Raw genomic sequence first — 72089 nt, forward strand, 5'->3', positions numbered from 1 at the left:
TGAACTTTGGCATGAGACATTGATTTGGATACGAGAGAGTGCCCAACAAGTTTGGGAGGCATCAAGAAAAGATAGGTGGCACTTCCTTCACAAAAGGACACTCTGGACAAATTGAAGAATGAATATTGCTGAATTAGTTTTAAACTGGACAAGGAGGTTTGGACATATTTGGGAAATATATGATCAAAACAATTTATGAGAATTATTTGGGATTTTTGCGGAAGACAGAAATATAGGTTGCTTCACAACCTAGGCCAAACAAGGTTATTCCTTTAATAAAAAAAATGAATATTCCTGAGAAAAAGAATATTGTGTTGAGCTAGAATGGAAATACAAGATCTTGGGGAAGATTTGAAAATTATGAACCACTTGGAAGAAGAAGAAATGAAGATCTCCCAGGTTTCAAGTCCATAGAGCTGCTCCAAAAAGAAAACCAAAGCAAAAAAATAAATCAGAAAGAAAAAGAAAGGGCCAAAAATCAGGGTGTTACATTGATGTTCTTCTGAACACACTCTATGCCATTGTAGGAAAAATATATTTTCGACGTTGAAGATATGTTTCTCCGCAGACTCAACGACTCACGCAATTTCCATTCAGCTTGAAAGTGTTAACACCTTGGATTCAGAAAGTCATTCACCACAGGATGTGCATGACTTATCTGGCAAAGGAGAGTCACAAATGTTTCATCCCACCTGTTCACGACAGTATGCAAGTAATGCAAGAATTTTCTTCACAAAATTACCGTTCCAGTCGTTACCAAAATGCTCAATATTTTGATGGGCCTCAACTTCCTCAACATGAGCTTAGAGTCTAAAGTATAGTAATTGATCTATAGACTAAGAAATATAAAAATGTTTTATAATGTTTGACTTGTTACAAATAGGTTATGACAAGATCAAACAGTTGATTGTGACGAGACTATCTCATCATAGCAGTATTTAAAGTCAGTTTGGGATAAACTAGCAATTACTAAATAACTTAATTATGAGATATAATAGATGGATGTCAAAATGATTTCCATGAGATGGAAATAGAACCAAGGTCGTATATGTAATACAGTCCAAGGTAATTTTGTCAATCCAGAGAGTGCTAGTAAGTGTGCAAACTTCAAGAGATCCTATAATGGACCGAAGCAAGCATAATGGAGTTTGAATCTTTGTTCTAATGAAGTGGTCAAATAATTTGATTTCACCAGGGAAAGCAAAGATACTTGTATTTTCAAGAAAGTGGGAGCATGATAATATTTCTAAAACTCTCTGTGTGCATGACACATTGTTGATTGGAAATTATTAGTTTTTTAAATAGCGGGCTATGCCAAATAGTGGCGGTCCTCCAAATAAGCTATAGCAGGCTATTAGCGGACTATTGTACATGAGTACCATTTAGCAGCACCCTGCTCAAAAAACTATAGCGAGCTATCTCGGGGCTATAGCTAGCTATTTAAAACTATGGAAATTATATAAACTTCTTGACACAGATTAAGACTATAATAAAAACTAGTTTTTCCCAGTAAAGTATTTAGGCAGTATAGTCCTAGTATTAGGCATAAATCTATGGAGATAGTAGTGTATAATCGGCCTTAGCCAAAATACATATTGACAAAATACTAAAGTAGTTTAGTATGAAAAACCGCCAAGAAGAGTTTCTTGTTGAAGTCACATGGAAAGAGTATTAATCAAGGATTGGTATCTTGAAATACTGGTGCATGAAATACATGATTTAAATCACACTTGTGTTAATTATATTTCATGGTATGTAAACAATCAGATATGTACAATACTCCAAGTAAGTTGTGAGTAAAGATACCAGAATGATCAAATTGTTAAGCATAGGACAATGGTAAAAATGTCATTAAGTACTGACGACATGTTTCTCACATACGGAGAAACTGAGAAGGTTATTGCTGTAAGGATTTACATCATTACATACTCGTTGTAAGTAGTACATCCACAAAATCTTCATCAGTGCTCCAAGAGATTTTCGATTTTAATTGAATGATTTATGGTGGCATAGTAAGTTGGAATTGGTCCAAGAAAGTTACTGTGGTGAATTCTGTAACAGAAGGCTAAGTATATTATTGCTTGCTACCTCTTGAGCTTGCATTGGTTTTTCCCTTGAAGAGGAAAGGGTGATGCAACAAAGTAGAGTAAGTACCTCAGTTTGAGAACCAAGGTATCAATCTAGTAGGAGACAATGCACAAGTCACCGAGTACCTGCACAAACAATCAAACAAACTTGCACCCAACACGATAAAGGGGTTGTCAATCCCTTCACGGTTACTTGCAAAAGTGACATCTGATAGAGATAGATAGACGGTAAAGTAAACATTTTTCGTATTTTTGGTTTATAGATTGAAAAGTAAAAGATTGAAAAATAGTAGATCTAAAATTTATATGATGGAAAATAGACCCGGGGGGCATAGGTTTCACTAGTGGCTTCTCTCAAGATAGCAAATAATACGGTGGGTGAACAAATTACTGTCGAGCAATTGATAGAAGAGCACATAATTATGACGATATCTAAGGCAATGATCATGAAGATAGGCATCACGTCCGTGTCAAGTAGACCGACTCTTGCCTGCATCTACTACTATTACTCCACACATCGACCGCTATCCAGCATGCATATAGAGTATTAAGTTCAAAAAGAACGGAGTAACACATTAAGTAAGATGACATGATGTAGAGGAATTAACTCAAGCAATATGATGAAAACCCCATCTTTTTATCCTCGATGGCAACAATACAATACATGCCTTGTTGCCCCTACTGTCATTGGGAAAGTAAACTTCAAGATTGAACCCAAAGCTAAGCACTTCTCCCATTGCAAGAAAAACCAGTCTAGTAGGCCAAACTAAACCGATAATTCGAAGAGACTTGCAAAGATATCAAATCATGCATATAAGAATTTAGAGAAGATTCAAATAATATTCATAGATAATCTGATCATAAATCCACAATTCATCGGATCTCGGAAAACACACCGGAAAAGAGTATTACATCGAATAGATCTCCAAGAACATCAAGGAGAACATGGTATTGGGAAACAAAGAGAGAGAAGAAGCCATCTAGCTACTAGCTATGGACCCGTAGGTCTGTGGTAAACTACTCACGCTTCATCAAAAGGGCAATGGTGTTGATGTAGAAGCCCTCCATGATCGAATCCCCCTCCGACAGGCCACCGAAAAAGGTCCCTAGATGGGATCTCACGGGTACAGAAGGTTGCGGTGGTGGAAACGTGTTATCGTGGCTCCCCCTGATGGTTTTGGGGTATAAGAGTATATATGGGCGAAAGAATTAGGTCACGAGACCCACGAGGGCCCCACAAGACAGGTGGCACGCCCTACCCCCCTGGGCGCGCCCTCCACCCTTGTGGCCACCTCGTGGCTCCTCCGACTTCATCTTCAAGTCTCCTGGTTTGTTTCTGGTCCAAGAAAGATCATCGCGAAAGTTTTATTCCGTTTGGACTCCGTTTGGTATTGCTTTTATGCAAAACTCAAAAACAGGCAAAAAAACAAAAACTGGCACTGGGCTCTAGGTTAATAGGTTAGTCCCAAAAATAATATGAAATAGCATATTATGCATATAAAACATCCAAAACAGATAATATAATAGCATGGAACAATCAAAAATTATAGATATGTTGGAGACGTATCAAGCATCCCCAAGATTAATTCCTGCTCGTCCTCGAGTAGGTAAATGATAAAAATAGAATTTTTGATGTGGAATGCTACCTAACATATTTATCAATGTAATCTTCTTTATTGTGGCATGAATGTTCAGATCCGTAAGATTCAAAACAAAAGTTTAATATTGACATAAAAACAATAATACTTCAAGCATACTAATAAAGCAATCATGTCTTCTCAAAATAACATGGCCAAAGAAAGCTATCCCTACAAAATCATATAGTCTAGCTATGCTCCATCTTCATCACACAAAATATTTAAATCATGCACAACCCCGATGGCAAGCCAAGAAATTGTTTCATACTTTTGATGTTCTCAAACCTTTTCAACTTTCACGCAATACATGAGCATGAGCCATGGATATAGCACTATAGGTGGAAGAGAATATGGTGGTTGTGGAGAAGACAAAAAGAGGGAGATAGTCTCACATCAACTAGGCGTATCAACGGGCTATGGAGATGCCCATCAATATATATCAATGTGAGTGAGTAGGGATTGCCATGCAACGGATGCACTAGAGCTATAAGTGTATGAAAGCTCAAAAAGAAACTAAGAGGGTGTGCATCCAACTCGCTTGCTCACAAAGACCTAGGGCAATTTGAGGAAGCCCATCATTGGAATATACAAGCCAAGTTCTATAATGAAAAATTCCCACTAGTATATGAAAGTGATATCATAGGAGACTCTCTATCATGAAGATCATGGTGTTACTTTGAAGCACAAGTGTGGAAAAAGGATAGTAACATTGCTTCTTCTCTCTTTTTCTCTCATTTTTTGGGGCCTTTCTCATATTTTGGCCTTTTTTTTCTTTTTTCGTCCGGATTCTCATCCCGACTTGTGGGGGAATCATAGCCTCCATCATCCTTTCCTCACATGGGACAATGCTCTAATAATGAAGATCATCACACTTTTATTTACTTACAACTCAAAAATGACAACTCGATATTTAGAACAAAATATGACTCTATATGAATGCCTCCGGCGGTGTACTGGGATGTGCAATGAATCAAGAGTGATATGTATGAAAGAATTATGAAAGGTGGCTTTGCCACAAATACAATGTCAACTACATGATCATGCAAAGCAATATGAAAATCATGAAGCATGTCATAATAAACGGAACGGTGGGAAGTTACATGGCAATATATCTCAGAATGGCTATGGAAATGCCATAATAAGTAGGTATGGTGGCTGTTTTGAGGAAGGTATATGGTGGGTGTAAGGTGCCGGCAAAAGATGAGAGGCTAGCAATGGTGGAAGGGTGAGAGTGCGTATAATCCATGGACTCAACATTAGTCATAAAGAACTCACATACTTATTGCAAAAATCTACTAGTTATAGAAACAAAGTACTACGTGCATGCTCCTAGGGGGATAGATTGGTAGGAAAAGACCATCGCTCGACCCCGACCACCACTCATAAGGAAGACAATAAAAAAAATCATGCACCGACTTCATCACATAACGGTTCACCATACGTGCATGCTACGGGAATCACAAACTTTAACACAAGTATCTCTCAAATTCACAACTACTCACTAGAATGACTCTAATATTACCATCTTCATATCTCAAAACAATCATAATGAATCAAACTTCTCATAGTATTCGACGCACTTTATATGAAAGTTTTTAGTATATCCCTCTTGGATGCCTATCATATTAGGACTAAATTTATAACCAAAGCAAATTACCATGCTGTTATAAAGCCTCTCAAAATAATATAAGTGAAGCATGAGATTTCAACAATTTCTATAAAATAAAACCACCGCCGTGCTCTAAGAATATATAAGTGAAGCAGTAGAGCAATATTGCCTAGCTCAAAAGATATAAGTGAAGCACATAGAGTATTCTAATAAATCAAGATTCATGCATGTCTCTCTCAAAAGGTATGTACAGCAAGGATGATTGTGGAAAACTAAAAAGCAAAGACTCAAATCATACAAGATGCTCCAAGCAAAACACATATCATGTGGTGAATAAAAATATAGCCTCAAGTAAAGTTACCGATAGACGAAAACAAAAGAGGGGATGACTTCCGGGGCAACCCCAAGCTTAGACTCTTGGTTATCCTTGAATATTACCTTGGGTTGCCTTGGGCCTCCCCAAGCTTAGGCTCTTGCCACTCCTTATTCCATAGTCCATCAAATCCTCACCCAAAACTTGAAAACTTCACAACACAAAACTCAACAGAAAGTCTTATAAGCTCCATTAGTATAAGAAAATAAATCACCACTTTAAGGTACTATTGTGAACTCATTCTTTATTTATATTGGTGTAATATCTATTATATTCCAACTTTTCCATGGTTCATACCCCCCGATACTACCCATAGATTCATCAAAATAAGCAAACAACACACAAAAAACAAAATCTGTCAAAAACATAACGCTCTGTAGCAATCTGTAACTCTCTAATACTTCTGTAACTCCAAAAATTCTGAAAATTAGTAAGACCTGGGCAATTTGTGCACCAATCCAGAGCAAAAAGAATCTGATCAAAAGCACGTTTCAATAAAATCCTGGAAATTATTTACTGCGCGCAAAAGTTTTTGTTTTTCAGCAAGATCAATACAACTATCATTGTAAGCTACCCTAAAGGTTTAATTGGCACAAACACTAATTAAAACACAAAACCACATCTAACCAGAGGCTAGATGAACTATTTATTACTTAACAGGAATAAAAAGCAAAGAACAAAAATAAAATTGGGTTGTCTCCCAACAAGCGCTATTGTTTAAAGCCCTTAGCTAGGCATTGGTAATTTCAATTATGATCACATAAAAGAGAAGAATTAAACACAAAAAGAGCATCATAAAACACGTGACAAACACATCTAAGTCTGACATACTTCCTATGCATAGGCATTTTATAAGCAAACAAATTATCAAGGCAAGCGAAAACTAGCATATGCAAGGAAGAAGATGTTGGGGAACGTAGTAATTTCAAAAAAATTCCTACGCACACGCAAGATCATGGTGATGGCATAGCAACGAGAGGGGAGAGTGTTGTCTACGTACCCTCGTAGACCGTTAAGCGGAAGCATTATGACAAAGCGGTTGAGTAGTCGTACGTCTTCACGAATCGACCGATCCAAGCACCGAACGTACGACACCTTCGTGTTCAGCACACGTTCAGCTCGATGACGTTCCCCGGGCTCCAATCCAGCTAAGCGTCGGGGATGAGTTCCGTTAGCATGACGGCATGGTGACGATGATGATGTTCTACCGGCGCAGGGCTTCGCCTAAACTCCGCGACGATATGACCGAGGTGGAATATGGTGGAGGGGGGCACCGCACATGGCTAAGGAACGATCCGTAGATCAACTTGTGTGTCTATGGGGTGCCCCCCTCCCCCGTATATAAAGGGGGAGAGGAGGAGGAGGCTGGCCTAAGGGGAGGCGCGCCCTAGGAGGGGGAAACCTACTCCAAGTAGGTTTGCCCCCTCCCTTTCCTATTCCAAGAAGGAGGGGGAAGGAAGGAGTGGGAGAGGGGGAAGGCAAGGGGGGCGCCGCCCCCTTCCTTGTCCTATTCGGACTCAAGGGGAGGGGGCGCGCCTCTTGCCCTGGCCGGCCCCTCTCTCTCTCCACTAGGGCCCATCAAGGCCCATTACTTCCCGGGGGGGGGGGGTTCCGGTAACCCTCCGGTACTCCGGTTTTCTCCGAAAACACCCGGAACACTTCCGGTGTCCGAATATAGTCATCCAATATATCAATCTTTATGTCTCGACCATTTCGAGACTCCTCGTCATGTCCGTGATCACATCTGGGACTCCGAACAACCTTCGGTACATCAAAATTTATAAACTCATAATAAAACTGTCATCGTAACGTTAAGCGTGCGGACCCTACGGGTTCGAGAACTATGTAGACATGACCTAGAACTATTCTCGGTCAATAACCAATAGCGGAACCTGGATGTTCATATTGGTTCCCACATATTCTACGAAGATCTTTATCGGTCGAACCGCATAACAACATACGTTGTTCCCTTTGTCATCGGTATGTTACTTGCCCGAGATTCGATCGTCGGTATCCAATACCTAGTTCAATCTCGTTACCGACAAGTCTCTTTAATCGTTTCGTAATACATCATCTCATAACTAACTCATTAGTTACAATGCTTGCAAGGCCTAGGTGATGATTATTACCGAGAGGGCCCAGAGATACCTCTCCGACAATCGGAGTGACAAAACCTAATCTCGAATTACGCCAACCCAACATGTACCTTTGGAGACACCTGTAGAGCACCTTTATAATCACCCAGTTACGTTGTGACGTTTGGTAGCACACAAAGTGTTCCTCCGGTAAACGGGAGTTGCATAATCTCATAGTCATAGGAACATGTATAAGTCATGAAGAAAGCAATAGCAACATACTAAACGATCAAGTGCTAAGCTAATGGAATGGGTCAAGTCAATCACATCATTCTCCTAATGATGTGATCCCATTAATCAAATGACAACACATGTCTATGGTTAGGAAACATAACCATCTTTGATCAATGAGCTAGTTCAAGTAGAGGCATACTAGTGACACTATGTTTGTCTATGTATTCACACATGTATCATGTTTCTGGTTAATACAATTCTAGCATGAATAATAAACATTTATCATGATATGAGGAAATAAATAATAACTTTATTATTGCCTCTAGGGCATATTTCCTTAAGTCTCCCACTTGCACTAGAGTCAATAATCTAGATTACATAGTAATGATTCTAACACCCATGGAGTCTTGGTGTTGATCATGTTTTGCTCGTGAGAGAGGCTTAGTCAACGGGTCTGCAACATTCAGATCCGTATGTATCTTGCAAATCTCTATGTCTCCCACTTGGACTTGGTACTGAATGGAATTGAAGCGTCTCTTGATGTGCTTGGTCCTCTTGTGAAATCTGGATTCCTTTGCCAAGGCAATTGCACCAGTATTGTCACAGAAGATCTTCATTGGTCCCGATGCACTAGGTACAACACCTAGATTGGAAATGAACTCCTTCATCCAGACTCCTTCATTTTCTTCTTCCGAAGCAGCTATGTACTCCGCTTCACATGTAGATCCCGCCACGACACTTTGTTTAGAGCTGCACCAACTTACAGCTCCACCATTTAATAAAAATACGTATCCGGTTTGCGATTTAGAATCGTCCGGATCAGTGTCAAAACTTGCATCGACGTAACCATTTACGACTAGCTCTTTGTCACCTCCATATATGAGAAACATATCCTTAGTCCTTTTCAGGTATTTCAGGATGTTCTTGACCGCTGTCCAGTGACCCACTCCTGGATTACTTTGGTACCTCCCTGCCAAACTAATAGCAAGGCACACATCAGGTCTGGTACACAGCATTGCATACATGATAGAGCCTATGGCTGAAGCATAGGGAACTCCTTTCATTTTCTCTCTATCTTCTGCAGTGGTCGGGCATTGAGTCTGACTCAACTTTATACCTTGTAATATAGGCAAGAACCCTTTCTTTGCCTGTTCCATATTGAACCTTTTCAATACTTTATCAAGGTACATGCTTTGTGAAAGTCCAATCAAGCGTCTTGATCTATCTCTATAGATCTTAATGCCCAATATGTAAGCAGCTTCACCGAGGTCTTTCATTGAAAAACTTTTATTCAAGTATCCTTTTATGCTATCTAGAAATTCTATATCATTTCCAATCAACAATATGTCATCCACATATAATATTAGAAATGCTACAGAGCTCCCACTCACCTTTTTGTAAATACAGGCTTCTCCAAAAGTCTGTACAAAACCATATGCTTTGATCACACTATCAAAGTGTTTATTCCAACTCCGAGAGGCTTGCACCAGACCATAGATTGATCGCTGGAGCTTGCACACTTTGTTAGCTCCCTTAGGATCTACAAAACCCTCCGGTTGCATCATATACAACTCTTCTTCCAGAAATCCATTCAGGAATGCAGTTTTTACATCCATCTGCCAAATTTCATAATCAGAAAATGCGGCAATCGCTAACATGATTCGGACAGACTTAAGCATCGCTACGGGTGAGAAAGTCTCATCATAGTCAACCCCTTGAACTTGTCGAAAACCTTTCGCAACAAGTCGAGCTTTATAGACAGTTACATTACCGTCAGCGTCAGTCTTCTTCTTAAAAATCCATTTATTCTCAATGGCTTGCCGATCATCGGGCAAGTCAACCAAAGTCCATACTTTGTTCTCATACATGGATCCCATCTCAGATTTCATGGCCTCTAGCCATTTTGCGGAATCTGGGCTCATCATCGCTTCCTCATAGTTCGTAGGTTCATCATGGTCAAGTAACATGACTTCCAGAACAGGATTACCGTACCACTCTGGTGCGGATCTTACTCTGGTAGACCTACGAGGTTCAGTAGACACTTGATCTGAAGTTTCATGATCAATATCATTAGCTTCCTCACTAATTGGTGTATTTGTCACAGGAACTGATTTCTGTGATGAACTACTTTCCAATAAGGAAGCAGGTACTGTTACCTCATCAAGTTCTACTTTCCTCCCACTCACTTCTTTCGAGAGAAACTCCTTCTCTAGAAAGGATCCGATTTTAGCAACGAAAATTTTGCCCTCAGATCTGTGATAGAAGGTGTACCCAATAGTCTCTTTTGGGTATCCTATGAAGACACATTTCTCCGATTTGGGTTCGAGCTTATCTGGTTGAAGTTTCTTCACATAAGCATCGCAGCCCCAAACTTTAAGAAATGACAACTTTGGTTTCTTGCCAAACCACAGTTCATAAGGCGTCGTCTCAACGGATTTTGATGGTGCCTATTTAACGTGAATGCGGCCGTCTCTAAAGCATAACCCCAAAACAATAGCGGTAAATCAGTAAGAGACATCATAGATTGCACCATATCTAGTAAAGTATGATTACGACGTTCGGACACACCATTTCGTTGTGGTGTTCCAGGTGGCGTGAGTTGCGAAACTATTCCGCATTGTTTCAAGTGTAGACCAAACTCGTAACTCAAATATTCTCCTCCACGATCAGATCGTACAAACTTTATTTTCTTGTTACGATGATTTTCCACTTCACTTTGAAATTCTTTGAACTTTTCAAATGTTTCAGACTTGTGTTTCATTAAGTAGATATACCCATATCTGCTCAAATCATCTGTGAAGGTGAGAAAATAACGATACCCACCACGAGCCTCAACATTCATTGGACCACAAACATCAGTATGTATGATCTCCAACAAATCAGTTGCTCGCTCCATCGTTCTGGAGAATGGCGTTTTAATCATCTTGCCCATGAGGCACGGTTCGCAAGTACCAAGTGATTCATAATCAAGTGATTCCAAAAGCCCATCAGTATGGAGTTTCTTCATGCGCTTTACACCGATATGACCTAAACGGCAGTGCCACAAATAAGTTGCACCATCGTTATCAACTCTGCATCTTTTGGTTTCAACACTATGAATATGTGTATCACTACTATCGAGATTCAATAAAAATAGACCACTCTTCAAGGGTGCATGACCATAAAAGATATTACTCATATAAATAGAACAACCATTATTCTCTGATTTAAATGAATAACCGTCTCGCATCAAACAAGATCCAGATATAATGTTCATGCTCAACGCTGGCACCAAATAACAATTATTTAGGTCTAAAACTAATCCCGATGGTAGATGTAGAGGTAGCGTGCCAACTGCGATCACATCGACTTTGGAACCATTTCCCACGCGCATCGTCACCTCGTCCTTAGCCAATCTTCGCTTAATCCGTAGTCCCTGTTTCGAGTTGCAAATATTAGCAACAGAACCAGTATCAAATACCCAGGTGCTACTGCGAGCATTGGTAAGGTACACATCAATAACATGTATATCACATATACCTTTGTTCACTTTGCCATCCTTCTTATCCGCCAAATACTTGGGGCAGTTCCGCTTCCAGTGACCAGTCTGCTTGCAGTAGAAGCACTCAGTTTCAGGCTTAGGTCCAGACTTGGGTTTCTTCTCTTGAGCAGCAACTTGCTTGCTGTTCTTCTTGAAGTTCCCCTTCTTCTTCCCTTTGCCCTTTTTCTTGAAACTAGTGGTCTTGTTGACCATCAACACTTGATGCTCCTTTTTGATTTCTACCTCCGCAGCCTTTAGCATTGCGAAGAGCTCGGGAATTGTCTTGTTCATCCCTTGCATATTATAGTTCATCACAAAGCTCTTGTAGCTTGGTGGCAGTGATTGGAGAATTCTATCAATGACGCTATCATCCGGAAGATTAACTCCCAGTTGAATCAAGTGATTATTATACCCAGACATTTTGAGTATATGCTCACTGACAGAACTATTCTCCTCCATCTTACAGCTGTAGAACTTATTGGAGACTTCATATCTCTCAATCCGGGCATTTTCTTGAAATATTAACTTCAACTCCCGGAACATCTCATATGCTCCATGACGTTCAAAACGTCGTTGAAGGCCCGGTTCTAAGCCGTAAAGCATGGCACACTGAACTATAGAGTAGTCATCAGCTTTGCTCTGCCAGACGTTCACAACATCTAGTGTTGCTCCTGCAGCAGGCCTGGCACCCAGCAGTGCTTCCAGGACGTAATTCTTCTGTGCAGCAATGAGGATAATCCTCAAGTTACGGACCCAGTCCGTGTAATTTCTACCATCATCTTTCAACTTTGCTTTCTCAAGGAACGCATTAAAATTCAACGGAACAACAGCACGAGCCATCTATCTACAAACAAACATAGACAAGCAAAATACTATCAGGTACTAAGTTCATGATAAATTTAAGTTCAATTAATCATATTACTTAAGAACTCCCACTTAGACAGACATCTCTCTAGTCATCTAAGTGATCACGTGATCCAAATCAACTAAACCATGTCCGATCATCATGTGAGATGGAGTAGTTTCAATGGTGAACATCACTATGTTGATCATATCTACTATATGATTCACGTTCGACCTTTTGGTCTCCGTGTTCCGAGGCCATATTTGTATATGCTAGGCTCATCAAGTATGACCTGAGTATTCCGCGTGTGCAACTGTTTTGCACCCGTTGTATTTGAACGTAGAGCCTATCACACCCGATCATCACGTGGTGTCTCAGCACGAAGAACTTTCGCAACGGTGCATTCTCAGGGAGAACACTTCTTGATTATTAAGTGAGAGATCATCTTAAAATGCTACCGTCAATCAAAGCAAGATAAGATGCATAAAGGATAAACATCACATGCAATCAATATAAGTGATATGATATGGCCATCATCATCTTGTGCTTGTGATCTCCATCTCTGAAGCACCATCGTGATCACCATCGTCACCGGCGCGACACCTTGATCTTCATCGTAGTATCGTTGTCGTTTACGCCATCTATTGCTTCTACGACTATCGCTACCGCTTAGTGATAAAGTAAAGCAATTACAGGGCGTTTGCATTTCATACAATAAAGCGACAACCATATGGCTCCTGCCAGTTGCCGATAACTTCGGTTACAAAACATGATCATCTCATACAATAAAATATAGCATCACGTCTTGGCCATATCACATCACAACATGCCCTGCAAAAACAAGTTAGACGTCCTCTACTTTGTTGTTGCAAATTTTACGTGGCTGCTACGGGCTTAGCAAGAACCGTTCTTACCTACGCATCAAAACCACAACGATAGTTCGTCAAGTTAGTGCTGTTTTAACCTTCGCAAGGACCGGGCGTAGCCACACTCGATTCAGCTAAAGTGAGAGAGACAGACACACGCCAGCCACCTTTAAGCACAAGTGCTCGTAACGGTGAAACCAGTCTCGCATAAGCGTACACGTAATGTCGGTCCGGGCCGCTTCATCTCACAATACCGCCGAACCAAAGTATGACATGCTGGTAAGCAGTATGACTTGTATCGCCCACAACTCACTTGTGTTCTACTCATGCATATAACATCAATGCATAAAACCTAGGCTCGGATGCCACTGTAGGGGAACATAGTAATTTCAAAAAATTTCCTACGCACACGCAAGATCATGGTGATGGCATAGCAACGAGAGGGGAGAGTGTTGTCTACGTACCCTCGTAGACCGTTAAGTGGAAGCGTTATGACAACGCGGTTGATGTAGTCGTATGTCTTCACGAATCGACCGATACAAGCACTGAACGTACGGCACCTCCGTGTTCAGCACACGTTTAGCTCGATGACGTTCCTCGGGCTCCAATCCAGCTAAGCGTCGGGGATGAGTTCCGTCAGCACGACGGCATGGTGACGATGATGATGTTCTACCGGCGCAGGGCTTCGCCTAAACTCCGCGACGATATGACCGAGGTGGAATATGGTGGAGGGGGGCACCGCACACGGCTAAGGAACGAACCGTAGATCAACTTGTGTGTCTATGGGGTGCCCCCCTCCCCCGTATATAAAGGGGGGGAGGAGGAGGAGGCCGGCCTAAGGGGAGGCGCGCCCTAGGAGGGGGAAACCTACTCCAAGTAGGTTTGCCCCCTCCCTTTCCTATTCCAAGAAGGAGGGGGAAGGAAGGAGTGGGAGAAGGGGAAGGCAAGGGGGGCGCCGCCTCCCCTTCCTTGTCCTATTCGGACTCAATGGGAGGGGGCGCACCTCTTGCCCTGGCCGGCCCCTCTCTCTCTCCACTAGGGCCCATCAAGGCCCATTACTTCCCGGGGGGGTTCCGGTAACCCTCCGGTACTCCGGTTTTCTCCGAAAACACCCGGAACACTTCCGGTGTCCGAATATAGTCATCCAATATATCAATATTTATGTCTCGACCATTTCGAGACTCCTTGTCATGTCCGTGATCTCATCCGGGACTCCGAACAACCTTCGGTACATCAAAACTTATAAACTCATAATAAAACTGTCATCGTAACGTTAAGCGTGCGGACCCTACGGGTTCGAGAACTATGTAGACATGACCTAGAACTATTCTCGGTCAATAACCAATAGCGGAACTTGGATGTTCATATTGGTTCCCACATATTCTACGAAGATCTTTATCGGTCAAACCGCATAACAACATACGTTGTTCCCTTTGTCATCGGTATGTTACTTGCCCAAGATTCGATCATCGGTATCCAATACCTAGTTCAATCTCGTTACCGGCAAGTCTCTTTACTCGTTCTGTAATACATCATCTCATAACTAACTCATTAGTTACAATGCTTGCAAGGCTTAGGTGATGATTATTACCCAGAGGGCCCAGAGATACCTCTCCGACAATCGGAGTGACAAAACCTAATCTCGAATTACGCCAACCCAACATGTACCTTCGGAGACACCTGTAGAGCACCTTTATAATCACCCAATTACATTGTGACGTTTGGTAGCACACAAAGTGTTCCTCCGGTAAACGGGAGTTGCATAATCTCATAGTCATAGGAACATGTATAAGTCATGAAGAAAGCAATAGCAACATACTAAACGATCAAGTGCTAAGCTAACGGAATGGGTCAAGTCAATCACATCATTCTCCTAATGATGTGATCCCATTAATAAAATGACAACACATGTCTATGGTTAGGAAACACAACCATCTTTGATCAATGAGCTAGTTCAAGTAGAGGCATACTAGTGACACTATGTTTGTCTATGTATTCACACATGTATCATGTTTCCGGTTAATACAATTCTAGCATGAATAATAAACATTTATCATGATATGAGGAAATAAATAATAACTTTATTATTGCCTCTAGGGCATATTTCCTTCAGAAGAAAGAGACGATAGCAATCTCAACATGAAGAGTGGTAATTTAGTAATATGATAATTTCTACAACCATATTTTCCTCTCTCATAATAATTGCATGTAGGATCATAAGGAAATTCAACAATATAGCTATCACATAATATATTCTCAACATGATCCATATGCAAGCGAAGTTCACACTCTTCCAAAATAGTGGGATTAACATTAACTAAAGTCATGACCTCTCTAAACCCACTTTTATCAAAAAATTCATCAGATTGAACATACTCCAAATATGTGGGATCTAAAGTTGACACTCTTCTGAACCTACTTTCAATATTATTGCAAACATTATTATCAATCTCATATTCATCATGGGGCTTAAATAAATTTTCAACATCATAAGAAGAATCACCCCAATCATGATTATTGCAACAAGTAGTGGACATAGTCAAACTAGCATCCCCAAGCTTAGGGGTTTGCATATCATTGACACAATTGGCATTAATAGAATTTATAATAACATCATAGCAATCATGATTTTTATTCAAGGAGCTATCGTGAATCACTATATAATTTTCTTCTTTAAACACTTCATCACAATTTTTAGATTCACGAATTTCAAGAAAAACCTCATAAAGATAATCTAGTGCACTCAAATCACTAGAAACTGGTTCATCATAATTGGATCTCTTAAAAATATTAGCAAGTGGATGGGGATCCATAAAATTTTAGCAAGCGAAGATGCAAGCAAAAAGAAGGCACATGGTAACACAAGCAAACAAAAGATCAAACGGAAGGAAGGCAAAGAAAAGGGCGAATCTTTTCGAAAATTGTTTTAGAAGTGGGGGGGGGGGACGAGAGGCAAATGGCGAATAATGTAATGCAAGAGATGAGAGTTTATGATGGGTACTTGGTATGTCTTGACTTGGCGTAGATCTCCCCGGCAACGGCGCCAGAAATTCTTCCTGCTACCTCTTGAGCTTGCAATGGTTTTTCCCTTGAAGAGGAAAGGGTGATGAAGCAAAGTAGAGTAAGTATTTCCCTCAGTTTGAGAACCAAGGTATCAATCCAGTAGGAGACAACGCACAAGTCACCGAATACCTGCACAAATAATCAAACAAACTTGCACCCAACGCGATAAAGGGGTTGTCAATCCCTTCGTGCAAAAGTGAGATCTGATAGAGATAGATAAACGGTAAAGTAAATATGTTTGGTATTTTTGGTTTATAGATTGGAAAGTAAAAGATTGGAAAATAGTAGATCGGAAAATTATATGATAGAAAATAGACCCGGGGGCCATAGGTTTCACTAGTGGCTTCTCTCAAGATAGCAAATAATACTGTGGGTGAACAAATTACTGTCGGGCAATTGATAGAACATCGCATAATTATGACGATATCTACGGTAATGATCATGAACATAGGCATCACGTCTGTGTCAAGTAGACCGACTCCTGCCTGCATCTACTACTATTACTCCACACATTGACCGCTATCCAACATGCATCTAGAGTATTAAGTTCATAAAGAATAGAGTAACACAGTAAGTAATATGACATGATGTAGAGGAATTAACTCAAGCAATATGATGAAAACCCCATATTTTTTATCCTCGATGGCAACAATACAATACGTGCCTTGCTGCCCCTACTGTCACTGGGAAAGGACACCGCAAGATTGAACCCAAAGCTAAGCACTTCTCCCATTGCAAGAAAAACCAATCTAGTAGGACAAACTAAACCAATAATTCTAAGAGACTTGCAAAGATATCAAATCATGCATATAAGAATTCAGGGAAGATTCAAATAATATTCATAGATAATCTGATCATAAATCCACAATTCATCGAATCTTGGCAAACACACCGCAAAAGAGTATTATATCGAATAGATCTCCAAGAAAATCGAGGAGAACATGGTATTGAGAATCAAAGAGAGAGAAGAAGCCATCTAGCTACTAGCTATGGACCCATAGGTCTGTGGTAAACTACCGACGCTTCATCGAAATGGCAATGGTGTTGATGTAGAAGCCCTCCGTGATCGAATCCCCCTCCGGCAGGACACCGAAAAAGGTCCCTAGATGGGATCTCATGGGTACAGAAGGTTGCGGCAGTGGAAAAGTGTTTTCGTGGCTCCCCCTGATGGTTTTGGGATAGAAGAGTATATATGGGCGAAAGAATTAGGTCAGCATACCCACGAGGGGTCCACAAGACAGGGGCATGCCCTACCCCCTGGGCGCGCCCTCCACCCTTGTGGTCGCCTTGTGGATCCTCCAACTTCATCTCCAAGTCTCCTGGTTTGCTTCTGGTCCAAGAAAGATCATTGCGAAAGTTTTATTCCATTTGGACTCCGTTTGATATTCCTTTTCTGCGAAACTCAAAAATAGGCAAAAAAACTTAAACTAGCACTGGGCTCTAGGTTAATAGGTTAATCCCAAAAATAATATGAAATAGCATATTAATGCATATAAAACATCCAAAACAGATAATATAATAGCATGGAACAATCAAAAATTATAGATACGTTGGAGACGTATCATCGCTTTAGAAGCAACAATAGAGGTTGATGAATCAAAAGTTCATTTATGAGCTTGGTATGGTTTTTAGATGATTGCGCCAAGGGAAATTTGTTCTTAATAGTGGTTCCATAGCTCGGTCTAAGGAATCAAAGGTCCTACGAGTGACTCAATACATACAAAGCTAGTTCCACGTAAAATATGAATTTTGTGAAAGCATGAAAGATGCAAGGGAATGCAAAGATACACTAAGATCTGAAGTTGTCAAATTTGAGAAGATGAAGGCTATACCACAAGAAAAGCACGAACTAACACCACATTGCCATTGGTGTAAAAATAAATAAGTGCTAACTAGATTATTGACTCTAGTGCAAGTGGGAGTATGTTGGAAATAAACCCTAGAGGCAATAATATTGTATTATTATATTTCCATGTTCACAGTTAAGAGTTTACATCCTATGCTATAATTGTTATGATCCTGGAATATTTGATTCGGTGGAAAACTCATATGCATGTGTAGAACAATGAAGGGAAAAATAGGATTCCTAGTCTCACCTCTAAGACTGGCTCAAGTGTTTTTACTGATCATGTTTTCTGGATCTTAAGATATCGTTAAGGGTAACGATAGTCCTAAAATAACTTTGAGAGTATGATGTTGGAAGAACGATCATATTGAATCAACCCAAACTTGTTTGTTACACTTTGAGATGATATCATCACAAGTCATTTGTTATAACAAAGAGTGTTAGCATGTGTTTCAGTTCCATTGACCATGAGAGCATCAAAGTCACTTCTTACTGTATGATGATCTTTGGGGTTGCTCAAACATCATCTGTAACACGATGATCATAACGACAAATTACAGGTTCAACGGAAAGTTTGACAAGAGACTCGATAGCTCAAGAGTGGAATTTGTTCCTCCGATGATGGAGAGATATCTTTAGGGCCCCCCGTTGTGGTGGCATCATTATCGTCTGGCCAGACACAGGTGAATAAATCACAAGGATGCTAGAACATGTCAATGAGAAAGAAGGACAAAACCGGCAACGAGAGACTGTTATAGTGAGCATGTGTATGACTCAAGAGGAACCAACACATCTCATCTCGGGTTTTGTAAAGTATCATGAAGCAAAGGGAACATCACATGATAAGCAAAGGCTTTTATATTTAATTTAATATCAATGGGCCTTAAAAGGCCAAATGGTGGAAGGCAACTTGGGCCTCCAAGGTCCAAGAAGGGAAGGCGCCCCCTTTGTTGGAGGGGAGGCATAATTGGAGTGGGGGAGGGTCCGGCGCACCAAGGAGTCAGGGTGTGCATTTGGTTTTTTCGGTTTGGTTTATACGGTTTTGGGTTTTATACAATTTTTATACTTTGGTTTATATGGTTTTATACAAAATACATTTCAATTTTGGTAATAACCATTTTGTTTCGGTTTCGTTTCGGTAATAACCAAAATAACCAAAGTTGACGCAAATTTTCAAATTACATATAATTTTATCTCAAAAGAAAATCGGTATTGGCTCCAAATAATGGTACTAAGCTAGTATTACCATCTGGGACGTACGTGCATGTAGAGCTAAAGATATCCTACATGCATACCAGTGTTAAGCCATTAAGAGTAAAGACAGTCGGTTTCTTTTCAAGCTCACAGATCTGATTATTGTAGTGCATACGATCGCTTACATGCATAATTGTGCTAAGACTTGAATTTCTCACAAAAAAATAAGTCCTGATTTGATGATTTTTTAGGCAAAACTGAATTGACATGTAAGAGCCCATGTCTCATCGCAAAAGCAAGCCCACATACATAGAACTGAATGAACCCAGGAGCTAGCCCATAAATTATCAAGCCCACTCAAGCTTCAGTCCACAAGTCCAACACATCAAAATTTCTACTGCCGTGTTGGTGTGCTGAGTTCCTGTGAGAATAGTCCCACCTTGTCAGTTGAGGCAGCACGTAGCCGGCTAGCTGGCTATATAATGGACGGGCATTGCAGCTAACGAAAGCACACAACTCTACGCTTCTCCCTATTGGTCTTTGTCGCCATACTTTTTTCCAACTTCCATTAATTCGTTTAATTGAATAGTTTTTGTTTTTTAACCGAAAAACTGATGGTCAAATGGTTTCTAAATTTCAAAACTGAAACTGAAAACCAAAAAAACTGAAATTTTGGTTTAGTTTGGTTTTTGGTTTCCGGTTCGGTTTTGCACACCCTACCAAGGAGGGACTCCTTCCCTCCTTGTGTGGCGCCCCTCTCTCCCCTCCAACCTATATATATACTAGAGGATCTACACACATTTGAACACATAAGTTTTGGAGCCTTCTCTAGTTCTAGTTATAGTTTATCCTAGTTGATCAATTAGAGCTTGACCTAGATTCTCTAATCCTCATAATTAGAAGCCTAGTGTGGTTCTAATCTCCTCCCTCTAATTCTTCAGCGACGATTAGCTCTGTACGGTGAAGCGCTACTGGATCGTGAAGGTCGTACGCTTGCAACCAAGTAGATGGGACTGTTCATGGGCGGTCGTGGGATCATTCATCTATAGTTCGAGGGGCTCCAAGTATGATCTACACTGACTTGTCTACTTTCGCTTCACTCTACAGTTGGTTATGGTCATGATCCAAACCTTTTATGCATCTTCATATTGTTCCTAGGTGATCGTAGGGTAATTTTATTTGTTTTCTACTACGTTTCCCACTAGGCATCCCCAAGCTTAGGCGCTTGCCGCTCCTTATTCTCCTCATATTGGTATCTCACCCAAAACTTAAAAACTCAATCACACAAAACTTAACGGAACTTCATGAGATGCGTTAATATAATAAAAATAAAGCAGTTTTTCTCACATAATGCCTACTGTATTCATCATTTACACAATTTATATCACACAATATAAGCTACAGAAACACTAAAACAAGCAAACTATGCAATAAAAAGACAATCTATCAAAAACGGATAGTCTGTAAACGATGAATTATTATACATACTTCTATAACTCCGAAAATTCTGAAAACTTAGAGCAATGTAAAAAATTGTATCCCAATACTTTGTAAGAAATTCAGAAGTTGATCATGTTCCGATACAAAATAACAATTCTAACAATGAACGCAATTTTTTTTTGTTTCTGCACAGGATCAATTCAACAGTCCTCCAAATCATCCTAAAGGCTTTACTTGACACTTTATCGACAGAAAAGATATAAAACATGATTACTATAGTAGTTTAATCATGTAAAAACACAAAACAATAGGGATAATTATTGGGTTGTATCCCAATCAAGCACTTTTCTTCAATGCGTTTTAGCTAGGCTTTAATAATTTCAATGATGTTCACATAAAAGTAGGAATTGAAACACACAAGAAAGCACCATGAAGCATATATAGCAAAGACAATTAAGCCTAACCACTTTATATGCATAGGAATTTTGTAAACAAACAATTTATTGAAGTAAGAACCAACTAGCATAGGAAGACAAACAAGTGTAAATTCAAAATTCTCAACACATAAAGAGGAAACTTGCATTCTTGAAATATATATAATCATATGTTTCCCTCTCATAATAATTTTCAGTAGCATCATGAATAAATTCAGCAATCTAACTATAACATAAAGCATTCTTTTCATGATCCACATGCATAAAAATTGTATTACTCTCCACATAAGCAAATTTCTTCTCATCCCTAATAGTGGTGGGAGCAAATTCAGTGAAATAACTATCATGTGACACTTGATTGATATAATCAATTTGAGCATTAAAATCATGATGACAAGTTTCATGGTTATCATTATTCATTATATCATAAGTGTCATCACAATAATCATCATAGATAACAACTTTGTCCTCATGAAAATCAATTGAAACATCTTCCAAAGAAGTGGATTCAATATTAAATAAAGTCATGACCTCTTCAAAATCCATTTTTATCATTATTCCAATAAGATTCAACACCCTCCAAAAAATAGTGGATTCATTATTACATAAAGTTGACACTCTTCCAAACCCACTTTGATCATTATTATAATCATCTTAAATAGGAGGCATGCTATCATCGTAATAAATTTGCTCATCAAAAGTAGGGGGACTAAAATTTGCATCTTCATCAAGCATAGCATCCCCAAGCTTATGGCTTTGCATATCATCCACATCATGGATATTCAAAGAATTCATACTAATATCATTGCAATCATGCTTAACATTGACACCAAACATTGTGTTAAATTCTTCTTTTAACACATCATAGCAATTAGCAGAATTCATATTTTCAAGAAAGACGCCATAAAGGAAAATAATTTGATGCACCTTCACTTCCATTTTTTGTAGTTTTCTTTTATAAACAAAACTAGTGAAAAAAAAGACACTAAAAAATTCAATTGCAAGATCTAAAGGAGATACCTTCAAGCGCTCACCTCCCCGGCAATGGCGCCAGAAATAGCTTGATGTCTACTACGCAACTTTATTCTTGTAGATTTTGTTGGGCCTCCAAGCACAGAGTTTTGTAGGACAGCAACAAATTTCCATCAAGCAGATGACCTAAGGTTTATCAATCCATGAGAAGTGTAGGATGAAGGTGGTCCCGCTCAAACAACCCTACAATCAAATACAAGAAATCTATTGTGTCCCCAACACACTTAATGCAATGGTAAATTATATAGGTGCACTAGTTCGGCGAAGAGATGGTGATACAAATGTAGTATGGATAGTACATATAAGTTTTTGTAATCTGAAAAAAAAGAAGGTAGCAAGTGATAAAAGTGAGCACAAACGGTATTGCAATATAACCATCCCTCAATGTGCGATAAAGAATCACTCCAAAGTTCCTCTCGGAGAAAGTAGGATGAAAACGTACATCAACCATTATGCCTAGATTAACCCAATGTCATCACAGGAATCCACAAGTTGATTACCAAGACAGATGCCAACTGATATCAATGAATTACCCCATTGTCACCATGGGTATCCACAAGCAAGACATACATCAAATGATCAGCATTCAATCCAACATGCGAAACTTCAGAGAGTAAGATTCAATTCATCACAACAAAGATAGAGAGGGAATAGCACCATATGATTCATCTATATTAACAAAGCTCATGGTACATCAAGGTCGTTCCCTATCAAGATCACGAGAGAGAGGGGGGAGAGAGATCAAACACATAGCTACTGGTACATACCCTCAGCCCCAGGGGTGAACTACTCCCTCGTCATGGAGGAAACGGGGATGATGAATATGGCCTCCGGTGATGGCTTCCCCCTCCGGCAGAGTGCCGAAAAAGGGCTCTAGATGAGATCACTTCAGAACAGAGGCTGGCGGCGGCGGAAAAACTCATCTAGGTTAACTTTTGGGGGTTTCTGAATATATAGGATTTTTCAGCATTGGAATCACGCTAGGAGGTGCCACAGGGGGGCCACAAGGGGAGGGCGCGCCTATAGGGAAACGTATAATGCAATTTCAAAAAAAATCCTACGCTCACGCAAGATCTATCTAGGAGATGCATAGCAATGAGAAGGGGAGAGTGTGTCCACGTACCCTCGTAGACCGAAAGCGGAAGCGTTAACTTAACGCGGTCGATGTAGTCGAACGTCTTCTCAAATCAACCGATCAAGTACCGAATGTACGACACCTCCGAGTTCTGCACACGTTCAGCCCGATGACGTCCCTCAAACTCTTGATCCAGTAGAAGTATGAAGGAGTTGATGAGTTCCGTCAGCACGATGGCGTGGTGACGGTAATGGTGATGTGATCTGCGCAGGGCTTCGCCTAAGCACTACGACAATATGACCGGAGGAGTAAACGGTGGAGAGGGGCACCGCACACAGCAAAGACAATTGATGTGCCTAGAGGTGCCCCACCCCCGTATATAAAGGAGGGAGAGGGGAGGAGGCCGGCCTAGGGCGCGCCAAGTGAGGTGGAATCCCACTTGGACTCCTTGTCCTATTCCCCCCCTTCCTTCTATCGGAGGGGGAAGGGGGGAAGGAGAGGGAGTAGGAGAAGGAAAGGGGGGTGGCGCCCCCTTCCCTAGTACAATTCGGCCTCCTCCCTTGTGGGAGGCGCAGCAGCCCCTTGTCGGCTGGTTAGCCTCCCTCCTATGGCCATATGGCCCATATCTTCCACCGGGGGGTTCCGGTAACCCCTCCAGTACTCCGGTATGTACCCGATACACTTCGGAACCCTTCCGGTGTCCGAATACCACTTTCCAATATATCAATATTTACCTCTCGACCATTTTGAGACTCCTCGTCATGTCCGTGATCTCATACAGGACTCCGAACAACCTTCGGTCACCAAAACACATAACTCATATAATACATATTGTCATCAAACGTTAAGCGTGCGGACCCTACGGGTTCGAGAACTATGTAGACATGACCGAGACACCTCCCAGGTCAATAACCAATAGCGGAACCTGTATGCTCATATTGGTTCCCACATATTCTACGAAGATATTTATCAGTCGAGTCGCTATGTCAACATATGTTATTCCCTTTGTCATCGGTATGTTACTTGCCCGAGATTCGATCATTGATATCTTCATACTTAGTTCAATCTCGTTACCGGCAAGTCTCTTTACTCATTTCATAGTGCATCATCACGCAACTAACTCATTAGTCACATTGCTGGCAAGGCTTCATATGATGTGCATTACCGAGAGGGCCTAGAGATACCTCTCCGATACTTGGGTGACAAATCCTAATCTCGATCTATGCCAACCCAACAAACACCTTTGGAGATACCTGTAGAGCATCTTTGTAATCACCCAGTTACGTTGTGACGTTTGATAGCACACAAGGTATTCCTTCGGTGTCCGGGAGTTGCATAATCTCATAGTAAGTGGAATATGTATTTGACATGAAGAAAGCAGTAGCAATAAAACTAATGATTGTTTATGCTATGCTAAAGGATGGGTCTTGTCCATCACATCATTCTCCTAATGATGTGATCCCATTCATCAAATGACAACACATGTACATGGCTAGGAAACTTAACCATCTTTGATCAAAGAGCTAGTCAAGTAGAGGCATACTAGGGACACGGTATTTCGTCTATGTATCCACACTGTATCAAGTTTCTGGTTAATACAATTCTAGCATGAATAATAAACATTTATCATGATATAAGGAAATATAAATTATTGCCTCTAGGGCATATTTCCTTCAATGCCCCCTGCCTTGTGGGGTCCCCTGTGTGTCCTCTGGTGCTCCCCCGAAGCTTCATGGGTCTCTTACCTTCAAGAAAAAATCATCAAAAAGTTTCATCACGTTTAGACTTTGTTTGATATGGATTTTCTGGAAAACCAAAAACATGCAAAAAAGACAAGAACTGACACTAGCCACTAGATTAATAAGTTAGTCCATAAAAATAGTATAAAAGTGCACCAAAGCCATACAAAACTCATATAAATATAGCATGAATACTTCATAAATTATAGATACGTTGGAGACGTATCAACCACACACGGTGATAGGGTGGTGTTGCCTCGGTTCAGTCAAATTGTCAGGGCTGGACTTGACATAAACTTTATCCTGGACCGAGAAGGCTTCATTGTTGAGGGATCTATTATTTATATCCAAGCACTCATGGGACACCTCGGATGCCCAAGATATGCGACTCCTCGACCAAGAAAGCAAGACCAAGTCGGGGATATATGCAAGATTGAACCAGTTTGCAAGACTAAAGACCAAAGAGGCGAAGCAGTTCGGAAGAACCGATGAGTGTCTTCGGCTTGAAGACTGTTTCAGGGGCTATTGACGGAGTCCTGTATTAGGGGGTGCTTGACTAGTCGGATGCCCGCCCTTTTGGTTGGGCCGAGGACCCCCCACCACCACTAAGCCTGTCACTGGTGGGCCTCGTTCGTCAGATCCAGAAGCTTCGAGAAGGAATAACCCAGAGACTTGGCGTGCACCCCAAGATGCAGGAGTAGTCCTCAGCACGTTTACCGCTAGATATGGTTGACCATGTGTAAACCCTAGGCACCCCGGTGTCTATATAAACCGAGGTGCCAGGGATGTAGAGCCCAGGCACATTCACATCCAATCTCATGGTAGACCACCTGTACTCTGTACCCCATCCACAATCAATACTACAAAGTAATACGTAGGGTTCTACCTCTTCAAGACGGCCCGATCATGTGTAAATACCGTGTTCCTTGTGTCCTTACCATCTAGCCAAGACTATTAGATCGGGACCCCCTACCCGAGATCCACCGAATCTAGCTTCGATACTTACCAAACTCCTCCTCATCGAGTAGAAGATTCAAAACCTCGCCCTCACCATGAATCAAGCAAATGCCTCGAGAAAGAAGCAACGAAGTCAAGGACATGGGTTGCTACGTCAGCAAGATGCATATAAAAGCCATCGGGCACAACATGGAAGCCCAGCTGAGGAAGGACGTCGTTGAGGCAGGTGACCTGCCATTTCCAGAGGAGGGAAGTGTCAAGGAGGCGCTCTTTACAGTAGAGAGTCATGTCGGATGATCCCAGACGTGCCAGTAAGGACCACACCATCACCATCCCTCATAGTCATTGTCGTGATGTGCCTCCCGCCAGAGATTGTCGTTGTGCACGGTGAAGCGACGTAGGACTAGCACCATGCGCACGGTTCCCTCTTGTGCGCAACAAAACCCGTATGCAACCATAAGGCCATGCGGTCGTGCGCCCATGTTGTAGTGTGCGCATCCAGCTATCCCGTGTACGTCGTGCTAACCAGCGAAGCGAGTGATGGGGCCCTCGCGGAGAAACTTAGTAGGCAAGGATAAACCCTAAACGCTACAGATTTTGCCAATCGTGTCCACATATGCAAGCCCCACTAGAAAACGTATTAAAGATAAATAATAACCAAAAGCTATTAATTCAGGGTATTGATTTTACAAATTGTGAGTTCAAGATTCAATTTAAGCTGACTATGAGTTTAAGGTTTAAAACAAATCATTGATATGACGTGGCACACACATAAGTCGCCACGTTGTAATGACAACATTTGCATGGCCCACGGCTAGTTTTTTTTACAGTGGATCAACGATTGGGAAGCCATCGTGCAAATACAATCAGCTGGAGCATGTTCGTGCGCTATCTATATCGTAAGCACAAACATTACAACAGATAGTTTAAGTCCTAGATTTGACATTCATATTTTAAAGATTTTTTTCAGGCTCTTTGACGATGTTTATTTAGTGGGAGAAGACGTTTTCATCGATTACAAGGCGTCTGTGGTAACGAGTGACTTCGTTAATAGCAAAATGTTGTACTGCTCAGTATTTCGAAGGTGCTCATAGGGATAGGGTGCACGTAAAAAAAACAGATTATTGGTATTTCCAACGTTTCAAGACGATCCGACGGCTGAAATACCTCATCCACAATGGACTGGAAGCCCGAAACCGTGCCACCCGTTGCACCGCACACATCTTCGGCTGAGAATCGGAAGCAGTTGAGGTTAAAAGGAAGGAAAGGAACCACCGAAACGCACCGATCCCTCCCCACCGTCCACGCGCGCGCGTCCTCCAAACCCGGCCGCCCCCTCGTCACGCGCCGCACTTTTATAACCCTCCACGCGCCCCGCATGCGCGCATCACGAGATTGCAGAGAGAGAGAAGAAGAGCGCGATCGCGGGTCAGCCAAGTCCACGTACGCGCGCGCCGATCCATGGAGATGAAGCTGTCGCCCGGCACCGGCGAGGTGCTAGGCTGCAAGAACCGCCCGCCGAGCAGGCTCCAGAAGAAGGCGCCCGCGTCGCTGCAGCTTGAGCAGGCCGGCCCTGGCGCGGCCCATCCTTCCCCCGCCGCGTGGGGCGACGGGAGGACGCCGATACCGCTCCTGTCGCCGCTCGTCGCGTCCTCGGCGCCGGCGTGGGAGGCGGACCAGGGCGGGAGCAGGAGGGACGCTGCGCAGGCCGAGACCAGGAGCGGCGGGGATGCTGACGGCATCTTGAGCCCGATCCGGCGCGGCGCTCACGGTGTCAGCAACGGGGCAGACGAGACGGCCACGACGCCGGCGCTCGCGCCCAGCGGCGGGTGGCGGCACCCGGCTATGCCGACGCCGACGCCCGCTTCCAACGGGGGCGGGGGGTGGCGGCACCCGGCGATGCCGTCGCCTGTCCCGGAGCCGGCGTCCCTGGCGCCGCTCTTCAAGTCGCAGTGCGCGGTGGAGCTGCACAGCCCGCAGGCGCAGGCACAATAGTGAGGATCCAGGACCACTTGAACCAGGCGACCGGCTGTCGGCGTGCGCAGCGCAAGGCTCCGCGGCGACGACCCAAGCCAGCGACGTGCATGGACACTCCGTGCGTGCTCTCCGTGTGTGTCTGCCTCATACCTGCCCTCCTCGTGAAGTCGTGATCTTGCTTGCACAACTAGTTTTACTCCATTCTAGCTTGGTCATGTATAGACGTGGTTGTGGTTCTCTGGGTCACTGGACTAAATTAACTGGTCATTCTCAATTGTAAAACATGATCCAATAAAGCAAATGGCAGAATCCAAATGTCCCTCGTTGTAAGCTTGAGATGAATCAGTGGCTGCAGAAGGAACGTCGACGGGGCGAAGGCCAAAAACGCAGAATTCGCACTGCCTAACCAGTCGTTGCAGTGTCAGACTTTTAGATATTTCAGGGGAGAAACATGAGACTTCTAGCATCAGAATCTAAAGTAATCATGCACACCCTTTCATTTCATTGCTCGGGCTAACGAATAGAGAGTGCATACAAAAGAGAAACATGGTGATCTTAAATAGGGAGTAGTAGAATACAAGCTGTTCATCACATACCCAGAGCAACCTGGCTGTATAAATCCCCAGATATATATATAGTAGTAGATGCCATTCGTTTTTTACCCCGAAGTACAGGCTACTCTTCGGTTACGGCTTACTTCTAACAGCTCGGCTCGACTTGATGCATGCCAGAGCACCATTACTGCAGCTGTCTTGACAGTGTGCTGCGCCATGACAGAACACCGTTGGCTTCTCTCAAACTCCTCGCCCTTCTGTACTCAATTTCAGCATCTGAGCATGCCTGGCCAGGCGGAGATCTCTTCCTGACCTCAATGGGTTTTAGAGATATTTCATCCCTCGCCTTCCTGAAAGGATGGCAATCTTTCGCGGTTGCGTCATCCTCAGACAGATGACCCGCTTTCGTTCCTGAGAGAAGTCGATTAAGGACATCAGTAGGGTATTGTGCAAATCAAAATCTGGGTTTAGCTGGATGTTGATGAAAGACATTTGTGTTTCGGCTACAAAATGCAAGTATAGTTCAAATTACTGAACAATTGGTCTGCACAGCAGTTCATGGATATCTAAATGATGATTCTGGTAAGTCACGATACAACAAAATGGCTGGGGTGAAAAATCAGGACATTTACCTTTGAATATATCCAGGTGCAGTACTTTATGTGGACTGCCACCAGAAAGCTGGTCTGGCGACTTCTTTGGGCTTGTGGTCTCGTTTACATTGAAGAGTGATTTATCCATTTTATCAACTTCCTGAACCTCATTAGGCAGATCAATAAATGGGGACACCTCAGTAGAAGGGGCATTGTTTCCAAATGGGGATATGCTGAACCCATCATCCAGCGCATCTGGTATTTCTACATAATGTTGAGTTGTAACAATATCATCCGCACTGAATCCAAATGATGCTCTGTATGCTTCAACCTCATCTGCATCTTGCTTATCCCTTGAGACACTAAGCCTCCCACCATTATACGGAAATGACTGTTGAGCCTGATCCAGGTAGAACTGAGCAGATGCCTCTGGACGGAAAAAATTGCTATCCAGGAGACAGTTTCTAGGGGCAGCTGAATCAAGTCCAAAAATATTTGATGGCGATGTCCTGGAATACGGTGTGTCACAAGCAGATCTGGACGTCTTCCACTGTGTAGTAGGGACCTCTTGCTCAGGAATGGGCGATGCAATGGAATATGGTGTGTCGCAGACGGACCTAGATGTCTTCCAGTGTGCAGTAGGAACATCTTGCTCAGGGATTGGTGAGGATAGACCGGTCCTTGGAGTTACTGAGGCAGGCGATATGAGGCTGCTAGAAGGGCTCCCTGGGTAAAGTGGATAAGATCCCTGGAGTCCTAAACCACCAGAGTATGTTGTTGACAAGTAATGCATGCTGTGCTCCTTGCCAGCAGTTTTAAGACCCGTATATGATGAAAGAAACCGAGCATATGGAACATCTGGAGAGGACGGAGTGGTTGCGTGAGCTAGTTCAGGAGGAGGGGTCAGTGGTGCTGTAGAGGGCTCAGTTGTGAAAGTTGAAAAGGCTGTTGGAGGTGAGACAAGCTGAGGTTCATTGGCATATGGTCCAACAGCGAACATATTAGACGTTGGGCCACCAGGAGAGTTTGCAGATATTGACAGGAAGCGGTTAGGTGACTGAGCAGTCGAAGGAAGAGCAGAGTTCGAGAAGGATGCAGGCGATGATGGTGGCGCAAGAAGAGATAAATTCATAGCCCCATTTTGGTTGGAATTTCTACCAGATTGAAGAGCATTTCCACGGTTAGTTGATGCATTCCCATCAGGCATACGTGCTGCAGGAACTATACGCTTTCCACCCTTCTGCGATCCAAAACATGACAAGCCAGGAAAACAGCTAGCCCATCTACTCTGCTGTTAAGAACGGAGAAACATGTAACGTATCAGTGCAAGTAAATGAATTTTTTTAGGGAGCAAGGAAATGAATTTGGTTGTTCCTGGAAGCAGAGATAAAAACCATCCTGCCGGTTATTGGTAAAAGGCACAAAATTGACTCCACAGCTGAATGAAGAACAAGTTTAGAATTGAAAACACAATGTACTAGTTAGGTCAATGATGAAACTGCAGATTACTATTAAACTATGTACATAAATAAATAAAAACACATTGCATCATTAATAACCATGCAAGTAAATTAGACCAAAATTCACAAGCGCAAAATGCTGCCGCACATAGAACATATAAATTGTGTTATCAGTCATCACAGCTCGTATCTCTCAAGAGTCTGAAAAAGTGAAAAATCTTCATAAGCAAAAAGATCCTAGCTGATCACAGCACATATTTCACAAGAGTCTGGAAAATCTTCAGAAGGAAAAAGATCCTAACTGATCACAGCGTGTATTCCACAAGTCTGAAAAATCTTCAGAAGGAAAAATATCCTAACATGAAAAACACCAAATGAGTTTGTGCTTCTACCGTACCGTACAGTAAGTGCTTTGCAAAGTAAAATCTACTTTTCCCAAACCTCAAAGCAAAATGTGGATATAGAGAAAAACCGACCAGCTATACCTATATACTGATATATACAATATCTATGAAAGGAATGAAAGAGCAAGATACTCCAGGTGATGATGTAGCAGGAAAAGGTATGTGGTATGTACAAAATTACCAAACTAGTGCAAAATGCATGCAATTTAGAATGGACCAACACCAAGATGAATAGTCAATTCAGCTCATTATGCAAAGCTGTATGAAGCAAGCAGCCACTACTAAAGCATAATTATTGGGGTAAAGATGCCCTTGCAAGTTGCAGCAACTAGTGTCCAGTACAGTTCGTACTTCGTATGCAGTGATGGATGTACATATCTAAAGCAAAAAAGCACAAAACAACTAGCTAAGCATATGTAATAGAGCGCACGAGTATACCCTGTCTTGATGTGGTTGTTGGGAATGGAATCTGGCGTTGGCCGAACCGACCGTCGTCGCAGCAGAATTGACGGTAACTGCGCCATTCGCCGGTCTGGTGCTGCTGCCGCCAGCCCCAGTACTGCTCCCTGGTGTGGCCATCTCTGAATGAAACCGTAGTTGCTTCCAATCACATTCTCCGTAGCTCGGGGAGACTTCGCTTTTGGATCCCTGGATCCTACCTGAAAAGAAACCAAGAGCAGTCAGGATCCAAATCAGGTGCGGATCTACATGGTGTGCAGGAAGGCAACCGGCACGCCCAAAATTTGTCGAGGTTAGTATGAGGTTTAGTAGTTTCTGGATGATTAGAAGCTCATACCTTAAAAAGCAAGGTCCAAGGTTGCGGACGAGGTGGGGACAGCAGCGACGCGATGAGGACGGGAACGGCGACGACGGCGACGCGCGTGAGAGGTGGAGGGTTTGGGGTATGCGGCGTCGGCGATGACGCTTAGATACGGCACGGAGGGAGCTCGACTACAGGAGGGATTTCATGGCCGCATTGGGTCGGATTGGAGCTCGAGTAGGCCCGAGCATAAGACGGGGTCAGGAGAGGGGGAGGGAAGTTACGGGATGGATTGAGAGGGCAAGTCGCTGTGGGGCACGCGGAGTGGTGAGGCAGCGGGGAGGACCGCAGACGACGACAGGCCTGACGGAGGGGCGGAGCTCGGGGCAGGGCCGGGCGTCGGCGGAAGGGGGAGGCGTGGCGGCGGCCGCAGCTGGGTGAAGTCCCGGCAAGCGACAGAGGTCAGGGAAGTGCCGAATGGGAGAGGTCGGTGGGGAGGCGCGGCGGAGGGCGGGAGGCTCGGCTGTCGTCTGCCCGTCTGCGGTCGTCGGCGGGAGGGGCGGCGTTGTCCGCCGTCGTCAGGCGCTGGGTGAGTTCGCGGGAGAGGATGCGCACGGGCTGGCTGAGAGTGAGAGCCGACTTCTCTCTTTCCTTTTTCCTTCTACTACTAATAAAACCGCTTCCGGTTCGATGATTTGGACCGGGCTATTATTGGTCTTTCCCTGGTGCTCAGAGTTAAAAATTCCAATCTACGAGTACTATTCATCAAATATCATGACGGAACACGAGAAAAAAAATTACTTCTCTTCAAAATAAATATTACATCAATGTCCATAAACCACTTAAGGACGACTACAAGCATTGAGCGAGACGAAGACGTGCCGCTGCTATCGTCCCTCCCACGTCAGAGTCAGTCAAACCCTGTTGTCGTAGACAATCTGTAAGTCGTCGTGCTAAGGCCTCGAAAGATCAACGTACCAGAACAGCAACCGCCAATGAAGCGAAGCATGGACCGGAAGGATACAACCTGTAGACACATGACGAAAACAAATGAAGAGCGGATCTACACAGATACATCGAAGACAAATACACAAAACATCATTCCATCTTCAGGGAGTCTCCAGTGCCTCGCTTTCCTGACCACGACATAAACCTTAAAAAACTAAAAAAAAACACCTAAGGACGAAACATGAGCCCTCCTGCCGACGAGGACCAGAATCCACCGTGCCTCCATGGCCATCAGGCCACACGAGACTAGGCAGATTGGCGGTAGTGCCGGCGGGCGGCCAGGAAACCCTAACACATTGGGGCTTTTCTTTGTGAGGAAGAGATGGCATCATATTCTCGGGTGTTAGAGCATCTTTAATAGTAGCTCTACAAATTGATTGCCCAAAACTGATTTTATACGTGAAGAGAGTGTTGGAAATATGCCCTAGAGGCAATAATAAAAGCATTATTATTATATTTCCTTGATCATGATAATTGTCTTTTATTCATGCTATAATTGTATTATCCGGAAATCGTAATACACGTGTGAATACATAGACCACAATACGTCCCTAGTAAGCCTCTAGTTGACTAGCTCGTTGGTCAACAGATAGTCATGTTTCCTGACTATGGACATTAGATGTCGTTATAAAACGGGATCACATCATTAGGAGAATGATGTGATGGACAAGACCCAATCCTAAGCATAGCACAAGATCGTGTAGTTCGTTTTGCTAGAGCTTTTCCAATGTCAAGTATCTCTTCCTTAGACCATGAGATCGTGTAACTCCCCGATACCGTAGGAGTGCTTTGGGTGTACCAAACGTCACAACGTAACTGGGTGACTATAAAGGTGCACTACAGGTATCTCCAAAAGTGCCTGTAGGATTGACACGGATCGAGACTGGGATTTGTCACTCCGTATGACGGAGAGGTATCTCTGGGCCCACTCGGTAATGCATCATCATAATGAGCTCAAAGTGACCAAGTGTTTGGTCACGGGATCATGCATTACGGTACGAGTAAAGTGACTTGCCGGTAACGAGACTGAACGAGGTATTGGGATGCTGACGATCGAGTCTCGGGCTTGTAACGTACCGATTGACAAAGGGAATAGTATACGGGGTTGCTTGAATCTTCGACATCGTGGTTCATCCGATGACATCATCGAGGAGCATGTGGGAGCCAACATGGGTATCCAGATCCCGCTGTTGGTTATTGACCGGAGAGCCATCTCGGTCATGTCTGTGTGTCTCCCGAACCCGTAGGGTCTACACACTTAAGGTTCGGTGACGCTAGGGTTATTAGGAAGACTTGTATGTGATTACTGAATGTTGTTCGGAGTCCCGGATGAGATCCCGGACGTCACGAGGAGTTCCGAAAGGGTCCGGAGGTAAAGATTTATATATGGGAAGTTGTCATGCGGACACCGGAAAGTTTCGGGGCATATCGGTATTGTACCGGGGCCACCGGAGGGGTTCCGGGGGTCCACCGGGAGGGGCCACCCCTCTTGATGGGCCACATGGGCCGCGTGGGGCAGGGAACCAGCCCTTGGAGGGCTGGGCGCCCCCCCCTTGGGCCCATGCGGCTAGGGTTGGGGGGGAACCCTAGAGGGGGGCGCCCCCTTTGCTTGGGGGGCAAGTCCCCCCTTCCTGGCTGCCGCCCCCCCTCTAGATCCCATCTAGAGGGGCCGGCCCCCCTTGCCCCTTCCCCTATAAATAGAGGGGTGAGGGGAGGGCTGCAACACACAACCAAGGCGCAGCCCCTCCCCTCCCCAACAGCTATCCTCCTCCGTCACGAGCTTGGCGAAGCCCTGCCGGAGTGCTGCTTCTCCACCAACACCACACCGTCGTGCTGCCGTTGGAGCTGTCTTCCTCAACCTCTCCTTCCTCCTTGCTGGATCAAGACGGAGGAGACGTCGTTCGTCCCGTACGTGTGTTGAACGCGGATGTGCTGTCCGTTCGGCACTTGGTCATCGGTGATCTGAATCACGTCGAGTACGACTCCATCATCACCCTTCCCTTGAACGCTTCCGCACGCGATCTACAAGTGGTATGTAGATGCAAACTCACTCCCTTGACTCGTTGCTTAGATGAACTCATAGATGGATCTTGGTGAAACCGTAGGAAAATTTTTAATTTTCTGCAACGTTCCCCAACAGTGGCATCATGAGCTAGGTCTATGCGTAGTTCTCTATTGCACGAGTAGAACACAATTTTGTTGTGGGCGTAGATCTTGTCAACTTGCTTGCCGCTACTAGTCTTATCTTGCTTCAGCGGTATTGTGGGATGAAGCGGCCCGGACCAACCTTACACGTACGCTTACGTGAGACCGGTTCCACCGACTGACATGCACTAGTTGCATAAGGTGGCTGGCGGGTGTCTGTCTCTCCCACTTTAGTTGGAGCGGATTCGATGAAAAGGGTCCTTATGAAGGATAAATAGAAGTTGACAAAATCACGTTGTGGTTATTCGTAGGTAAGAAAACGTTCTTGCTAGAACCCAATTGCAGCCACGTAAAAGATGCAACAACAATTAGAGGACGTCTAACTTGTTTTTGCAGCAATTGTCATGTGATGTGATATGGCCAAAAGTTGTGATGAATGATGAATGATATATTGTGATGTATGAGATCATGTTCTTGTAATAGGAATCACGACTTGCATGTCGATGAGTATGACAACCGACAGGATCCATAGGAGTTGTCTTTATTTTTTGTATGACCTGCGTGTCATTGAAGAACGCCATGTAAATTACTTTACTTATTGCTAAACGCGTTAGCCATAGAAGTAGAAGTAGTCGTTGGCGTGACAACTTCATGAAGACACAATGATGGAGATCATGATGATGGAGATCATGGTGTCATGCCAGTGACGAAGATGATCATGGAGCCCCGAAGATGGAGATCGAAGGAGCTATATGATATTGGCCATATCATGTCACTACTATATAATTGCATGTGATGTTTATTATGTTTATGCATCTTGTTTACTTAGAACGACGGTAGTAAATAAGATGATCCCTTACAACAATTTCAAGAAGTGTTCTCCCCTAACTGTGCACCGTTGCTAAAGTTCGTCGTTTCGAAGCACCACGTGATGATCGGGTGTGATAGATCCTTACGTTCACATACAACGGGTGTAAGACAGTTTTACACATGCAAAACACTTAGGGTTAACTTGACGAGCCTAGCATGTACAGACATGGCCTCGGAACACGGAGACCGAAAGGTCGAACACGAGTCGTATGGAAGATATGATCAACATGAAGATGTTCACAGATGATGACTAGTCCGTCTCACGTGATGATCGGACACGGCCTAGTCGACTCGGATCGTGTAACACTTAGATGACTAGAGGGATGTCTAATCTGAGTGGGAGTTCATTACAATAATTTGATTAGATGAACTTAATTATCATGAACTTAGTCTAAAACCTTTGCAAATATGTCTTGTAGATCAAATGGCCAACGCTCATGTCAACATGAACTTCAACGCGTTCCTAGAGAAAACCAAGCTGAAAGATGATGGCAGCAACTATACGGACTGGGTCCGGAACCTGAGGATCATCCTCATAGCTGCCAGGAAACAATATGTCCTAGAAGTACCGCTAGGTGACGCTCCCGTCCTAGAGAACCAAGACATTATGAATGCTTGGCAGTCTCGTGCTGATGATTACTCCCTCGTTCAGTGCGGCATGCTTTACAGCTTAGAACCGGGGCTCCAAAAGCGTTTTGAGCAACACGGAGCATATGAGATGTTCGAGGAACTGAAACTAGTTTTCCAAGCTCATGCCCGGGTCGAGAGATATGAAGTATCCGACAAGTTCTATAGTTGTAAGATGGAGGAAAATAGTTCTGTCAGTGAGCATATACTCAAAATGTCTGGGTTGCACAACCGCCTGTCCCAGTTGGACATTAACCTCCCGGATGAGGCGGACATTGACAGAATCCTTCAGTCGCTCCCACCAAGCTACAAGAGTTTTGTGATGAACTACAATATGCAGGGGATGGTGAAGACCATTCCTGAAGTATTTTCAATGCTGAAGTCAGCAGAGGTTGAAATCAAAAAAGAACATCAAGTGTTGATGGTCAATAAGACCACTAAGTTCAAGAAGGGCAAGGGTAAGAAGAACTTCAAGAAGGACGGCAAAGATGTTGCCGCGCCCGGTAAGCCAGTTGCCGGGAAGAAGTCAAAGAATGGACCCAAGCCTGAAACTGAGTGCTTTTATTGCAAAGGGAAGGGTCACTGGAAGCGGAACTGCCCCAAATACTTAGCGGACAAGAAGGCCGGCAACACTAAAGGTATATTTGGTATACATGTAATTGATGTGTACCTTACCAGTACTCGTAGTAACTCCTGGGTATTTGATACCGGTGCCGTTGCTCACATTTGTAACTCACAGCAGGAGCTGCGGAATAAGCGGAGACTGGCGAAGGACGAGGTGACGATGCGCGTCGGGAATGGTTCCAAGGTCGATGTGATCGCCGTCGGCACGCTACCTCTACATTTACCTACGAGATTAGTTTTAAACCTCAATAATTGTTATTTAGTGCCAAGTTTGAGCATGAACATTGTATCTGGATCTCGTTTAATACGAGATGGCTACTCATTTAAATCCGAGAATAATGGTTGTTCTATTTATATGAGAGATATGTTTTATGGTCATGCCCCGATGGTCAATGGTTTATTCTTAATGAATCTCGAACGTAATGTTACACATATTCATAGCGTGAATACCAAAAGATGTAAAGTTGATAACGATAGTCCCACATACTTGTGGCACTGCCGCCTTGGTCACATTGGTGTCAAGCGCATGAAGAAGCTCCATGCTGATGGACTTTTAGAGTCTCTCGATTATGAATCATTTGACACGTGCGAGCCATGCCTCATGGGCAAAATGACCAAGACCCCGTTCTCCGGAACAATGGAGCGAGCAACCAACTTGTTGGAAATCATACATACCGATGTGTGCGGTCCAATGAGCGTTGAGGCTCGCGGAGGATATCGTTATGTTCTCACTCTCACTGATGACTTGAGTAGATATGGGTATGTCTACTTGATGAAACACAAGTCTGAGACCTTTGAAAAGTTCAAGGAATTTCAGAATGAAGTAGAGAATCAACGTGACCGAAAGATAAAATTCTTACGATCGGATCGTGGAGGAGAATATTTAAGTCACGAATTTGGTACACACTTAAGAAAATGTGGAATCGTTTCACAACTCACGCCGCCTGGAACACCTCAGCGTAACGGTGTGTCCGAACGTCGTAATCGCACTCTATTGGATATGGTGCGATCTATGATGTCTCTTACCGATTTACCGCTATCATTTTGGGGATACGCTCTAGAGACAGCTACATTCACTTTAAATAGGGAACCGTCTAAATCCGTTGAGACGACACCATATGAATTATGGTTTGGGAAGAAACCTAAGCTGTCGTTTCTAAAAGTTTGGGGATGTGATGCTTATGTCAAGAAACTTCAACCTGAAAAGCTCGAACCCAAGTCAGAAAAATGTTTCTTCATAGGATACCCTAAAGAAACCATTGGGTATACCTTCTACTTAAGATCCGAGGGCAAGATCTTTGTTGCCAAGAATGGATCCTTTCTGGAAAAAGAGTTTCTCTCGAAAGAAGTAAGTGGGAGGAAAGTAGAACTCGATGAAGTACTACCTCTTGAACGGGATAGTAGTGCAGCTCAGGAAAATGTTCCTGTGATGCCTACACCAACTGAAGAGGAAAATAATGATGATGATCAAGGTACTTCGGATCAAGTTGCTACTGAACTTCGTAGGTCCACAAGGACACGTTCCGCACCAGAGTGGTACGGCAACCCTGTCCTAGAAATCATGTTGTTGGACAACGGTGAACCTTCGAACTATGAAGAAGCAATGACGGGCCCAGATTCCAACAAATGGCTAGAAGCCATGAAATCCGAGATAGAATCCATGTATGAAAACAAAGTATGGACTTTGACTGACTTGCCCGATGATCGGCGAGCGATAGAAAACAAATGGATCTTTAAGAAGAAGACGGACGCGGATGGAAATGTCACCATCTATAAAGCTCGACTTGTCGCTAAGGGTTATCGGCAAGTTCAAGGGATTGACTATGATGAGACTTTCTCTCCCGTAGCGAAGCTTAAGTCTGTCCGAATCATGTTAGCAATTGCCGCATACTATGATTATGAGATATGGCAGATGGACGTCAAAACGGCATTCCTTAATGGCCATCTTAAGGAAGAACTGTATATGATGCAGCCGGAGGGTTTTGTCGATCCTAAGAATGCTGACAAAGTATGCAAGCTCCAGCTATCCATTTATGGGCTGGTGCAAGCATCTCGGAGTTGGAACATTCGCTTTGATGAGATGATCAAAGCGTTTGGGTTTATGCAGACTTATAGAGAAGCCTGCGTTTACAAGAAAGTGAGTGGGAGCTCTGTAGCATTTCTCATATTATATGTAGATGACATACTTTTGATGGGAAATGATATAGAACTTTTGGACAGCATTAAGGCCTACTTGAATAAGTGTTTTTCAATGAAGGACCTTGGAGAAGCTGCTTATATATTAGGCATCAAGATCTATAGAGATAGATCGAGACGCCTCATAGGTCTTTCACAAAGCACATACCTTGATAAGATTTTGAAAAATTTCAAAATGGATCAGTCCAAGAAGGGGTTCTTGCCTGTATTGCAAGGTGTGAGATTGAGCTCGGCTCAATGCCCGACCACGGCAAAAGATAAGGAAGAGATGAGTGTCATCCCCTATGCTTCAGCCATAGGATCTATTATGTATGCCATGCTGTGTACCAGACCTGATGTAAACCTTGCCGTAAGTTTGGTAGGAAGGTACCAAAGTAATCCCGGCAAGGATCACTGGACAGCGGTCAAGAATATCCTGAAGTACCTGAAAAGGACAAAGGACATGTTTCTCGTTTATGGAGCTGACGAAGAGCTCGTCGTAAAGGGTTACGTCGACGCTAGCTTTGACACAGATCTAGATGACTGTAAGTCACAAACTGGTTACGTGTATATGTTGAATGGTGGAGCAGTAAGCTGGTGTAGCTGCAAGCAGAGCGTCATGGCGGGATCTACATGTGAAGCAGAGTACATGGCAGCCTCGGAGGCAGTGCATGAACCTATTTGGGTGAAGGAGTTCATCACCGACCTAGGAGTCATACCCAATGCGTCGGGGCCGATCAAACTCTTCTGTGACAACACTGGAGCTATTGCCCTTGCCAAGGAGCCCAGGTTTCACAAGCAGACCAGGCACATCAAGCGTCGTTTCAACTCCATCCGTGAAAATGTTCAAGATGGAGACATAGATATTTGCAAAGTACATACGGATCTGAATGTCACAGATCTGTTGACTAAACCTCTCTCGCGAGCAAAACATGATCAACACCAGAACTCTATGGGTGTTCGATTCATCACAATGTAACTAGATTATTGACTCTAGTGCAAGTGGGAGACTATTGGAAATATGCCCTAGAGGCAATAATAAAAGCATTATTATTATATTTCCTTGGTCATGATAATTGTCTTTTATTCATGCTATAATTGTATTATCCGGAAATCATAATACACGTGTGAATACATAGACCACAATACATCCCTAGTAAGCCTCTAGTTGACTAGCTCGTTGGTCAATAGATAGTCATGGTTTCCTGACTATGGACATTAGATGTCGTTGACAATGGGATCACATCATTAGGAGAATGATGTGATGGACAAGACCCAATCCTAAGCATAGCACAAGATCGTGTAGTTCGTTTTGCTAGAGCTTTTCCAATGTCAAGTATCTCTTCCTTAGACCATGAGATCGTGTAACTCCCGGATACCGTAGGAGTGCTTTGGGTGTACCAAACGTCACAACGTAACTGGGTGACTATAAAGGTGCACTACAGGTATCTCCGAAAGTGTCTGTTGGGTTGACACGGATCGAGACTGGGATTTGTCACTCCGTATGACGGAGAGGTATCTCTGGGCCCACTCGGTAATGCATCATCATAATGAGCTCAAAGTGACCAAGTGTTTGGTCACGGTATCATGCATTACGGTATGAGTAAAGTGACTTGCCGGTAACGAGACTGAACGAGGTATTGGGATGCCGACGATCGAGTCTCGGGCTTGTAACGTACCGATTGACAAAGGGAATAGTATACGGGGTTGCTTGAATCCTCGACATCGTGGTTCATCCGATGACATCATCGAGGAGCATGTGGGAGCCAACATGGGTATCCAGATCCCGCTGTTGGTTATTGATCGGAGAGCCGTCTCGATCATGTCTGCGTGTCTCCCGAACCCGTAGGGTCTACACACTTAAGGTTCGGTGACTCTAGGGTTATTAGGAAGACTTGTATGTGATTACCGAATGTTGTTCGGAGTCCCGGATGAGATCCCGGACGTCACGGGGAGTTCCGGAAGGGTCCGGAGGTAAAGATTTATATATGGGAAGTTGTCATGCGGACACCGGAAAGTTTCGGGGCATATCGGTATTGTACCGGGGCCACCGGAGGGGTTCCGGGCGTCCACCGGGAGGGGCCACCCCTCTTGGTGGGACACATGGGCCACGTGGGGCAGGGCACCAGCCCCTGGAGGGCTGGGCGCGCCCCCCCTTGGGCCCATGCGGCTAGGGTTGGGGGGGGGGAACCCTAGAGGGGGGCGCCCCCTTTGCTTGGGGGGCTAGTCCCCCCTCCCTAGTTGCCGCCCCCCTCTAGATCCCATCTAGAGGGGCCGGCCCCCCTTGCCCCTTCCCCTATAAATAGAGGGGTGAGGGGAGGGCTGCAACACACAACCAAGGCGCATCCCCTCCCCTCCCCAACACCTATCCTCCTCCGCCACGAGCTTGGCGAAGCCCTGCCGGAGTGCTGCTTCTCCACCAACACCACGCTGTCGTGCTGCCGTTGGAGCTGTCTTCCTCAACCTCTCGTTCCTCCTTGCTGGATCAAGACGGAGGAGACGTCATCTGTCCCGTACGTGTGTTGAACGCGGAGGTCCTGTCCGTTCGGCACTTGGTCATCGGTGATCTAAATCACGTCGAGTACGACTCCATCATCACCCTTCCCTTGAACGCTTCCGCACGCGATCTACAAGTGGTATGTAGATGCAAACTCATTCCCTTGACTCGTTGCTTAGATGAACTCATAGATGGATCTTGGTGAAACCGTAGGAAAATTTTTAATTTTCTGCAACGTTCCCCAACAGAGAGAAGGTTTTTGGTCATAAAAAATATTGGATCCAAAAGTCAGATTTTTAGGCATGGCAAAACAAATATTTTTCATGACAAATTATGTTCACTGAGTATGACAAGTTTCGTTGATGAGCGTGGCAAATTTGTCTCAGTTCAATTTTTATTTTTATCTTTTTGCCAAGACATTATCGTGCTTGTAAACTAAATTTGGCATACCCGCGCCAATATAAATTGCCATGAAAAACGCTGGATTTGCCATGTCTAAAAATCTTAGATCATATTTTTAGCATTTTCAAAAGGAATCTGCTCTTCCAGTAAAGCACATAAATTCGTTACATATTTTGAACTCCATTAGTAAAAAGTTGCACACTAAACATGAAAAGACATAAACCTAAACAGTACTACGATTATAATTCATAGATCCTTAACAATACATTTTCATAGACGGTTGTCCAAGCCCTGTTCGGAGATGTCCATCATCCCAACGTCGGAGGGTCCGGTCTCGTGGTCATTAGCAGCAGACCTACTGCACGGCTTCACCTCGTGCTCCTTGGAGAGCTCAACCTCCAACTGAACGAATATCTGGTTGATCTTGGCATTCTTCTTTCATTCCTCCTCGGCCTCCTACAATTTCTTGCGCCCCGACTCCTTCGACTCGAAGATGCTATGTTTTCGATGAGGGGTTATGTCGCCTCGACGATGTTCGCCAAAAAGACCTCATCGTCGGCCTCGGTATTGCCCTGCGTCTCAGCCCGGCGGTGCTCCTTATCATTGTCATGGGAAACAACCCTAATGGGAGGGATGAGGATATCCCTGTAGAGATTGTGTACACGTGCCCAACCTCCTCCGCGGTGTTGAAGGTGTCGAGAAACTGGCTATCGTGGTTTTTCCTCGATAATATCCATCTAAGGAAAGCGGGTGTGTGAGAGAACTAGATGGTGTGCACAAGGACGATTTACCTAGGTCTAGGCCCTAAGGTCGAGGTAATACCCTACTTCTTGGTTTTCTGTACTGATGATCCCGCCTTGTATGAGAACTAGGATTTGTGTTTAAAAGGAGACGATCACAAGATCGTATAGGAGTTGATCATTCATATGTTCTTTGGTGCCTATTAGGGGGTCTCGCTAGACCTTGTATAGGCAGTTGAGGTAGGGTTACAAGTGGAAGGTGGTTTACGAGTTTCCTTATCCTACGTGTAGTAACAACTAGGGTCGGTTTATACATGACATATACAAACGGTTTCCTAGTCTAATACGAAAAGGAGTCTACGTTCCTGTTCCACAAGCTAGCGTTGTGATTCAAATTATCCGTGAACATAGAGTTGCAGGCTTGGGCTGCCCTATGGTCATTGGGCCTCTTTTGTCCTCCATTGATAGGGTTGCGGTCACAAAGGGATGGATGTGGGGAAGGTGTTTGGTTGACAAAGATTCCTGAATGGTGAACAAAGTGAACACATTGAGTTGTTTGTCCACTTCTTCTCTTGGAGACAAGTTTCTTGGATCAAAGGGGTTCATCTTTCTTCAATGATTCTCGACAATTGAGTCGAAGAGCTGCTAATATGAGACTTCATAAGAAAAAAACCCAATTAGTAAAATTATAAGTATCTAATTGAGGAGGCGTGCAAACATGAGTTATACTAGGTGAGGGAGGCCAGCATAGGTAATTGGTGGGGTATCGCGTGTTAGGGCATGTCTCTCTAAGTGATTTTGGTGATTGATGACATTGCATTTCGCAGACTAACTGTTAGTGTAAAAACTGGCAGACCTTGGGGTAGGGGGTTCCGAGCTGTGGATCTCGGGTAGATGGTAATAGGAACAAGGGAGACAGTATTTACCCAGGTCCGGGCCCTCTTACACTACAGGAATCAGGAACTTTGCAATTTGCCATGGCTGACGGCAAAGGCATGCCTGGCGGACGGCAAAGGCCTTTGCCGTCAGCCAGTAGATGGCAACACATCCGGCTGAACAGACTACAACAAAGGGCTCTTTGCCTTCTGCTGGCGGACAACAAAGATGCAAAGGTCTTTGCCATCCGCCAGCTGACGGCAAAGGACCTGGACGGCACACGTGGCAGCTTAGGTCCGTTAAGAGGTTAACGGCATGCTTTGTCGTTTGCCAACAGATGACAAAGCGCCCAAGCCCAGAGCCCCCCAGGTAGCTGACACGTGGCATGCTTTGTCGTTCGCTAGCGGATGACAAAGTGCCTGTATAGCCCCTATTTTTTCCATTTTTCTTAAATTCAATCAATTTCACAGAATTTCACACACACACACACACACACACACACACATATATATATATATATATACACATATGAAAATACTTTCAACAAGCATACCAACACATATACATACCAAATCATATCCCTGCCATATCGATATGATCATCCAACACATATACATACCAAATCAAAAGTCCATATGCAACATATATAGCTAGCCAACATATCCAACAACAAGCATACAATGGTTTCATCCATACATACATATATAGGTAGCAAGTTTCACATTGTTCATCCTACAAAATCAAAACAAAAAGGAAGCACAAAGAGAAGAGTAGAATCCATCAACGCAAGCTTCCTCATCTAAAGAAAATCTGCAAATTGGGAAAGAAGAAAGTTAGAAGAAGAAGAAGAAGAAGAAGAAGAAGAAGACGAATAGAAGAAGACTAGCTAGAAGAAGAAGAAGACGAATTTTTCTTCTCTTTCTTTTTCTCCTCTCGTCTTGTTTATCTTCTTCTTCTAACTAAGGTAGGTAAAATGCCATTTTTTAGCTAAGCTAGGTAAAAATGCTAAGTGTAGGTCATTTAGAGCTAAGCTAAGTAAATAGGCCATTTTGGAGCTTAGTAAGGTTATTATGTCATTTTCGAGGAAAATAAGCTAAGTCTATGTCATTTTGGAGGTAACAAAGATTATCATGCCATTTTTGACCTAAGTATGCTAAGTATGTCATAAATGAATTGAAGAAGCTAAGTATAGGTCATTTTTGAGCTAACCTAGGTAGTTATGCCATCTTTGAGCTAAGTAAGCATATTTATCCATTTGAGAGGACAAAATGGTAAGTGTAGGTCATTTTAGAGTTATCCTAGACAAAATGGTAAACTTATTATTTCAATTTGGAGAAAAATAAGGTAAGTATAGTTTATTTTTGTGCTAACCTAGGTGATGATGCCATTTGAGCCAACTTACGTAAGTATAGCTCATTTTTATCTAACTTAGGTAATTATGCCATTTAGGAGGAAAAAAGCTAAGTATGCATTTGTTAAGCAAAACACTAGAGAAAACTTACCCTCATCACAACAAATGCGATGAAGATCGTAACTAAGGTAACAATTGATCCAACGACATAATGATACCAAGCCTCATTATCAATGGAATATTTCCTAATCTTCTTAATCTTCAAGTGCATTGCATCCATCTTCAAGCGCATTGCATTCATCTTCATCTTGTGATCATCGACAACATCGGCAACATACAACTCCAATTTCATCTTCTCTTCTTCAATTCTTTCAATTTTTTCTTTCAAATACTCATTTTCTTTTTCAACTAAATTTAACTTCTTGACAAGAGGGTCAGTTGCAAATTTCGGTTCACATACCTCCTAGATTAAAATATCTCTATGTCAACTTGATGGCCATAATTGTCATAAATGCGAAATGCAACAAATAGTTATAAAAGAGAATTTACCACATCTGAATCATAAAGCGGGCGAGGGCCGACGTGGACGGATATCAAGACCATGGCACTATGTATAACAAACAATCATACAAAGTAAGAAAATTATACAAGTAACTATATAAATCATACAATCATACAAGTAACTATATAAATCAAGTACAACATAAAAAACTAAATACCTAATAATAATCTGGATCGTCGGGTTCAATAAATGCTTCGGGATCAATAAATGCACCATCATCATCACTATCAGTAATGATGTGCTCATCATCATTATTAATAAATGCATCATCATGTGGAAGGCCACCTTTACGTAATCGATCAAGCATTGACAGGTCATCCGCAATAGTAACCTCTTCTAGCTCAGGCTCTTCTTGTTCTGGCTGAGGGGTGAAGTCGTGTTCACTGTCGGTGTCTACTTCAATGTTCTAGGGTGAAGTAGAGCGGTTCTTGAAACGTTTTTCGGAAAGACGTGTTTCTTGGAAGAATTCTCCTTCATATGTGTCTGGGTTAATGTGAGGTTCATAGTCCTCTTCATTGGGGGGGTGGAGGTGGTCTAACACGTGGCAGCACTTCATAAATGACATCCCAACCATTGAGATTTGGATCACTTTGACAGGCCCACGGCAGATAGAAAACTTGGGTTGCCTGTTGAGCCATAATATATACATCCGAAACATCCAAATGGGTGCCTTGTTTGATTTCCACTAGCCCTATATGTTCATGAGTCCTTCTAGTCTCCTTCGGCTGGAACTAATAACATTTGAAGACTACGACGTTTGGTGGGTTTGCACCATAGAATTGAAGTTCATAAATTGCTTTAACTCTTCCATAATACCCGGTATCTCCTTCGCCGATAGCAGAGACACAATAATTTATAGAATTTCGGTCGGCCATAGATAGCTCTTTGCCGTAGGTATGAAAGCGATACTCGTTGATGTCGTATTTGTCAAATGAATGGACCTTAAAGTCAAAACCATTAGCGACTTGTCTCAATTCGGCGTCCATAAACTCTGAATTAGCCTACAAGTTTAATATAAAAGGGATTTTTGCATTAGCCACAAATTAGACGAAGAAATGAAATGGTCTAATCGAAATTACGTTTGAACCAATAGATGAAACCGGGATAGCCGCCTCCATGCTTTGCCAGAAGCTCGTACTCTTCGACGGAATCCTTTGGGATCACCGCTCCATACGAGAATTGGGCGACGTATCGACTATATCAAATTTATCCGGGAATAAGAGCAGTTCAAAGGAATTAGAAGTTATGAAACAATATACTGAGAACTTACTTGATGTACGGCCACACTTCCATTAGGTTGTTGAACATATACAATGAAATGGTCCGCCATTCTTCGACATCCAACGTTAAGGAATTAGAAGCACCGGTTGGTGCGAGATCCCCTTTGAATAGGCTGAGGTTGGATCCACCCTTTTTAGGGTTGTCAGCATTGTACCGAGGCTTCAGATTATGCAAATGACGATTTTTGGCTTTGTAGTGTGCTATCACAAAGTTTGCCGCCTCCTCAGTAATGAATGCCTCGGCCATCGACGCTTCACTTCTACGTTTATTTCTACATTTTGCTCGAAGCGTCTTCTGCATCCTCTCAGTTGCGTAGCACCAACGATTTTGCACGGCCCCCCAATCTTGCCTCGGTTGGGAGATGCAAAATCAAGTGCTGCATTGGATTAAAGAAGCCCGGCGGAAATGTCTTGTCTAACTTGCAGAGCAACTCCGGCGCCAACTCTTCCACTTCTTCTAGCAGGCCAGGCGATAGTTCTTTTGCACAAAGAACATGGAAGAAATAGCTCAACCCTGCCAGTACTAGCCATTCATCCTCAGGGATGAAGCCACGCAACATCACCGGCATTACCCACTCAATCCATATGTGCCAATCATGACTCTTGAGACCAAATATCTTCAATTTTTCAAGACTCGCTCCCCTCTTTAGATTCGCTGCATACCCATCGGGGAACATCAACTGCATTTTCACCCACAAGTTAATTTCCCTCATAGCTGGCCTTCCAAGATTGAACCATGCCTTTGGCTTCATCTAGTTCTGCTTTCCTTTCGGTTATCGCATGTTTTGTAACGGTCTATCACATAGAGCCTCCTGATCGACTCTAGACTTAGGATTATCCTTTTACTTCCCCACTATACTGAACAATGTACCAAAAAGGGCCTTGGCAATATTCTTTTCAGTGTGCATCATGCCGATGTTATGTGGGCAAAGGAGGTCTTTGAATAAGGTAGATCCCACAAGCATGTCTTGTAGTCCAGGCGTGTTCCGAATTATACCCCTTGAAATACCCTGGATGCTCTGGATCTAGCTCGAGAGCATTTAAGTGATCTAGGATCTCTTGTCCTGTCAATGGAGGCAGTGCAGAGTTTTTGACAACTCTACCTTTGATGAAGTTCTGCTTGTCTTTCCTAAACTTATGGCGAGGATCCAGGAACTGTCTATGCAAATCAAAGCAAGAAAACTTGCGACCAGCCTGAAGCCAATGAAACTGAAGAGCTCCCTTGCATGTGGGGCAAGGGAACCTTCCATGCACACACCAGCCAACGAATAGCGCATACGCCGGCAAGTCATGTGTCGAGTACATGTACCAGACACACATTATGAAGTTTTGTTTGCTAAAGGTGTCGTATGTCTTGAACCCATTATCCCAGGCTTCTTGAAATTCGTCCTTCAGCAGCTGCATGTACACATTCATATTCTTCCTCGGATAGATGGGCCCTGGAATTATCAACGTCAGGAAAATGTTCTTTCTTTGCATAGTCTGTCCGGGGGGAGATTGAGTAGAATGACAAAAACGGGCCAACAACTGTATTGGACTGCCGTTAGACCAAACACACTGAACCCATCTGTGCTGACGGCGACTCGAGGATGCCTCGGATCTGTCGCTTTGTTGTCATGTAATGCATCAAAGCGCTTCCACGCTTCACCGTCCGATGTGTGCACCATCATTAGCTTCCCATTTGCATTTAGTTGGGTTCTTTTGCCCATTTTGTGCCATGTCATCTGTCTGGCTATCTCTTTGACCATGAAAAGACGTTGAAGTCTTGGTATGATTGACATATACCGAAGAACATTAACAGGGATTTTGGTCTGCATCTTGTCACCCATACCGTTGTCTACCACAACATACCTGGATGACTTGCAAATGGGACAATAGTTCAAATCCGCATACTGAAGCCTTGCGATGATTTAGATGGAGCTTCACGACAAGATAATGCGGAAAAACTTGGAACTCCGGAAAAGAAAAGATGAAGCATCTCGAACCGAGAAATGTGACATGATGAACAACTCTGGAACGAAGAAACTAGATCACTTGGGTGAAACAATAATAAGAATTACGTTATGCGTATCCTTCACCAATTTAAATTGATGACAAGCAACGGATTTGGCATACTACTTATTGTCGTAGAAAGGATTAAGAGAGATATAGCGTAAACTTGAGAAGGTATAGATGGAACCACTGGTGGGATTTGGAAACAATGAATGAATTGATATGATAACGAACGAAGTGAAATCTTGAACGAACCACCGTAAGAATTGAAAATGAAAGTAACAAAGGCACAAATCACCGGGAAGAATTGGAAAACGAATGAAGATACTTGAGGGGATTTAGATACAAGAGAACGAAGAGATCATGAACTGATTAGAGGATATTTGGACGATGCACCGGAAGAATTCAAGAACGAGAGTTGAAAGCTGAGAATGAATAATTCCGAGATGATTGGCTCCGGAGAATGAAACTGAAAAGACTCCTGAATTGCTCCGGATGGGTGAAAAGAATTCTCACAATCGAAAACAATTATGAGGATGGCATGAAGCTAGAACCACAAATCTTTGGAAGAACGGGTAAGGATTTAAGAGGAACTCTTCTTCGGTCTTCACATGCTGAGAATGATGACGAGAACCACCAAAATTGTTGAGGCACTTCGGAACAAAGAAGAATAGAAATGATAAACCAACGATGAAAATATTTTGAAAGCGATCTTGGAGAAAGAATATGACTGATGAAAATTCATTCTTACATCAAACTTTGAAGTGAATTTGGGAATAGCTCCGGGAAAATTAGGAGAGTCAGGAAAGATCCTGGGAAAAGACCTGTGGGTTAGGGCCCACTCAAGAGAAACACCGTTGAAATGATTACTTGAAAGGGAGATTGCAACGGTTAAATTAAATGGCTTGAATGAGATAACAACCTCGAAATAGCTAGAAAGGATTAAGAATAGAAACTTGAATCTTCTGAGATAATCTTAAGCACTTCGGAGAAGAAATGGAGGAAGGTGAGTAATTAAGAGGTGCACCAAACATGACAAAGCAATTGACACGAGGAAAGGAATATGATCAACACTGAAAGCTTGAATTGAATCCACCGAAGAAGAAAATAGAACAAAGAATGATGAACTTGTAGCTTCCTTAGCATCTTCCTGAGAATCACCGGATAAGAACATTGACGGAAAAGAATGGAGAGACTTCTCATCAATAAAATGGATACCCGATTAAGAAATTTGAGTCCTTGAAGTTAAGGGTGGGAGGGCGGGAAAACAAAGGCAACTTGGGACAGATGGAACAAACACCATTGAGAAAACTTAGAATTGATCTCACAAATGTTGAAATGATCGGACCCACTTGAAAAGAAGCACACCGGTTGGAAAAGAATTAACATGACGACCTCAATGATCAAGAAGGATTAGCACTCCCATGGAAATATGAGAACACCATTTGGGGAAGGTATGGATCAACACTTGACATCGAAGCAACTCGAATACCACAACTCAAAACAAAAGAAAGGATTTGGCTTGCAGACTAAGCCGGAACAAACATATGATAGAGATTTCGTCCGAAGTTTTCGTGGTGGGGCCCACACGGGCTCGAACGTACAACACCATCATGTACAAGGAAGTGCACATGACATACGAAGTGTCCCCGAACCAGCATAGCCAAGGGTTCTTTAAGACACAACGAGACCACTGCAAAAACGACCGTGGATAGGCGGACCACTAGACGTCGAACCCCAATCTCATATCATGCATCTGTCGGAAAAAAAACTAGAGCTACTTGAATTCCCACCTATAAAACTCCCGAAACTTTCTGGTTATGCAATCTGGTGTTGGGGATACAGGGGAAGCAATATATATCTCACCCAAAACTAACAATACCTACATCCAAGATGTATCCATCCGTCAACACATAACCAAGAAAACTCCAGAAATCATGTACCTCAACCTTCGAAAAGCATCCGTTATACGAGCTATGGCAATACTCCCGAACTCCCACCCCAGTACTGGGTGGCGTCGAGGTTATCTCACCAACAACTGCATAAAAGAGATTTTCGATGTCGGCAAAACTCAGGTATTCTAGAACTGCAACGATAAAATTATGACGACAACACCTCGGAGCTCAACTCCCCGGGACACTGCCACAACCCCTAAATGTCAGGAAGCACCAAGAACAATGTTCTCGTCATAAGAATATCGGAACGATCCCAAGATACCCGCGTGATCCTAATAAAAAAATTAGTGAAATTTGAGGAGAGGAAAGTCAAAACATCTACATCGGTAGGCCTCACTAGAGCGACGAAGGGACTGAGGAGTAAAAAGAATCCTACTCTCCGATATATATAATCCTAAGACTCAAAACATTTTTGTTCTAGACTCAACAACGCCAGCGATTCGATCAAGCAGGGGGCTCCTAAATCGGGGATGGCTCTGATTACCAACTTGTAACACCCACGATGCGGCTGTATCTCCCACGTGTCGAAGCATGACTTAGAGGCATAACCTCATGGTGGTTTTGTCGCAAGAAGGGTCATCTTCACACAATCCCATGTAATGAACAAGAATGGGATAAAGAGTTGGCTTACAATCGCCACTTCACACAATGAGCAAATAAATCATACATCATTCAGAGTACACACATAGTCCGACTACGGACGAAGCCAAAAGAAAAGAAGATAACCCAACTGCTAGATCCCCGATCGTCCCAACTGGGCTCCACTACTGATCAACATGAAACGAAACATAGCAACGACCAAGATCTTTGTTGAGCTCCCATCTGAGCTCGGTTGCATCACCTGCACTGGTATCATCGGCACCTGCAACTATTGTGATAGTATCTGGTGAGTCACGAGGACTTAGCAATCTCAAAACCTGTGAGATTAAGACTATTTAAGCTTATGGGTAGGAAATGGTAATGAGGTGGAGTTGCAGCAAGCTCTAAGCAAATATGGTGGCTAACATACGCAAATAAGAGCGAGAAGAGAAGCAACGGAACGGTCGAGAAGCTAGAAGTGATCCTGAACTCCTACTTAAGTCAAACATAATCCAAAACCGTGTTCACTTCTCGTACTCCGCCGAAAAGAGACCATCACGGCTACACACGCGGTTGATGCATTTTAATTCAGATTTGGTGTCAAGTTATCTACAACCGGACATTAACAAATTACCATCTGCCACATAACCGCGGGCACGACTCTCGAAAGTTTATACCCTGCAGGGGTGTCCCAACTTAGCCCATTATAAGCTCTCACGGTCAACGAAGGATATTCCTTCTCCCAGGAAGACCCGATCAGTCTCAGAATCCCGGTTTACAAGACATTTCGACAATGGTAAAACAAGACCTGCAAAGCCGCCTGATGTGCCGACAAATCCCGATAGGAGCTGCACATATCTTGTTCTCAGGGCACAACGGATAGGTCAGCCTATGAGTAAAACCATCCCTCGAGTTGCCTTGTGGTGGCCCCGCAGTCTGCCCGGTTCAGACCAACACTCGAAGGAGCACTGGCCCGGGGGGGGGGGGGGGTAAATAAAGATGACCCTTGAGTCTGCAGAACCCAAGGGAAAAAGGCTTAGGTGGCAAATGTTAAAACCAAGGTTGGGCCTCACTTGAGGAGTTTTATTCAAAGCAAACTGTCAAGGGGGTCCCATAAATCACCCAACCGCGTAAGGAACGCAAAATCAAGGAACATAACACCGGTATGACGAAAACTAGGGCGGAAAGAGTGGAACAAAACACCAGGCATAAGGCCGAGCCTTCCACCCTTTACCAAGTATATAGATGCATAATTAAATAAGAGATATTGTGATATCCCAACATAATCCTGTCCATCATGGGGCAATCTTCAACTTCACCTGCAACTAGAAATGCTATAAGAGGGGCTAGGCAAAAGCGGTAACATAGCCAGACAACGGTTTGCTAGGAAGGGTGAAAAGGTTAGAGGCTAACATGGTAATTTGGGAGGCATGGTAAAGCAAGTGATAGGTAGCGCAACATAGCGATAGAACGAAGCAACTAGAAAGCAAATATAGAAGTGATATCGAAGGTAATGGTCATCTTGCTTGAGATCCCGCAAGGAAGAAGAATGAGTCCATGAAGAAGACAAACGGACGTAGTCGAACGAATCCTCACAACTCCGGAACGAAACCGAAGCTAACGAGAGAAACAAACCGGAAAGAAGCATACAACATGGTAAACACACAAGCATAAACATGGCATGATGCACAATCAAGTATGATGCATGTCCGATTTAAAGAGGCATGGCATGGCAAAGTGCAACAAACAATACTACCAATTAAGTGGAGCTCAATATGCAACGAGTTGCATACTGACGAAACACCACATCGAGTTATTTAGTTCACTCTCGTTTAGGTACACAACAATATTAAATGTGGTTAAACATGGCAAGAGGTGAAGCATAAATAAACTAACTATTTAGGCAAGTTTAAAAGAGGCCGGAAATAACAAATAACAATTCCGGAAAATCCCCATATGTCATTAGCAATTTAAAGCAAACAACAATTTTAACCATTTAAATGTTTTTATCATGATGCGGATGACATATACAAGTTTATGCAATTTTTATGAAAATGTTGACATGAGCATGTTATGAAGCATTTGGTCACCATGGCGGAACGAAAGGGGTGCCACGGCAACGAATACGAAAATGATGCCACAGCAACATTTCGACCCCGGTAACTTGAGTGAGATACCAATGCAAACGAGAAGTGTGCGGATGTGTGGAACACGCAAGAGATGGGGAGTGATCCCGGAATCCGGGTGTCCCACATGATGGTGGCATGGCAAACGAGGAATGTGCAAAGACAATTCGATCATGGTGCAAAACTCGAGCATCGCATACAACACACAAGTATACGTTCCACGGTTGATCGTCTCGGGGTTATACCTTCGAAGCATGCATTTCAGGGCGAATCGAGTTCGTCGAGGGAAGTAGTGGTACACGAGTCGTAGTGGGAAGTAGTCATTCTCGCGACGGTAGTGGAAGTAGTGGTTCACGGACGTCGTGGAAGTAGTCGTTCACGGCGATGGTAGTGGAAGTAGTGGTTCACGTTCGTTTTCGGAAAGGAACTTGATGAATCCAACGTCTTCGGGGCGACGGTAGTGGTACACGCAACGTCGGGGTACTTGTCGGTCCGGTCTTGGCGGTGTAGATGTACATGTTGGAGAGGGACTTGTCACATCAAAAGTCTTCGGTGCCACAGTACTTGTCCATGTAGACGTACTTTCGAATAGGAACTTGGCGCATCCAAAATGAGCAAGGTAAAAACCCTCGTTCAACGGTGCTCGAACTTGACGAAATCCACGAACGGGTCTTGGTGTATCTTGGTCTTGGAGAGGTCTCCGAAAAGAACTTGGCGTCCACGGGGACATGGAGCAGCGGTCTTGGCGTCGAGCAGGGGTCGAAGGCCAACGAGGGACGAAGTGGACGCTGTTGTTGCATGCCAGGAGGCGAAGCAAGGCGATGACGAGCTCGAGGCGGCGCTGGAAGGACGGCGACGAGGCGGACCAGGCCGGCGGAGCAGGAGGATTGCCGGGGAAGATCCGGGCGCGGTGTCGGCGAGAGGGTGCAACAGCTGCTGGTGCTGTCGGCGACGAGGTCGAGGGGGTTTGGACACTGGTGGCTGGGTGGTGGAGCAGAGGAGATCTGAACCAGATCGGGGCCTGGTGCGAAGTTGAACGCATCTTGACAAACCAAAGGAGGCGGCGGCCCTGGCTCCTGCAGGAGGTGGGCGACTGCAAGGCGACAAGGAGAAGGCAGAGGGCGGCGCCGGAACATGGCAGCAGCTTGGCCAGGGGACGACGGAGGCAGCGGCGGTCACTGGTCGGTGCGAGGGGGTCGTGAGGCACGGGAGGAAGGTTGCAGGGGACGGGACGAGGGCATGGTTCCTGATGGACGGGGCACGACGGCGATGATGGGGATCGGGCGCGGGGCTCCTGCGTGCGGGATCGAGTGAGAGGCTCTCACTCCTCTCTGGCGGCGCAAGCAGGGGAAGGAGATGGGGATCGAGGAGAGAAGGGGTTGAGCGAGTGGGCGGATAAGAGGAGATCGGGCAGGCCTCTTGGGCCGGCTAGGTCAGGCCGCAGGTGGGCCTTAAGCGGGCTTCGGCTATGCACTGCTCCCCTCTCTCTTGATATACTCCTTACAGAAAAAATAGAGAGAGACCAAAAAGAATCAAGAGAAGAGGCCATGGAGAAGAATACAATGGTGGGATATTTTTGTAAGGCTTTATGGAATGTTTCCAACCCAACAAAAGTGGTTCCAGCAAAATAGGCGAAGTTAAACCCAAAATTATTTAACTTCGCCAAAGGAGTTTGAATGGAGTCTAGGATTTAGGAGTGTCCAAAAATGTTGAGACTTTAGGAGGAGCCTCGATAAATGGAGAAACAAATATGGAGAAAGTTTGGAGAACAACATGAAGCAAAAGGCATGAGAATTAAATTGCAAGTGTGTTATGGTGATTCCAAAGTTAACGGGATATTTTAATATAGCTCCCTAATATTGGGAGGATATGTTATAAAGAGAAGTCACCCTTCCCTCGATTTAAATAGATCAACCATCTATGCAATTTATTTAGTTGAGGTTTTAAAAATTAAATGACATGCTGGCATGATGACATGATGCAATGCAAACATAAAAGAGCAAGTACAAAAGAAACACACGGCGATAACAAAATAACTGGGCGACATCTGGAGCGTCGGCCTTGGGGTGTTACAGGGGCGCCCTCCTATCTCATGGAGTCCTCGGCTGCTTCTTGACTTGCACTCCAAGTCCTCTGGATCACGTTCGTTCCAAAAATCATGCTCCCGAAGGTTTCATTCCGTTTGGACTCCGTTTGATATTCCTTTTCTTCAAAATACTGAAATAGGCAAAAAAACAGCAATACGGGTTGGGCCTCCGGTTAGTAGGTTAGTCCCAAAAATGATATAAATGTGTAAAATAAAGCCCATAAACATCCAAAAGGGGCAATATAATAGCATGGAACAATAAAAAATTATAGATACGTTAGAGACGTATCAGCGAGATACATGCGGCGGTCGGCATTGAACACTATATCCACGTCCCACAACTGACGCCGGCGCCTGGCGCCCCCGCAACAATAGTTCTGGGGGCCGATGATGGTCGAACACCTTGGCGAATTTGTCTGGCAGCCTCTGCGATGAGGATTAAAGCCAAGTTTTGAAACTTCAAACAACCAAACCGACTTGAGTTAGTTTGGGTGTTCCAAGTTTCAACACTTGGCTTTTAATCGTCATCGCAGAGGCTGCAAGACAAATTTCCATAGGTGTTTGACCGCCATTGACCCCAAGAACTGTTGCTGCGGGACACCGGACGCCGATGTCACTTGTGGGACGTGGATGTAGTGTTCGACACCAATGGCCACATGTACCTCGCACCGACGATACTTGCTATTTAGGGTTCCATTGATGTCAAGGAACCCCCTAACCCGCTTGTCCCCGGGCACCCTCTGGTAGGGCAACACACGGTCGACAGGTCAGCACTCGGACCGGGGATTCTCGGCATGGGCGACGGCGTCGGGACCCACTGGTTCCACCATCTATCCCCTCTATGACCGGCGATCCACAACCCTCTTCCTTTTTTCCTTTTTCCTCTTCTTCTACTTATTCTTCTTTTTTTCAACTTTCTTCTTCTAACTATCTAAACCTAAACCTAGCACTAACCTAAACCTACCACTAACCTAAACCTATTAATAACACCTAAACCTAAACAACAAAGAACAGTAGAAAAAAAACTCACCTTGGCTCCGACGGTGGTGGAGGAGGCGGCAGGCGGCTTGAGCGGCGGGGCAGCGGGGCAGGGCGCCTTGGGGGTCGGAGGCGGTGGGGGTCGGGGTAGAGGGCGGCTCGGGCATGGGGGCAGCGACACGGGTGAGGTGAGGGGAGAGACAGAGAGAGGGGGGAGAGAGAGAGAGAGGGGTGGGGCGCGGGCGCTGGCCGCTTTTTAGTTAGGTCATGGCTCTTTGCCGTCTGCTAGTAGACGACAAAGAGCCTATCTAGTGGGATGGGGCCGGGGGAAACGGCCGGTAGGTTGGCCACTTTCTTTGCCGTCTGCTCGCAGACGACAAAGAAAGTGGCCATTAGGTCATCCTCGTTAGTGGGCCACCCACCCTCTTTGTCGTTTGCTAGCGGACGACAAAGCTTTTATGCGGTCAGCTAGCTGACGGGAAAGAGCAGGCTGACAACAAACGTGGTCTTTGCCGTCAGCTCATTCTTTGCCGTCAGTTTTACGTTACCTAATGGCAAAGACGTTCTTTGCCGTCAGCTAGCGGACGCCAAAGAGCCGGCTGACGGCAAAGATCCTGATTCCAGTAGTGTTAATGGAGGTAAAACCTTACGTCCTGCTCTTGTATATATTGATGGAGATGTATCGAGTACAATCTTGATCCACCTCGAGATCGTAAGTTGTGTTCTAACCTTAGAGCTGGATGAATGAGATCGTGTTCCCGCCCCCTACGGGCTAAACCCCTTGGCATATTGATGTTTGCTTGAACTACGTCGGTATTTCCCCAAAGAGGAAGGGATGATGCAACACAACAACGGTAGGTATTTCCCCCAGTGATGAGACCAAGGTTATCGAATCAGTAGGAGAACCACGCAACACCACGTAAACAGCTCCTGCACACAAAGAACAAATACTTGCAACCCGACGCAAGAGAGGGGTTGTCAATCCCTCACGGGTAAAAAGATAGGTAAAATTGTAGTAGATTGGATAAATAGATCTCGCGGGAACGCGAGATAAAATAAATTACTAAAAATTGCAGCAAGGTATTTTTATATTTTTGGTTTAATAGATCTGAAAATAAAAGCAAATAAAAATAGATTGCAAAGGCAAATATATTAAAGAAGAGACTGGGGGCCGTAGGTTTCACTAGTGGCTTCTCTCGAGAAAAATAGCAAATAGTGGGAAAACAATTATTGTTGGGCAATTGATAGAACTTCAAATACTCAAGACGATATCCAAGCAATGATCATTATATAGGCATCACGTCCAAGATTAGTAGACCGACTCCTGCCTGCATCTACTACTATTAGTCCACACATCGACCGCTATCCAGCATGCATCTAGTGTATTAAGTTCATGGAAAAACAGAGTAATGCAATAAGAACGATGACATGATGTAGACTAGATCTATTTATGTAGAAATGCACCCCATCTTGTTATCCTTAATAGCAATGATACATACATGTTGTTTCCCCTTCTATCACTGGGATCAAGCACCGTAAGATCAAACCCATCACAAATCACCTCTTCCCATTGCAAGATAAATAGATCAAGTTGGCCAAACAAAACGCAAAGATCGGAGAAGAAATATGAGGCTATAAGCAATCATGATATAAGAGATCAAATAAGACTCAAATAACTTTCCTGGATAAAAACATAGATCTGATCATAAACTCAAAGTTCATCGGATCCCAACAAACACACCGCAAAAAGAGTTACATCATATGGATCTCCAAGAGACCATTGTATTGAGAATCAAACGAGAGAGAGGAAGCCATCTAGCTACTAACCACGGACCCATAGGTCTAAAATGAACTACTCACGCATCATCGGAGAGGCACCAATGGACATGATGAACCCCTCCGTAATGGTGTCTAGATTGGATCTGTTGTTTCTGGTACTTGCGGTGGCTGGAATTGATTTTCGTTAACTCCCCTAGGATTTCTGGAATATTGGGGTATTTATAGAGCAAAGAGGCGGTGCTGGAGGCCATCGAGGTGGGCATAACCCACCTGGGCGCGCCTGGGCCCCCAGGCGTGCCCTGGTGGGTTGTGCCCCCCTCAGGGCACCCCTGTCTTCTGGTCCAGAAAAATCCACAAAAAGTTTCGCTGCGGACTCTGTTTGGTATTGATTTCCTGCGATGTAAAAAACAAGCAGAAAACAGCAACTGGCACTGGGCACTATGTCAATAGGTTAGTACCAAAATATGATATAAAATGATTATAAAATGATTGTAAAACATCCAAGAATGATAATATAATAGCATGGAACAATAAAAAATTATAGATACCTTGGATACGTATCATCATCCCCAAACTTAATTCCTGCTCGTCCTCGAGTAGGTAAATGATAAAAACAGAATTTTTGATGTGGAATGTTGCCTAACATGTTCATCACATATTCTTTTCTTTGTAGCATGGATATTTGGACTTTTATATGGTTCAAAGCAATAGCCTAGTTTTGACATGAAAACTTTAATACTCAAGCATATCAACAAGAAATCATGTCTTTCAAAATATCAACACTAAAGCAAGTTATCCCTAGCCCATTATGCTTAGTCATTGATCCATTCATGAAACACACTCGAATACTAGCTATACCCAATGCTCAAGTATGATCATAGCGCCCCTTGGTTGGTGCTTTATGAGAGAAGATGGAGACTCAAGTAAAAAATTAAAATTGCATAAAGTAAAAGAAAGGCCCTTCGTAGAGGGAAGTAGGGATTTGTAGAGGTGCCAGAGCTCAAAGCGAAAATTGAGAGATAATAACATTTTGGGAGGCATACTTTTCCCACCAACGAAAACGACTTAGAGTTCCCAACACTTTCCATGCTAGATATATCATAGGCGGTTCCCAAACAGAATATAAAGTTTATTCCTTTTTCCACCATAATTTCACTTTCCATGGCTAACCGTATCCACGGGTGCCCTCCATACCAACACTTTCCAAGGAATTTATTATTTGACAAAATGAAGTAAATTCATTTTTCATTCCGGGACTGGTCATCCCTAATACCTTTGCCGTTCTCTCGTGCAATGACAAGTGAATAAACACTCATTGTGAGAATAACACATCTAGCATGGAAAACATCGGCCACCCTTCACCGCCTCGCGAGCGGTACGAGCACACAAAAGAGAAATTTATTTTGAAAATTAGAGATGGCACATAAAAATTTGCTTAGAACGGCATGGAAATACCGCATATAGGTATATATAGTGGACTCATATGGCAAAACTAGTTTAAAGGGTTTTCGATGCACCAGTAGTGATCATACTTAGTGCAAATGAAGGCTAGAAAAAAGATTGAGAAGCGTCCAGCCAAGAAACGAAAAATCTCGTAAGCGAGCATTAAGCATAACTAACACCGAATAATGCACCACAATTTGGATGTAATTTCATTGCATAATTATTGACTTTCATGCTTGCATAGGGAATCACAAATCTTAACACCAATATTCTTACTAAAGCATAATTACTCATCAACATGACTCACATATCATATCGTCATATCTCAAACCATTACAAAGAACCAAGTTTATTTTGTCCAATGATCTTCATGAAAGTTTTTATTATATCCTGCTTGGATATCTATCACTTTGGGACTAGTTTCATTTGTTGCTTTTAATAAGCTCAAACGAATTTAAGTGAAGAACATGAACATAATATTTCTTTCTCTCAAAATAATCTAAGTGAAGCAAGAGAGAATTTATTAAAAAAATTACTAACTCCCAAATAAATCTAAGTGAAGCATGAGAGAATTTTTTCAAAAATAACAAATCACACTGTGCTAAAAAAGATATAAGTGAAGCACTAGAGAAATTCCATGGCTCTAAAAATTTAAGTGAAGCATAGGAGCAAGCATAGCATAATTTGTGGCTCTCTCAAAAAGGTGTGTCCAACAAGGACTCAAGACTTAAAACACAAAGCAAAACAAGCGAAGACTCATATCATACAAGACGCTCCAAACAAAACTCATAAGATGTGACGAATAAAAATATAGCTCCAAGTAAAGTACCGATGCTTTTTAGAAGAAAGAGGGGATGCCACTCGGGGGCATCCCAAGCTTAGTTGCTTGATATTTCTTGAATATTATCTTGGGTTGCCTTGGGCATCCCCAAGCTTAGCCTTTTGCTAATCCTTATTCCTTCATCCATCGTAATATCACCCAAAACTTGAAAACTTCAATCACACAAAACTCAACAAAACCTTTGTGAGATCCGTTAGTATAAGAAAGCAAACCACCACTATAAGTACTATTGCAAACCCATTCATATTTTATTTTTGCATTATATACTGTATTCCAGCTTTTCTATGGCAAAAACTCTTCAAAGAAAACCATAGAATCATCAAAACAAGCACACAACACAAAGAAAATAGAATCTGTCAAAAATAGAACAACCTTTAGAAATCTGGATACTTCGAATACTTCTCTAACTCAAAAATTCTGAAAAATTAGGAAAACATGAGCAATTTTGTTTACTAATCTTATTCAAAAAGAATCAACCCAGAAGAACTCTTATGTTAAAAATGGTAATTATTTTCGTGAGTGCAAAGGTTTCTGTTTTTCAGTAAGATCAAATCAACTCTCACCCAAGTCATCCCAAAGGCCTTGCTTGGCACAAACACTAATTTAAACCACAAAAACACATCTAATCAGAGGCATAATTGGGTATTTTATTGAAAACAACAAGAAAACCAAAAAGCAAAAAAATACAAGTTGGGTTGCCTCCCAGCGAGCGCTATCAATTTACGCCCCTAGCTAGGCATAATGCGAATGATCTAAGTGTTGTCATTTTTGTTCTTCTTTTCCTTGGGGGTATTTTTGTCAGGGAGTTTTGCAAATAAATCATAAAACAAATTATCCATGGAAACCTTAGCACTATCAATTTGCTTATTATCTTAGCCCTTTTGATTTCCGGCAGCAATACAAGAATAGTGTTGAATAACATCATTGAAAACTTGTTGGATCATGTCTAAACACACGGTCTTGATTTTTAAGATTCTCATCAAAGATTTGATTATTCCCAAGAAAATGTCTCAACGCATAATCACTATTATAAAGAATTTCATTAATCACAGGTTTTTCATGATTCATACCATAGAAATCAAAAAATTCCCTAGCTTCCTTTATTATGTAGTCAAATTCATTCAGGAGAACAAGAGTGGATAACCTTTAGGTTTTGGATTCTTTATAACGGGTAACTCATAGAAAAATCTTTGCAAAGTAGGATGAGTACGAATAAATTTATTTTCAAGTTTCAGAACTAGTGTCGGAATAGCTTACGCATAAGATTTAGTCTTTTTAAGTATAGGAGCATCATCAAGACTTAAATTTCCAACACAACTGAAAAATTCTTGGATATGTTCTTTTCCCATAAAATTCCTGATGTCTGCTAGAACTATGCCGGTATTTCCCCAAAGAGGAAGGGATGATGGAGTATAGCGACGGTAGGTATTTCCCTCAGTGATGAGATCAAGGTTATCGAACTAGTAGGAGAACCTCCTGACACCACGTAAACAGCTCCTGCACACAAATAACAAATACTCGCAACCCAACGTGTTAAAGGGGTTGTCAATCCCTTTCGGGTACGGCGCCTCAAGTAGGCAAATAACGTGAAGTAAAAGTGGTAGATAGGATAAATAGATCGTAGAACAAATAAATTGCAGCAAGTTATGTTTGTATATTTGGTTTAATAGATCTGAAAATAAATGCAAGAGAAAATAGAGCGCAAAGGCAAATATGATGAAAAGAGACCCGAGGGCCGTAGGTTTCACTAGTGGCTTCTCTCGAGAAAAATAGCAAACGGTGGGAAAACAATTATTGTTGGGCAATTGATAGAACTTCAAATAATCATGAAGTTATCCAGGCAATGATCATTATATAGGCATCACGTCCAAGATTTGTAGACCAACTCCTGCCTGCATCTACTACTATTACTCCACACATCGAGCGCTATCCAGCATGAATCTAGTGTATTAAGTTCATGAAAAAACGGAGTAACGCAATAAGAACGATGACATGATGTAGATGGGATCCATTTATCTATTGAGGAGTAATAGATCCCATCTTGTTATCCTTAGTAGCAACACATATGTGTCGGTTCCCCTTCTGTCACTGGGATCAAGCACCGTAAGATCAAACCCCCTACAAAGCACATCTTCCCATTGCAAGATAAATAGATCAAGTTGGCCAAACAAAACCCAAATATTGGAGAAGAAATACGAGGCTATAAGAAAACATACATATAAGAGATCAAAGAAGACTCAAATAACTTTCATGGATAAAAACATAGATTTGATCATAAACTCAAAGTTCATCGGATCCCAACAAACACACCGCCAAAATACTTACATCATATGCATCTCCAAGAGACCATTGTATTGATAATCAAGAGAGAGAGAGAGAGAGAGGAAGCCATATAGCTACTAACTACGGACCCGTAGGTCTATAAAGAACTACTCACGCATCATAGGAGAGGCACCAATGGAAGTGGTGAACCCCTCCATGACGGTGTCTAGATTGGATCTGGTGGTTCTAGACTCTGCGGCGGCTGGATCAATATTTCATCGACTTATTGTGGTTTTTATAGACCAAAGAGGCGGTTCGGGGGGCACCCGAGGTGGGCAGCACCCACCTGGGCGCGCTTGGGCCTCCTGGCGCGCCCTGGTGGGTGCTGCTCCTCTTGAGCAGCCCCTCAGGTGCTTCCTTGTCCCACTGGCTTTCTTCTGGCCCAAAAAATCCTCCAGGAGTTGCGTTGCGTTTGGACTCCGTTTGATATCGATTTCCTGTGATGTAAAAAACATTGAGAAAACAACAACTGGCACTTGGCACTATGTCAATAGGTTAGTACCAAAAAATGATATAAAATGACTATAAAATGATTGTATTACATCCAAGAATGATAATATAACAGCATGGAACTATCAAAAATTATAGATACGTTGGAGACATATCAGCATCCCCAAGCTTAATTCCTGCTCGTCCTCGAGTAGGTAAATGATAAAAACAGAATTTTTTATGTGGAATGTTGCCTAACATGTTCATCATATTATTTTCTTTATAGCATGGACACATGGACTTTTATATGATACAAAGCAATAGTCTAGTATTCACATGAAGACTTTAATACTCAAGCATACCAACAAGCAACCATGTCTTTCAAAATATCAACACTAAAGCAATTTATCCCTATCCCATCATGCTCAATCATTGACCAATTCATGAAACACACTTGAATATTAGCTACACCCAATGCTCAAATACGATCATAGTGCCCCTTATTTGGTGCCTTGTAAGAGAAGATGGAGACTCAAATTCAAAATAAAAAATTGCATAAGTAAAATAAAGGCCCTTCGGGAGGGAAGTAGTGATTTGTAGAGATGCCAGAACTCAAAGATTAAATTGAGAGATAAAATTATTTTTGAGAGGCATACTTTTCCTACCAACGAAAACGACTTGGAGCATCCCAACACTTTCCATGCTAGATACATCATAGGCAGTTCCCAAACAAAAAATAAAGTTTATTACTTTTTCCACCATAACTTTCACTTTCCATGGCTAGCCGTATCCACGGGTGCCCTCCATACCAACACTTTCCAAGGAATTTATTATTTGACAACATAAAGTAAATTCATTTATTCATTTCGGGACTGGGAATCCCTAATACCTTTGTCGTACTCTCGTGTAATGACAAGTGAATAAACACTCATCGTGAGAATAACACATCTAGCATGAAAATATTAGCTACCCTTTACCGCCTCGCGAGTAGTGGAGCACACAAAAGAGAAAACTATTTTGAATATTATAGATGGCACATACGAATTTGCTTAGAACGGCATTGAAATACCGCATATAGGTAGGTATAGTGGACTCATAGGGCAAAACTAGTTTAAAGGGTTTTGGATGCACAAGTAGTGATCATACTTAGTGCAAAATGAAGGCTAGCAAAAAGATTGAGAAGCGACCAACCAAAAAGCAAAAAATCTCGTACTCAAGCATTAAGCATAAGTAACACCGAATGATGCACCATAAGTGGGATATAAATTTCATTGCATAAATATTTACTTTCGTGCTTGCATAGGGAATCACAAACCTTAACATCAATATTCTTACTAAAGCACAATTACTCATCAACATGACTCACATATCATATCGTCATATCTCAAAAGCATTACTAAGAATCAAGTTTATTTTTTCCAATGATCTTCATGAAAGTTTTTATTATATACTCCTTGGATATCTATCACTTTGGGACTATTTTCATATGTTGCTTTTGATAAGCTCAAACAAATATAAGTGAAGATCATGAGCACAACTTTTTCTTTCTCTCAAAATAATCTAAGTGAAGCAAGAGAGAATTTCTTAAAAATTACTAACTCCCAAATAAATCTAAGTGAAACATGGGAACATTTATTCAAAAATAACAAAGCACACCGTGCTCAAAAAGATATAAGTGAAGCACTAGAGCAAGTCCATAGCCCTAAACATTTAAGTGAAGCATAGGAGCAAGCATAGCATGATTTTTGGCTCTCTTAAAAGGGTGTGTCCAGCAAGGATTCAACACTTAAAACAGAAAGCAAAACAAGCAAAGACTCATACCATACAAGACGCTCCAAGCAGAACTCATATCATGTGACGAATAAAAATATAGTTTCAAGTAAAATACCAATGGTTGTTAGAAGAAAGCGGGGATGCCACTTGGGGGCATCCCCAAGCTTAGTTGCTTACTACTTCTTTGAATATTATCTTGGGGGTGCCTCGGGCATCCCCAAGCTTAGCCTTTGGCTTATCCTTATTCCTTCATCCATCGTAAGATAACCCAAAACTTGAAAACTTCAATCACAAAAAACTCAAACAAAACCTTCGTGAGATCCGTAAATACAAGAAACCAAACCACTACTATAATTACTATAGAAAACCAATTGTTATTTTGTTTTTGAATTATATCTACTGTATTGCAAATTTTCTATGGCAAAAACTCATCAAAGAAAACAATAGAATCATCAGAACAAGCACACAACACAAAGAAAACAGGATCTGTCAAAAACAGAACAGTCTGTAGCAATCTGAAAATTTCGAATACTTCTATAACTCCAAAAATTACGAAATAAATTGGCGAATGTGAAGAATTTGTCTATTAATCCTATGCAAAAATAATCAACTTAAAAGCACTCTGGTAAAAAATGACAATGAATCTTCCCAAAGTCTTCCCAATTTCTTGCTTGGCACAAACATTAATTAAAACACAAAAAACACAATCATAATAGTAGCATAATTGTGCTAACACTCAAGAATAGAAAGCTAAAAGAAAAAATAAATTTTATTCATTGGGTTGCCTCCCAACAAGTGCTATCATTTTACGCCCCTAGCTAGGCATAACGTGTAGGATCTAAGTTTTGTCTTCTTCATCCACTTCCTTGATCGAGCACTTGAGATTTTTGAAGGATTTTTCATATAAATTCTTCGTGACAATACTTCTAGGCATGAGATTGAAAAACTTATTTTCGCAAAAGGGTCTCTTATGACTTCAATAAAGTTGGGATGGATACTAATCATCTTAAGATCTCCTTTATCATTGCTAGAGGTCGATCCTTTGTTTTTAGTGACTTGAGTAGTCTTGATAATTTTTACGGGAGTTTTAGCGGAAGAAAAAGCCATACCTAGATTAGAAAAGATTTCTTCCAGTTTATCAATCCTAGACGGACTTTCTTCGATTCTTTCGTGAATTATAGTTCCCTTTTCTTTTAACAACTTAAAAATGTTGTCCGCTTTTGACCCAACTTTAGTAGCATAACTTTGCATTTTCCTATCCAAGTTTTTGAATATGTTCTATGGTAAGCATTTTCTTCTCAATAGCATCTAGTCTTTCCATAACTTGCTCGAGAGTCAATATTGTTTCATTGATCACGAATGGTGGTGAACCTATTGGGGAACATTGCAGAAAATAAAAAAAATTCCTACGGTTTCACCAAGATCCATCTATGAGTTCATCTAAGCAACGAGTGAAAGGAGAGATGCATCTACATACCACTTTGTAGATCGCGAGCGGAAGCGTTCAAAAGAACGAGGTTGAAGTAGTCGTTCTCGTCGTGATCCTATCACCGGAGATCCTAGCGCCGAACGGACGGCACCTCCGCGTTCAACACACGTACGGTCAGCGTGACGTCTCCTCCGTCTTGATCCAGCAAGGGGGAAGGAGAGGTTTATGATGATCCAGCAGCACGAAGGCGTGGTGGTGGATGCAGCAGAACTCCGGCAGGGCTTCGCCAAGCTGTTGCGGGAGGAGTACAAGGTGTAGCAGGGGAGGGAGGCGCCAAGACACACGGGTGCAGCTGCCCTCCCACTGCCCTCCTTTATATAGGCCCCCAGGGGGGACGCCGGCCCTGGGAGATGCAATCTCCCAAGGGGGCGGCGGCCAGGGGGGTGGAGTGCCCCCCAAGGCAAGTGGTGCGCCCCCCACCTAGGGTTTCCAACCCTAGGCGTAGGGGGGCCCCAAGGGGGGTGCACCAGCCCACTAGGGGCTGGTTCCCCTCTCACTTCAGCCCACAGGGCCCTCCGGGATAGGTGGACCCACCCGGTGGACCCCCGGGACCCTTCCGGTGGTCCCGGTACAATACCGGGTGACCCCAAAACTTTCCCGATGGCCAAAACAGCACTTCCTATATAGTTTTCTTTACCTCCGGACCATTCTGAAACTCCTCGTGACGTCCAGGATCTCATCCGGGACTTCGAACAATATTCGGTTTGCTGCATACTCATATTCATATAACCCTAGCGTCACCGAACCTTAAGTGTGTAGACCCTACGGGTTCGGGAGACATGTAGACATGACCGAGACGGCTCTCCGGTCAATAACCAACAGCGGGATCTGGATACCCATGTTGGCTCCCACATACTCCTCGATGATCTCATCGGATGAACCATGATGTCGAGGATTCAAGCAACCCCGTATACTATTCCCTTTGTCAGACGGTATGTTACTTGCCCAAGACTCGATCGTCGGTATCCCAATACCTCGTTCAGTCTCGTTACCGGCAAGTCACTTTACTCGTACCGTAATGCATGATCCCGTGACCAGACACTTGGTCACTTTGAGCTCATTATGATGATGCACTACCGAGTGGGCCCAGTGATACCTCTCCGTAACACGGAGTGACAAATCCCAGTCTCGATCCGTGTCAACCCAACAGACACTTTCGGAGATACCTGTAATGCACCTTTATAGTCACCCAGTTACGTTGTGACGTTTGGTACACCCAAAGCACTCTTACGATATCCGGGAGTTACACGATCTCATGGTCTAAGGAAAAGATACTTGACATTATAAAAGCTCTAGCAAAACGAACTACACAATCTTGTGCTATGCTTAGGGTTGGGTCTTGTCCATCACATCATTCTCCCAATGATGTGATCCCGTTATCAACGACATCTAATGTCCATAGTCAGGAAACCATGACTATCTGTTGATCAACGAGCTAGTCAACTAGAGGCTTACTAGGGACATATTATGGTCTATGTATTCACACGTGTATTACAATTTCCGAATAATACAATTATAGCATGAATAAAGACAATTATCATGAACAAGGAAATATAATAATAATCCTTTTATTATTGCCTCTAGGGCATATTTCCAACAGTCCCCCACTTGCACTAGAGTCAATAATCTAGTTACATTGTGATGAATCGAACACCCATAGAGTTCTGGTGTTGATCATGTTTTGCTTGCGAGAGAGGTTTAGTCAACGGATCTACGACATTCAGATCCGTATGTACTTTGCAAATATCTATGTCTCCATCTTGAACATTTTCACGGATGGAGTTGAAACGACGCTTGATGTGCCTAGTCTTCTTGTGAAACCTGGGCTCCTTGGCAAGGGCAATAGCTCCAGTGTTGTCACAGAAGAGTTTGATCGGCCCCGACGCATTGGGTATGACTCCTAGGTCGGTGATGAACTGCTTCACCCAAATAGCTTCATGCGCTGCCTCCGAGGCTGCCATGTACTCCGCTTCACATGTAGATCCAGCCACGACGCTCTGCTTGCAGCTGCACCAGCTTACTGCTCCACCATTCAACATATACACGTATCCGGTTTGTGACTTAGAGTCATCCAGATCTGTGTCGAAGCTAGCGTCGACGTAACCCTTTACGGCGAGCTCTTTGTCACCTCCATAAATGAGAAACATGTCCTTTGTCCTTTTGAGGTACTTTAGGATATTCTTGACTGCTGTCCAGTGTTCCTTGCCGGGATTACTTTGGTACCTTCCTACCAAACTTATGGCAATGTTTACATCAGGTCTGGTACACAGCATGGCATACATAATATATCCTATGGCTGAAGCATAGGGGATGACACTCATCTCTTCTTTATCTTTTGCTGTGGTCGGGCATTGAGCCGAGCTTAATCTCACACCTTGCAATACAGGCAAGAACCCTTTCTTGGACTGATCCATTTTGAACTTCTTCAAAATCTTATCAAGGTATGTGCTTTGTGAAAGACCTATGAGGCGTCTCGATCTATCCCTATAGATCTTGATGCCTAATATGTAAGCAGCTTCTACAAGGTCCTTCATTGAAAAACACTTGTTCAAGTAGGCCTTAATGCTGTCCAAAAGTTCTATATCATTTCCCATCAAAAGTATGTCATCTACATATAATATGAGAAATGCTACAGAGCTCCCACTCACTTTCTTGTAAACGCAGGCTTCTCCATAAGTCTGCATAAACCCAAACACTTTGATCATCTCATCAAAACGAATGTTCCAACTCCGAGATGCTTGCACCGGCCCATAAATGGATCGCTGGAGCTTGCATACTTTATAGCATTCTTAGGATTGACAAAACCCTTCGGCTGCATCATATACAGTTCTTCCTTAAGATGCCCGTTAAGGAATGCTGTTTTGACGTCCACCTGCCATATCTCATAATCATAGTATGCGGCAATTGCTAACATGATTCGGACAGACTTCAACTTCGCTACGGGAGAGAAAGTCTCATCGTAGTCAACCCCTTGAACTTGTCGATAACCCTTAGCGACAAGTCGAGCTTTATAAATGGTAATATTACCATCCGCGTCCGTCTTCTTCTTAAAGATCCATTTGTTTTCTATCGCTCGCCGATCATCGTGCAAGTCTGTCAAAGTCCATACTTTGTTTTCATACATGGATTCTATCTCGGATTGCATGGCTTCAAGCCATTTGTTGGAATCTGGGCCCGCCATCGCTTCTTCATAGTTCGAGGTTCACCGTTGTCTAACAACATGATTTCCAGGACAGGGTTGCCATACCACTCTGGTGTGGAACATGTCCTTGTGGAGGTTTAGTAGCAACTTGATCTGAAGTACCTTGATCATAATCATTAATTTCCTCTCCAGTTGGTGTAGGCACCACAGGAACATTTTCCTGAGCTGCACTACTTTCCGGTTCAAGAGGTAGTACTTCATCAAGTTCTACTTTCCTCCCACTTACTTCTTTCGAGAGAAACTCTTTTTCCAGAAAGGATCCGTTGTTGGCAACAAAGGTCTTGCCCTCGGATCTTAAGTAGAAGGTATACCCAATGGTTTCCTTAGGGTATCCTATGAAGACGCATTTTTTCGACTTGGGTTCGAGCTTTTCAGGTTGTAATTTCTTGACATAAGCATCACATCCCCAAACTTTTAGAAACGAAAGCTTAGGTTTCTTCCCAAACCATAATTCATACGGTGTCGTCTCAACGGATTTAGACGATGCCCTATTTAAAGTGAATGTAGCTGTCTCTAGAGCGTATCCCCAAAATGATAGCGGTAAATCGGTAAGAGACATCATAGACCGCACCATATCCAATAGAGTGCGATTACGGTGTTCGGACACGCCATTACGCTGAGGTGTTCCAGGCAGCGTGAGTTGTGAAACGATTCCACATTTCCTTAAGTGTGTACCAAATTCGTGACTTAAGTATTCTCCTCCATGATCTGATCGTAGGAACTTTATCTTTCGGTCACGTTGATTCTCTACCTCATTCTAAAATTCCTTGAACTTTTCAAAGGTCTCAGACTTGTGTTTCATCAAGTAGACATACCCATATCTACTCAAGTCATTAGTGAGAGTGAGAACATAACGATATCCTCCGCGAGCCTCAACGCTCATTGGACCGCACACATCGGTATGTATGATTTCCAATAAGTTGGTTGCTCGCTCCATTGTTCCGGAGAATGGAGTCTTGGTCATTTTGCCCATGAGGCATGGTTCGCATGTGTCAAATGATTCATAATCGAGAGACTCTAAAAGTCCATCAGCATGGAGCTTCTTCATGCACTTGACACCAATGTGACCAAGGCGGCAGTGCCACAAGTATGTGGGACTATCGTTATCAACTTTACATCTTTTGGTATTCACGCTATGAATATGTGTAACATTACGTTCGAGATTCATTAAGAATAAACCATTGACCATCGGGGCATGACCATAAAACATATCTCTCATATAAATAGAACAACCATTATTCTCGGATTTAAGTGAGTAGCCATCTCATATTAAACGAGATCCAGATACAATGTTCATGCTCAAACTTGGCACTAAATAACAATTATTGAGGTTCATAACTAATCCCGTGGGTAAATGTAGAGGTAGCATGCCGACGGCGATCACATCGACCTTGGAACCATTCCCGACGCGCATCGTCACCTCGTCCTTTGCCAGTCTCCGCTTATTCCGCAGCTCCTGCTGTGAGTTACAAATGTGAGCAACGACACCGGTATCAAATACCTAGGAGTTACTACGAGTACTGGTAAGGTACACATCAATTACATGTATATCAAATATACCTTTAGTGTTGCCGGCCTTCTTGTCCGCTAAGTATTTGGGGCAGTTCCGCTTCCAGTGACCCTTCCCCTTGCAATAAAAGCACTCAGTCTCAGGCTTGGGTCCATTCTTTGACTTCTTCCTGGCAAATGGCTTACCGGGCGCGGCAACATCCTTGCCGTCCTTCTTGAAGTTCTTCTTACTCTTGCCCTTCTTGAACTTAGTGGTCTTATTGACCATCAACACTTGATGTTCTTTCTTGATTTCAACCTCTGCTGACTTCAGCATTGAAAATACTTCAGGAATGGTCTTCACCATCCCCTGCATATTGTAGTTCAACACAAAGCTCTTGTAGCTCGGTGGGAGCGACTGAAGGATTCTGTCAATGACCGCCTCGTCCGGGAGGTTGATCTCCAGCTGGGACAGGCGGTTGTGCAACCCAGACATTTTGAGTATGTGCTCACTGACAGAACTGTTTCCCTCCATCTTACAACTATAGAACTTGTCAGAGACTTCATATCTCTCGTCCCGGGCATGAGCTTGAAAAACCATTTTCAGTTCCTCGAACATCTCATATGCTCCATGTTTCTCAAAACGCTTTTGGAGCCTCGGTTCTAAGCTGTGAGGC

General features: G+C 43.2%; 2 protein-coding genes across 5 annotated transcripts; one reads left to right on the forward strand and one right to left on the reverse strand.

Moving 5' to 3' along the window:
- Window positions 1-27326: 27326 nt before the first annotated feature.
- Window positions 27327-28317, forward strand: LOC119293744. Its single transcript, XM_037572114.1, has one exon. It carries the CDS (start codon window positions 27487-27489, stop codon window positions 28018-28020), a length of 534 nt encoding a protein of 177 aa, XP_037428011.1. The 5' UTR covers window positions 27327-27486; the 3' UTR covers window positions 28021-28317.
- A 159-nt stretch (window positions 28318-28476) lies between these two features.
- LOC119290849 (uncharacterized protein At1g76660-like) lies at window positions 28477-32401 on the reverse strand. Of its 4 annotated transcripts, none has more exons than XM_037569500.1 (5): window positions 31810-32401; window positions 31452-31672; window positions 29189-30437; window positions 29023-29059; window positions 28477-28972 (listed from the first exon to the last, which is right to left on the reverse strand). In XM_037569500.1, exons 2-5 carry the CDS (start codon window positions 31590-31592, stop codon window positions 28741-28743), a joined length of 1659 nt encoding a protein of 552 aa, XP_037425397.1. In that variant the 5' UTR covers window positions 31593-31672; window positions 31810-32401; the 3' UTR covers window positions 28477-28740. The 4 variants fall into 4 exon arrangements, with proteins under 4 accessions (XP_037425397.1, XP_037425396.1, XP_037425400.1 ...); XM_037569499.1 differs by having other exon boundaries at window positions 29189-30440; XM_037569503.1 differs by lacking the exon at window positions 29023-29059 and having other exon boundaries at window positions 28477-28967.
- Window positions 32402-72089: the final 39688 nt, after the last annotated feature.

The sequence above is a fragment of the Triticum dicoccoides genome, chromosome 4B, assembly GCF_002162155.2.
Source record: "Triticum dicoccoides isolate Atlit2015 ecotype Zavitan chromosome 4B, WEW_v2.0, whole genome shotgun sequence".
Lineage (NCBI taxonomy): Eukaryota > Viridiplantae > Streptophyta > Magnoliopsida > Poales > Poaceae > Triticum > Triticum dicoccoides.

Excerpts from the sequence above, each read along its gene's own strand:
- LOC119290849 (XM_037569499.1), bottom strand. The coding sequence starts at position 31,592 with ATGGCCACACCAGGGAGCAGTACTGGGGCTGGCGGCAGCAGCACCAGA. Across the intron at positions 29,060-29,188 it reads GCACCTGGATATATTCAAAG|CCGAAACACAAATGTCTTTC; the intron begins GTAAATGTCCTG and ends TGCATTTTGTAG. Across the intron at positions 28,973-29,022 it reads TTCATCAACATCCAGCTAAA|CTCAGGAACGAAAGCGGGTC; the intron begins CCCAGATTTTGA and ends TAATCGACTTCT.
- LOC119293744 (XM_037572114.1), top strand. The coding sequence starts at position 27,487 with ATGGAGATGAAGCTGTCGCCCGGCACCGGCGAGGTGCTAGGCTGCAAG.